The sequence below is a fragment of the Streptopelia decaocto genome (assembly GCF_964273445.1).
Source record: "Streptopelia decaocto genome assembly, chromosome: 10".
Lineage (NCBI taxonomy): Eukaryota > Metazoa > Chordata > Aves > Columbiformes > Columbidae > Streptopelia > Streptopelia decaocto.
The window spans coordinates 16,978,438-17,050,526 of record NC_138665.1 but is presented as its reverse complement, the minus strand read 5'-3'; the positions used below and the strand labels follow the sequence as shown (position 1 = coordinate 17,050,526).

Genomic DNA, 72,089 nt, shown 5'->3' with positions numbered 1-72,089 from the left:
AATGACTGTTTACATTTGATTGGAAAAGACTGACCTTTATTGCATGGGCATGTATTTTTCCTAATCTTCAAGAAAGCAGAACAGTGACTTGTGATAGAAAGAAGATATAATTTATCAGAGAATTTACATATAATTTGCATTTTTTTTCCTATTTATTGTTTATTTTTCTTGCTTCTGTTTTGCAAGCTGTGCTTCATTTCATTACACCTTTCTGCATTCTGCCTGATGAGACAGAATTTGAGTTACTTAGTCATTTTCAGGTAATCTACTGCTTCATCACATCAGAGATATTTCACGGAAGAAACTTGTATGTAGTAAGGCATAAAACAATTGCTGATGGTTTGGGGAGATAAAGGAGAACAAGAGATCCAGTTCTTATTTCTTCAGTAGTTTAACCCTATTTCTTGTAGCAAAGCTAATTGTTTAACATTAAGCTGCATGTATTCATTTATTCTAATACTAAATAAGTGTTACCAGGAATTAAAAATATCAAAGTACTCATCCAAATGTGTGTAAATGCCCATTTTGTGCACATACATACACCTAAGTACAAAAGAGTGCAAATCTGTGCTCTTTTATCAAGCAAGTTAAAGCAACATGCACCAGAAACCCTTTCTTGGTGAAACAGAAATCACAAACTGAAAGATAAAATTTCTTTTACTAAAAAAAAACAAAACCAAACCAAAATACCCAAATCTTTCTACTCTGTGCCTTGGCACTTTTTCCAGCTTACTTTTGAAAGATGAAGAGCTGGACAAATTACTTCAACAGTGTCTTTGAGGTAAGAACTGCAATTCATCATCTTCACTCACAGATGACTCCTGTGCTCCCTTCAATCTATAACCGTTTGTAGGTCCTTTATACTTGTATTGTAAGCTCTACTGGGGCATGAAGTAGGTTTTCTTCTCTGGTTGAAGTATATTCCCCACAGTGGACTTCTGGTCTATTACTAGAACTGTTGTGCACACAGTAAAATATTCTGCTGTGATACAGGGCAAAGACACACTTCTCCTCATTTACCCAACACCACCCGGTACCAGTAGTTTACCCCTCAAACCTATGGAGCCAAAGACATTTCTGGAGTAGCCTTCACTCAAGTGAAGATCAGAAGACAGATAAAGACAGATAGATGGCAATAACACTTCTGAGGGAGAGACTAACAGGTTCACCCATCTGAAGGAACAGATCTCAACTTGTGGTGATGACTTAGAAAGGAAGATATGCTCCCTCCCTCACAAGTATGTAAAAGTATAAGGAAGTTCTTAGTGGATTGTGTAATTTGCAGGGTATCATCAGAGCTCCTACAAACCCAGGAGAAAGCAACTGAATTTCAATGATAAGATTAAATATAAAGATATTACAATAAGGAACAGACATGATCAGCTCATCGAAGCATTTATCCTGAAAGAAGTCTACAAGCCCATATGAGCACTAAATCTCAAGAGACTTCCTAATGATTTCTTTTCCTTCGATATTTTAGCCTAATTAGTTGCATATTTTTCAGGCTGTGCAGTCCACCATTATGCTCCATGGGCTTCATGTTCTGAGAATTCCTGCTTAAAAAGTAAAAAACTTCTTCATGTGAGCAAACACACCATGAGCAATCAGTCTAAGATAGCAGCTCCCTTGCATTTAATCTCTCAAAAATATTACAAAGGTGTAGTCTGATTGCTGTTAAAATAAATGGAGGGAAATGTGATTCCTCCATTATTTTTTTAAGCAGCTGAAACAGTTTTCAGCCTTGTTCACTAGTGACCCTGAAACCAGGGAGCCCAATGCAATCAAAACTGTGCAATTGGGAATGCATGATCAAAAAGAGGCAAAACAGTAGATGATGGCGAGAAGGACAGAAAGTGCCGATAGGGACATCCTTAGTTCACCCTCGGGAATAACTGAACAATAAAAACATGGTAGAGAAAATGGATTGATTTTTGAATTTAACAGTGGATGCCACAGAGTAGTAAAGAGCCATTAAGATGATTAAGGGATTGGAGCATCTGTCACATAAGGTAAGGCTGAGAAAGGTGGGACTGCTCAGCCTGGAGAAGAGGAGGCTTGTGGATAAATGTCTGATGGAGGAAGAAAAGAAGATGGAGCCAGACTCTTTTCAGTGTTGCCCAGTAAGAGCACAAGGGGCAATGAGCACAAACTGTAATACAGGAAATTCCACTTAAACATAAGAAAACACTTCCCACTGTGAGAATACTCACAGACTGGAACAGGACACCCAGAGAGGCTGTGGAGTCTTCATTCTTGGAGACATTAAAACTCCAACTGGGCATGTCCCTGGACAGCCTGTTCTAGCTGCTCCTGCTCTGAGCAGAGGTTGGACTGGCTGGTCTCCAGAAGTGCCTTCTCACATCAGGCCATCCTGGGATTCTCTGAGCTGACTCATTTGCTTAAAACAAATTAGTTTTGCAGGATCAGTTGGTCAATGATGTAAGTTCGTCAATTTTCCTACAGCTACATCTGCATGAGTTGCTGTATAAGCATGGAAACAAGTCATTAAATCTTACAGCTACCACGCAAGTTTTTTTCTGATCCATCTCTTGGGAACATCACTGTGGCGAAGTTACCAAATGATTGACAAAAGTAAAGTAGGCTTTGTTTACTTTCAAATGATGCTTCCTAGAAGTTGTAGCTAAGCCTGATTCTGACCCCTATTTATTTTAGACCAATTTCAAATTCAATAGTTTTCTAATAAAAACGTATTCTTCATTTATAAAAATAGGTTTTAGAAAACATAATTATAATTTGAAAATAATTCTGGCAGATCATTTTTAGCCTACCCTTGGTATATTTTTCTGCTTTCTGCACTGTACTTATGTATTTTCTCTCATTTTATAGGATAAATTCTGAAACAAACTTTCTTCAGTGGATCTTCATCCAATGTCTAGCATGAAGAGCCCAGTACTCCTATCTGCTTTCAGAAAGGAAATGTTTAAAAGGTAAGTTTTTCCAAAATACCAATATTTACTTGCCAGAAATTTTGTAAATAAGTAGTTTTACCTTCCCCAGCTGCTGCCCTGTTGTTTATCCTTGTGTGTTTTGTGGAGGTTCTACTGAATATAAATGTAAGTATTTATTTTTAATGTCTTATTAAGAAAAGCCATAAAATTTTATTTGTGGAGGTCCTTAGAAACAGGACCATGTCTTCGTTTTTCTAGTTGATGGGAGAGAAGAAACAGCTCCTATTGTTCCTAAAGTTCCCAGTCTGGGAGGAGGCAAAGGCTTCTTCAGAAACTTTCTTCTGTGATTTTCTTTGCTAGACTGCCCTCCATATACTTTTCTGGTTTTCCTGCAACACTTCTCCTTCTCCTATTATATGAATATAATCTGCCATCAGGGCAATGGGAGGTCACCTTACCCCGCTCTCTCAGAAAACTTCAGATGAACTGGCTGAAGACAAAATTATGGTAGAGTCAACCACTTTTCATCATAGTCCTTGCAGGTGTGTGTCATTAATTCTTGTTCACAGACATACAGACACAACAGGAATGTGGGAGATAGTGAAGGAGAGACTGAGAGCTATGATTACTGTCATATTACAGTATGATCAGTACATGTACGCTACTTCCACAAGTAATCTTGAGTAAAACACATAGCTTATCTTTATTGGTACCTGAGGGGATGGGTGGGTAGGAAAAAGGAAACAAAAAGGATGGGGTAAGAAAAGTACAGTTAAAATATAGTTAATGCATGAAGTAGATCGCATGAGAGGGATGTAGACATAAAAAACATAATTAACAATCACAGTGCTTAAATTTCACTTAATAAACTGGCTTATTTTAAAAGTACTGTTTGTTTTTTTTTTTTTTTCTGGATTCAGCATTGTCTACCTTTGCTTCTGGGGCTCTGCAATGATCTATTGAGAAACACCCATAACACATGCCAGATTATATACTAAAAACTAACAACTTGATGTTTATATGGCTTATCTGTTCAGATGTCCATGAAATCACAGCAACCTGGTGTGAAATTCAAACTTATTTATCAGTCCTCTTTAAGCCCATTTTTTACTTGACTGGCTGATACATTTTTGTTAGGTTCTCTGAAGACAGATGAATTTTGTTCACAATGATTAAAAATCATCAAGGCTATGAAATTTCCATGTGTACTTTGCCAATGCAAGGCAAGCATTACAGTGAAATGATCTTTGGGATTTTCAATCCTGTTAGCAGAATGCAATAGGGACACCCAATCAATTTTACTTTACTACATATCTACAAAAGCAGCAACATTGTCATCAATTTGAGAGAGTACTAAATTATACCACCTACTATCCGAGACATCCTGAGTACCAGAGAAAATTAAATACTGTATTTGTATGTGAATCAATACTTAAAACATCACTGTCAGTGGCAGTAAGTGCTAACGAGTGTGAATTAGAAAACTGATGGCCAAAGGTAGCTGCGTACTTGAGGTTAGGACATGTGCTATCCATTCTACCTCTGAAATGTACAGCACACTTAAATCAGACTTAAAGGTCCCTTAAGAGACAGCAGAGAAGAGCTCATTAGCATGAACTATCCATTTCCAATTGGCTTTCTGCAGCAATGGTTGTGAATATCAATATCATCCAAGTGTGCTTACATTTGTATTACACTGTTAGGTAGCAGAGTGAGCTCTGCTGAGTTTTGTGAATCACATCTGATGGCATGAGCTCTATGAACATGAAGAGCTGTATGTTTGTGAGGAGCAGCATGAATGAAGAAGCAGGAGCCTAAATACCTCCTGCTGCTTTCATAGCTGTAGTGGAGTCCAGACACTTGTTTCTTATATTTATTTGAATGATTTTCTTTATACTGGAAAAACACTGTACTTGGAGATTTTAACATGCCAAGAAGGAAGCAAACTGAGGAACCAGGAGAGCAGAATTAGTATCTGGATACTATTATTTCATCCTCTAGAAGATCTATGCTTGGCTGACATCTACAGGATTTAAATAGTGCAGATTTCAATCTTTGGTAAAAAATTAAAATGGATGGATTTGTGTCCTGGCACAAGGGCATATGCTCTGCAGTTGATCCATTGTCCTCCATCAAGACTATGATGGACATGAATCCTAATGACCCACAGGAAATAAGATCAGTGCTGCTAAGTGATTATAAAGTTTATTTGGATGGAATACAAGGTTTGCACTTTTAAGTAACAACAGCTTTGACACTAAGGCTCGGTTAGCAAAAACTATGAAAGGTGCTTGAATATAGTAGGTATGAGGACCTGATTTTGTTTTTATTTGCAGAATAATGACTAACTTGTGGCTCTTGGAGCACAGATGAATTGTGGCTCCCAAATGTTGCCTATGAATTTTCCAGAAGTTCACTCTTCCTTCAGTTATGTGTTAAAGAATATTAATCATTTTAGTTTGAAACATAATCAATCTAACCTTTTAGAGTTAGTTGCTTAGCAGTATGCCATAAAAATGAACTATGAATGAAGCTTCTTGAAACTGCAAAGAAGTTTGAAATAGCAGAACTTGCTTAGCAGAAGTGGCAAGATTTGCCACAAGCTGCAAACTTTCACCTAGAAAAGCTGAACTTCTCTTGAACTGGTGCTTAGTTACACAAAAGGAGACCCTGAGACCAAGTGCAAACTGGAAGATACGGAGTCTACGGCTGTCAGCAGAAGCTGCAACCCATCCAGATAAGAACAGCTAAAGCATGGAAAGCAGAAAAATAATCTAACAAAGAACAAGAAGACCCCAGACCAAATATTATCATTGGACCAATGTGCATGCACAGTACATGAAGAATGGGTGCACCGACTGTCAGGTGTAAATGCCCAGGGAGTTCTTCGTCCTGGCTCCCTCTCTTCAGGCAGCCAGCTCAAGGTTTTTTTCTGCTGTACCATCCAAATAAATTAACTATTTTTCTGGGCTGTGACATCTGAGGCTCTGTTACAGGAAACCGAGGACAAATAAATTTCTTTAACATATGTGGATATATATCCAGTGGTTTTTAGCTCTATCAAGCATGCAGTCTGCAGCATCAGGATTACTGGACATCTTTGCATTAACTAAGTACTTTGGCCTTATAATTTTTGTGATGCCGTCTCCCATATAGTAGCCATATAGCATGAGTCCAAAGAAACTGTAAAAAATGTCAGCCTTCATTAAGAATGATATGCAATACACAGTTCTGTGGCTGATAACAGTTTTTACATCTGTCTGTGATAGTTTTCAATGGACTGGAATTTGTAGGTGATAGAATCAGTTTACACATAGATTTCACTTGAATGCCCTTGAAATGGCAGAAGATTTCTCTTCAGTCATGCAGAAGTTTTAAGACCAATGACCTAAACTACATGTAAATTATTCATCCAACGAAAATATAATTTAGTTTCAATTGCTAATCTCTCTATAGAAAATAAAGAGGCTAATCTCTGGAATCAGAGCGGATGACAGAGGTGAGCTGGACCTCAAACCTGATTGTTATGGTTCAGTAGCAAGCCTTTGACTGTATCACCACATTTATTTCATATGAGGAATACATTTTTATTACGAACAGGGCTATAGATTATGCCTAGTACTAGTAGTTCTTCATGGAGACGTGTTTTGTGCTGCATTTCAAAGCAGGCATAGATATGTCCCTGATGGTTTCAGAGACACTGAATGCTGCTCCTTATTTTTATAAAATTTAAACTTTTTTCTTTTTTTCTGGTAATCTTTTACTGGTAACTCTAGACTGAAGAAGCTGGATGCTTCTGTCTTACAGAGCTATTCAAAATACATGCTCCTCATCTACCTTTCTTGCAAAAAGGTGAATTTTTAAAATAACTGATTCGGAGCTTTAGGGACCAGGCAATTTGATTAAAGTTTTGCTTTAATTTATGGTTGTCTCCTCCCTGATTACCCCAAAGTATAACCTTGTGAAAGAACATCAATTTTATGTCTGATCCAACTACTTTCATGCAACTGCCAGTTTAATGATGAGAATAACATTTTACTGATTTGGGCAAGATGTTAAAACCTTGTTACAGCTGTAACAGCATTTCAGACAGAAAAAGTGGAAGGTCTTTATTTATTTCTATACACTTAACCACGACCTCAGTTCAAGAAAGCACCTCTATGTGACAGAAAATAAGGATGTGTTCAACATTAAACATGTTCTTGAAATCATACTAACCAGAGCCTTCCAACAGAAGAGGCTAATTGCTTCATTTTCAGAAGTTGCAGAGAGTGGAAATTTCTGCACTTTCATCATTTTTGTTTAATTCGAGCTAGCATTAGCACTGGGAGTTCAAATATTTGACTTTCATCTTTTAACACCAAAGAATGTCTATTGTGCCTAATAAGAACTGAAATGGTTCTTCAACATCTGTGCACCACAGCTGATAGCAGGGGTTTTATATTGCCTATTGTACCAGAACAAGTAACCTCATCAGTGATCTAGAGCAATTATATATTGTTTAATTTTCATCCCCCAAAAAAGTGAAAAGTAAAACTATATTTGATAATGACTATACCTGGAAGATATTGTGTAAAGTGGCTTAATTCAACCTGTCATTATAGCAGCTAAGATATAATGAAATGAGGGAAGGAGGTGTGGAATTGAATTTGCCAATTTTGGTTACGTGCAGCTTAATTATAATTGATTTAGTGCTAATGCTATATATCTCATGCAGAAGGCTTACTGGGTAAAGAATTTATTAAAATTCACCAAAGCTTTTTTTCTCCTCCAGTTTTATATTGCATATAGTATATGTTTAAAAGTAGATCCTCGATTATTATAGCTGTACCATGAGTATTGTCCAAGTACCACATGAAATGTTGTCTTATGTCTACAGATTTCCCTTCCTCCCTCTCTTCATCAGATCTGACTGTCAAAACTGGCCAAGTAATTGGAACAATTAAGGTGCCCCTGAGATATAATTATCCCTTATAATTTCTCTATATGTTTAAAAAAAATGATGACTGGCTCACAAAAACAGGTTCCCTACAGTACAGTGAGAAATATGATACTGGAAATGAACAAATCAGCTTTAATCTCTTGCACTTAAATAGTCCCTAAAATAATTTAAACCCAAACTCTTCCTTCTCTGCCAGTAATTTACACCACAAAGCAACACTTTAAGTATATGTAGACAAATAAATGAGGATCATCTCTGTTCAAAGTATCCTTTGGTGTATTAGGATCCCGGTAATGAGTCCCAGTTGCTAGTGTGAAGAAGATAAATTTGACAGCCGTTTTCCCATGCCCCTCTGACTCACTATTCATCTAGCTAAGTACATAGGCAGTCCTCTGAGCACCTCTCCGGCCTCACAGCTCCTGCATGGCTGAGCAGCCTTATTCCCACTTTCGTAAAGGAAGAACTGATTTAGACAAACAGATTGGCTTATCCTTGTTATTTGGGCACTTTATGGGTGAGAGGCTGGATGTTTACCCCCTCCATAAAACTGCTGGACCAGCACCACTCACAAGGCCATGTGGACAGGACTGTGCCTTCCCCTTTTTCACCTGGAAAATGTGCGTGCCTGGGCCTGTTGAGTGAGGCTGAAGACCAATTTACTCTACCAGCAGAAAAGACAAAAGCAGTCTCTTGACAGCAAAAGAAAGCATGTTTCAGATACTAAAGAAGAGTTATGTCTAGGTTCAACCAGTCTGAATTATACCTAAGTCTTTGTTCCTCATGCCTCTTGGATACATAGGTCTAGAATCATCTGATTGAAACCATGAGGCCCAAACGGGCTAATCTGAGACTTTATCATTTCTACCAGCCCTTAAGCACCTGAAGGGCCAAGAGTTCACCCCCATTTTCTGTGGCAGCTTTGGCCTTGAAACTCCTTGTAACGACCTACATCCATCTAGTCACTTCCAGACAGCTTCAGGGATTTTTGAAGTTTGGTTGTGGAAGAAAGAAAAGAATGTGCTTGATGTTCATATTTTCGTTTTGTCTGTGCACTTTGCTGGTTGCTTCTGATTCACTTGCTGACTCTGGATTGAACTGGCTACAAATATAAAAGGGAAAATAAATGCAGCTGACTACATTGGCAGGCATGGCTGAGAATGTGAAAGAGGGTTGCTTGTGTAGTCAGCGCGGCTCAGATTCTTCAAACTTTGCTTGTTATTTTCCCTACGTTAAATGTGTGTTATACAATTTATAGCTTATTTCACCATTTGCTTACCCAGATTAAACATTAGAATATTCAAGGAGGAGCTGAGATGTGTTTACTTCCTCTGGAGAAGCCATTCCCCTAGTTCCCATTTGTTCAACGTATTTATCTTGCTCTGAGACTATCCCAGCACTCCTATCACTCTGTCACCATCAACTCCCCTCGGGCAAATTTGACCCATTATGCTGGTAGTACAGTGACACTTAAATAGTAAAAAATACATTAAGCTGCATCAGAGGACTGTGCTCATCTTTGTATAAAATATTAACTTTCCATTTGCCTGTGGGAAATGAAATACCTCAGAGAAATGTCTTGGGTCTCATAGAAAAATAGCAGGAAAAAAAGACAAAATTATATTTCCCCTGAGAAATGCTCAAAACTGCTGAAAGAAGTGTCCCCCAATGGCCAACTCCACAGGATTTGTATAACCACATGCAAAAAATGTCAGTGAGGTACATGCCCTGTTCACCACAACTCTGTTTTGGTTTATTTCATATTGTCTTACTGAAGTTTTGTGAGGAATATTATTCAGAAGGTTTTCTAAAGACTTCCCTACTAACTGGCTCTTGTCAGAGGGGATGTCAGTCAGTACAAGATGGTCAAATGTGGTGGCAGAGCAGGGATTTTGAGATGTTTATAGTTCCAGTTTTAAAACATACATATATAAAGAACTTTCTATTAGTATGGACAGGATTTGTTCTATTCCTGTTTTCATTCCCTGAGGAGAGGCTGAAGGTGAGCTGAAATAGAAACTGCGGTCAGTTCTCCTGGTTTAAAACAAATAAATGGCAGCTTGAAGAGTCCCGAGAGCTCATGGAGATGTGGATAGAGAAAAGGCAAAGGCAAGAACTGGTGCTACACCCAGCAGCAGGACTGATGGAAACCCACAGCATCCCTTCCTCTATTGTTTCTCAGTTCTTTTGCTCCTCACAATTTTAGAACCTATTATAAAAAAATATATATATTCCTCGCTTATGTTTTTATGTGAACTCTCTTTTTTTTTAGTCTTTACAAGTGATTTACAAAATATACAAGTAATTTTGGTAAAAATAAAATAGAAATATATGTTTTCCATTTATTTTCAGTTTTATCGCCTTTACCTTCTCTCTTCTGATTTATCTCTAGGAAAGGAATAGGAGCAAGGCAGGTAACGATATATATTTTAAAGGCTTATTTTCAAACAGTTTTAATGAAAACATCAGTTTTAGCAAGAAGTTCAGCTTTCAAGTGATCTTTTAAAATACATAATATAAAATGTCTTAAACAACTGTTTGGACATGTGTGTTAGTAACATGGTAGTCATAGTGGTAGCACCCGAGCCTATTGTTTTTGCTAAATATCTAAAATTCCCATCAGTTCAGTACAACACAATTTAAATGTTACATTTCTGTTTAGATTTTGAGATATTTAAAATATTAGGATAAATATATTGAGTGGCAGGAATGAAAAGATAAAATTACCTTACTGCTATTGATCTTGAACTGAAAGCATTTCCCTAGAACTAGCCTGGTAATTATCGTCAGTAATTGCAAGGCTGCTAGATACTTGCTGTATTATCTAAAATCCTGGGTCATTTTTCTGTAATTTTGATCAGCATGATTTTCACTCTAACATGCCTATTACATTCCAAGTATTACATGCTCAGTGCTGCAAAGCAAAAAAGGTAGCACATTGTATTATCTGAGTGCTATCAAAATGTATAATGAAAAAGTCATGCGTTAACAAATTGTATCTTACAAATAATTTTTTTAAAGCCACACTCTGGGCTTCAATGCCCCACAAATAATGCATTACAGATTCTCACTCGGCCTTAACTTGTTTTTGGGATTTAGAATGACAAGAATGTTGATAATAAACTGATGTTTTGGTGGTTGTTAAGTAATGTTTATAACAAGACAAGCACTTTTCAGCCAGAAGGCTGAGAGTGCACAAGGAGTTGGGAGGGGGCACAGCCAGGACTGCTGACCCAGACTGGCCAAAGGACTATTCTATACCAAATGATGTCATGCTCAGTATATAAGCTTGGAAAGTTGGCTGGGAGGTTGGCAACCACTGCTCAGGGATGGGATGGGCATTGGTCAGGAAATGGTGAACAATTGCATTGTGCATCACTTGTTTTGTATGCTGTTGTCATTATTGTTGTTATTATTGTTATTACTATTCTTTCTTCCTTTACTATCCTATTAAACTTTGTCTCAACCCATTAGTTTTCTCACTTTTTACTTTTTCAATTCTCTCCCCCATCCTGGTGTAGTGGGAGTGAGGGAGCGGCTGTGTGGTGCTTAGTTGCCATCTGGGGTGAAACCAGGACAAGCCTGTGGGTGTTAAACATATTCCTTGAAATCATCTCAAACAGAATGTAGCCACAAGGTAAAATTCTTCCAAGAGCAAAAATTGGTCATGCACAGTTACTTCCTGACATACAAAATAGCTGGCTCAGAGTTTGTATCATCATTAAGTAAATGGGAACTAACAAAAAGTCCTTTTTTTCTTTATTTGTCCTCATTATTGCAGAATATGTTTTGACAATGTTTCCTGAGTTAATTTAGACCCAACTCAGCCTTGTTTTTTGTTTTTTTTGTTTTGGTTTTTTTCTGCATAATGATTTACAGTAATGTGAAAAGGCTACATAGTGTTGCATTTTGGATTTCATAGCTTTTTATTCCCACATCAGTAGGCATGTAGAGGACAAGCGAAGGGGATGGGAGGTAAGTCTCAATGGTGACCAAGAGGAGTCCCTCTGTAGTAACATGGAAGGAATGCTGTATTTTAGTGAGGCTTACCCTCATTGCTAGATCTGTCATTGGTGGATCAGACGCACTTGACACAAACTCTAAACATATCTTTACTCATTATTAAGAAGAGTGGACTGCCTTCTGATTTACTATGGGCAACATTCTGCTAACTTTAGCCATATTAAATAATACCTTCCTCTCACATAAAGTCTGTGAAGCTCATTGCATAGTGCTATCTGATATGACTGAGAATTTCTGAATTGTTTCCTTTTCAGGAAGCAATTTCTGAGTGCAGGCAGCTCACTCTGTTGCTTACCAGAGTACACACAGTCTTTGGAAATGATGGCAGCTAGTGATAGCCTGTAGTGCTACTGCTTTTTCTTTCAGTCCTGCCACTGTGATCCATTATATCGTTGTGTGAGAATAAGAGCAAATGGCTGCATAAAAAACAAAACAAAGCAAAAAACAGCATCAAAAAAGCCATTGCTCTTCACTCTTCTTACTCTGGTCATCAGCACAGATTTACTAAGTGGTTTAGTGAGCGTTAGTCCCAACTTGCTGTTCTCAGCAGTCAGTTCTGCTTTTCTGCCTGCATCACATCACAGCCCCATGGCCCTGCTGCCTCCCTGTCCCCACACCAGCTACATTCCCCCCCTCCCTGAACAGTCAGTCACTTCTCTCCACAGTCAGTTCCTTTGAAGTTAATTACCCAACTCAATGAAAGAAGATTTTACTGAAAATGAAAAAAAAAAGTTACAAAATTCAAAAAAATATAAGCTGTATGATTCATTCAAAGGGAATGGAGATAAATGCTGTTTTGTAGACATTTAACAAGCAGAGCATTAATCAAATGATGTTAAATCAATATTCACCTCTAAGACTGACCACAGAGCAATGAATAACAAATGCAACACCTTCTACATGTAAAAATTAACAAGAATGAAATCCAGATTCTGACTTGAGACTCACCCTTTTGATCAGAGATTTGGTCCTACACTTCACTAAGTCTCTGAAAAGGCCAAATGAGCTCTAAAAAGGGACATAGAGCACTTTAGAGATGAAACAGTTATCAATCCGGCCCTTCTGTGCATTCAGTATTTGAAAATAATATCTTCACCACCCCAAATAAGAATAGGTAAACATGTAATTACTACAGCCACTTGATATTCATTTTGGATTGTGCTGTTATAACCTATTTGGCAGAACAAAAGATGTTTATGGGAAAGAAATTATCTTTCCTCAGGCTGCTGCTCAGTCATGTTGCCACTGAGCCCATCAGACACTCACAGGCTCAGATAGGAGGCAGGTCAAAGAAACAACCAGCTGGATAATTCCTTCTTTGTATCCATGACAGAGAGTAAGCTATTTAACAAGCAGGTGCGAAGTTACTCACTCCTTATGCAAGCAAGGAGCAGGGAAAAAACACCGACTGAGTCACAATTTGTACCCTGGTCTGACTGTATTGACTGTTCCACCCCGCACTGGCGATCAAAGCAGGTGGGTGTCAGCCAGCAGCCAGCTTAACTGCATAGGCAGGGGAAATGCCGAAATGCATCACATCCACTTTCCCTTCTGACTATGAGATGAACTGTAATCTTGAGAGTAACACTAGCTATGAGGCTCTGGTTCAAAGTCGAGTTATAAAACCCAGAAACATATTCCATTCCCAGCATGACACTAATGGAATGTCTCCGTGGTGAGTGGTTGGTTGAGAGCTGGTTTATGAAAGAGCATAGATATAAGTGATACTTATGTGCTGCAAACTTCAAGAAAAATGACAAATGCACTGTAGTTCCTGTTCTGGTGATTAGCTATGAGTGTAATGTGCAGGTTGGTTTGGATATTTTTTTGTTTGTTAAAAATACTCATGACATTACAGGGGGCCTGGGGGTGGGGGGGTAGGGCAGAATAGTGTCCCATATTTCCTTCTAAGTGGTTTTCTTTAAAGCTGAAGATACCACAATATAAGAAGCCATCTGAGAAAGTAAGTTTCTTGCATTAGACGCCATTGCTGGTGTGATTGTACAGAACATGGCAGGGCCCCTCAGTCTGGGACCATGTCCTCCCAGCCACCACTGAACAAGTAAGTTCTTTCCAGGGGGGCGGCGATGCCAGGCATTTTGTTCACAGTATCACAGTATCACAGTATGTTTGGGATTGGAAGGGACCTCAAAAGATCATCTAGTCCAATCCCCCTGCTGGAGCAGGAACACCTAGGTGAGGTCGCACAGGAACATGTCCAGGCGGGTTTTGAATGTCTCCAGAGAAGGAGACTCCACAACTTCCCTGGGCAGCCTGTTCCAGTGCTCTGTCACCCTCACTGAGAAGAAGTTTCTTCTCAAATTTAAGTGGAACCTCTTGTGTTCCAGCTTGATCCCATTACCCCTTGTCCTATCATTGTTTGCCACTGAGAAGAGTCTGGCTCCATCCTCATGGCACTCACCCTTTATATATTTATAAACATTAATAAGGTCCCCCCTTAGTCTCCTCTTCTCCAAACTAAAGAGACCCAGCTCCCTCAGCCTTTCTTCATAAGGGAGGTGCTCCACTCCCTTCATCATCTTCGTTGCCCTACGCTGGACCCTCTCCAGCAGTTCCCTGTCCTTCTTGAACTGAGGGGCCCAGAACTGGACACAATATTCCAGATGTGGTCTCACCAGGGCAGAGTAGAGGGGAAGGAGGACCTCTCTCGATCTACTAACCACCCCCCTTCTAATACACCCCAGGATGCCATTGGCCTTCCTGGCCACAAGGGCACAGTGCTGGCTCATGGTCATCCTGTTGTCCACCAGGACCCCCAGGTCCCTTTCCCCTACACTGCTCTCTAATATGTAATCTCCCAACCTATACTGGAACCTGGGGTTGTTCCTGCCCAGATGCAGGACCCTACACTTGTCCTTGTTAAATTTCATCAGGTTATTCCCTGCCCAGCTCTCCAGCCTGTCCAGGTCCCGCTGGATGGCAGCACAGCCCTCCGGCGTGTCAGCCACTCCTCCTAGCTTGGTGTCATCAGCAAACTTGCTGATAGTACACTCAATTCCCTCGTCCAAGTCATTAATGAATATATTGAATAATATTGGCCCCAGCACTGACCCTTGGGGCACTCCACTAGATACTGGCCTCCAACTAGACTCCGCACCATTGACTACCACTCTCTGGCTTCTCTCCCTAAGCCAGTTTGCAACCCACCTCACTACTCTATTGTCTAGACCACACCTCCTCAACTTAGCTGTGAGGATGCTGTGGGAGACTGTGTCAAAGGCTTTACTGAAGTCAAGGTAGACAACATCCACCGCTCTGCCACCATCCATCCACCTTGTTACATTCTCATAAAAGGCTATGAGGTTGGTCAAGCATGACCTACCCTTGGTAAAGCCATGCTGACTGCCCCTAATAACCCTCTTATCCTTGATATGCCTTGAGATGGCACCAAGGACAAGCTGTTCCATTACTTTCCCAGGGACAGAGGTGAGGCTGACCGGTCTATAATTACCCGGGTCCTCCTTCTTGCCCTTTTTGAAGACTGGAGTGACATTTGCTTTCCTCCAATCCTCGGGCACCTCTCCCGTTTCCCAAGACTTGGCAAAGATGATGGAGAGCGGTCCAGCAATGACTTCAGCCAGCTCCCTCAGCACCCGCGGATGCATCCCATCTGGACCCATGGATTTATGAATGTCCAGACTATTTAATTGCTCCCTAACCCAGTCCTCATCGACTAAAGCAAACTCCTCCATTGACCTGGCTTCATCCGGGGTCTCAGGGGTACAGGGCTCCCCAGGACAGCCTCCGGCAGAGTAGACAGAGACAAAGAAGGCATTCAGTAATTCTGCCTTCTCTGTATCTTCTGCCACCAGGGCACCCACCCCATTCATCAGTGGGCCTACATTGCCTCTGGTATTAGTTTTATCTGCTATGTATTTGAAAAAGTTCTTTTTGCTGTCCTTGACCCCTCTCGCCAGCTGTAATTCTAAGGAGGCCTTGGCTATCCTAGCTGCCTTCCTATATCCTCTAACAGCAGCCTTATATTCCTCCCAAGTGGCCAGCCCCTGCTTCCATGACCTGTAAACTCTCCTCTTCTGCTTGAGCATACCCAACAGCTCCCTATTCAACCACGCAGGCCTCCTGGCTCCCTTCCTTGACTTCCTACGTGTGGGGATGCTCTGATCCTGAGCGTGGAAGAAGCAATCACTGAATGCCACCCAGCTATCTTGGGCCCCTTTTCCTTCAAGCAGTCTTGCCCATGGGATTTCCCCCAGCAATTGCTTGAAAAGGCCAAAGTTAGCCCTGCTGAAGTCCAGGGTTGCAATTCTACTTGCTATTCTGTTCCTGCCACATGAGATGCTGAACTCCACCATCTCGTGGTCACTGCAACCCAGGCAGCCCTCAACCTTTACTGCTTCGACCAGACCCTCCTTGTTAGTGAGGATGAGATCCAGCAGTGCACCTCTCCTAGTCGGCTCCTCCACCATCTGCATGAGGAAGTTATCATCAATGCACTGGAGGAACCTCCTGGACTGTGGCTGGCTGGCTGAATGGTCCTTCCAGCAAACATCAGGGAAGTTAAAATCACCCACAACAACCATGGCCTGTGACTGTGAGGCCACTCTCAGCTGCCCATAGAAGGCCTCATCAACTTCCTCAGCCTGATCTGGTGGCCTGTAGCAGACGCCCACAACAGTGTCAGCCCTGCCAGCCTGCCCCTTGATCCTGATCCATACACTCTCAACTCGCTCGTCATCCGCTCCTGGGCAGAATTTAGTACATTGTAGTTGCTGTCTCACATAGAGAGCAACTCCACCACCACGCCTGGCTGGCCTGTCTTTCCTGAAAAGGGCATAGCCATCCATGACCACATTCCAGTCATGTGAACTGTCCCACCATGTTTCTGTAATTGCCACCAGATCATAATCTCCCGACCGAACATAGGATTCTAGCTCCTCCTGCTTATTCCCCATGCTGCGCGCATTGGTATACAGGCATTTCAGGGAGCGAGCAGAGCACACCAGTTTCTCCCTAGGGGCATAGGAGGCCACCCGGTCCTCATCAGTTTTAGATTGCAGCCCCACTGGGACAAGCCCAGCTACAACCCCATCCCCCTTCGAGCCTAGTTTAAAGCTCTCCAAATGAGCCCAGCTAATTCCTGCCCCAGCATCCTTTTGCCCCTACGAGATAAACCTTTCCCACGTGACAGTGTCCGGACTGGTGTCTTATAAAACCAACCATTATCAAAAAATCCAAAGCCCTGCCTGTAGCACCAGTCTTGGAGCCAACCATTTAGAGAGTGAATTTTCCTATTCCATCCCACATCATCACTTGAAGATGGAAGGAGTGAAGAGAAGATCACTTGAGCCCCTGAGTCTTTCACCATCCTTCCCAAGACCTTGAAATCATTCTTCATCCCCCTCAGACTACGGGAAGCAGCTTCCTCCCCATCTGTCTGGAAGACCAGCAGCGGGTAGTAGTCCGTCGGGTGCACCAGTTTGGGGAGCTCTCTAGCGATGTCCTTGATCCGGGCTCCAGGGAGACTACAAACTTCCCTAAGATGAGGGTCAACTCTGCATATTGGGCCCTCTGTTCCTTTCAGAAGGGAGTTTCCTATTACAATCACCCTTCTTTCTTTCTTATCAGAGGCAGTCTTAAGTTGTGAGGTCGACTGCCTCTTCCTACGTGATCTTGTAGGCTTGTTGGCTTGTAGGCTTGGCACCACCTCCTCACCTACCTCTTCTTCAAGATCCAGGGCCTCAAACCTATTACGGAGGGGCACCTGGGGAGGCAAAGCAGGCAGGGAGGGGGGCTGCCCGTGACGCCGAACCGGAATACGCTTCCAACCCTTGTCGTCCTTTCGGTCCCCTAACTCTGCCCGAGAGCAACAAGGGTGGGGCCGTCTCAGGACTTCTGCCTCTGTCCGAGAGGGCAGGAGGTCCATCTCCTTTTGGGAGGTACCTCCCTGGGACCTTTCCGACTGGCACGTCAGGGTGTTACTCCACCAGTCGATCTCCCTTTCGCACTCCCTGATGGTCCTCAGCGTCTCAACCTCCTCCTTAAGTTTGACGACCATGTCGAGCAGATCTTGCACCTGCTCACACCTGACACAGGTGGAGTGCTGGCCTCCCTGCCCCGGCAGCAGCCGGCTCTGGCACTCCCTGCAGCCGGAGACCTGAACAGCCACCGTTCGGGACAGAGCCTCAGTCTGTGTAGCCACAGTCTGTTTGAGGCAAGCTCTCCTTCTGGAGGCGACCATGGTTGTCAGCAGTCTGGGGCGCTGGCAGTAAGCTAGAAGGGCTGACAAGCAACAAGTGCTCTCTGCACCCTGCTGCACGAGCTACCACACCCGCTGCTACAGCACAGTGTGGGTGGGACTCACCCGCTACACAAGCTGGTTGCTCCTCCCTACACCAGGTGGGCAGCGACTAGTCGCTGCCCTCCCAAAGGCTTTTTCAAGGTAAGGGGAGGGGGTGTGGTCGCCGTCACCGTGGGAACGCCCCCCGCCACGTCAGCCGCTCTCTCGCAATGGCTGCCGGGGCTTTGGCGATCGGGACCCGCCGGGAATCAGGCTGTCCCTGTACGTTTCCCTCTGAGCTTCCTAATCTCGGCTGAACCTCGTGGTCTGCTGAACCCCGCCGGCTCCGGCTCTCGCTGGGCTGGCTCCGATCAGCTGACTGAATGCTAGTATCGAGTTTCAGCCGCTTTTAAACCTCCCGCCGTCACCGTGGGAACCGTTTGTTGCCTTATTCTTGTTCAAAGAACTATAATCTCTGTTTAAGACAACTAACTCTGGTGAAGACAATGTCTGTAGTGGCATACTAGCTTCTTTAATACTGAAGTCCTGTTGTACCAAGCCTTTTGTCTGACCCTTGACTTGTTTTCAGTCTCCTGTCTCTGGCTGCTAACACGCAGTTAACAGCCCTTCCAGAGGCTGAATTACCAGTCCCAGACCTCTTTACCATACCTAGTAAGACTCGTCTGATATAGTACAACATAACTGAATTAAAATCAAAGACTTGCATTAATTTAATAGCAAAAAATTATAGGTGAATATATTTTGCACTCTTGCTATATAGCCACATGGTTTTCTGTACAGAATGCAGTGTTCCAAAGTAATTTTTTTCATAAGGTCATTGACAGTCTTTGTATCCAGACTGTGGAAGAAAAATACCGGTAAAGCTTATCAGATTTCAATGTGGTCTAAAGTATTTTACTGTATAAAATTAGGGTGCCTGTGCGTGAATTTCGGTAAGTAAACTGGCTATGGGATAAAGGCAATATTATTTTCTATAGTGAATTATTGTAAACCTGATTTTATATGATCCAGTAAAAAACATTTCTTTTTTTTTTCTCTCCCCTTCTCTTCATCAGAAGGAGTAAAAGTTTCATGAGAATAACATATACATATATATATATATATACAACTGTATTCTGCTGCATTTTGCTTCACCTTTGGATAAAGATGTTTGTCTGGTTTTTCTGTCCCCCAAGGAGGAACCCAGTCCCTTCCTGGCCATGACTTCCATTATCTTCTTGCCTGGAGAGCTTAGATCTATTCAACTGTGAAATAGCTTGTCCCTATACTATGCAACCTTGATAATTCTCTGCTTGGCATTGCTCACAGACGCTCAGGGTGGAAGCATCATCTCTAGGAAAAGAAGGTAAGAAGTTGAATGTACCACCAGAACATTAAAATGGGAGGGTGAAGGGGAAGAAAGGAAAAAAAAAGCACGTTGCTGTATCTTAGGAAAGTGCAAAACAAGAAAATTGAAAAATTATCTTTGAAAAGTGACACAGTGTCTTTGAATAGAGTATGGGATATGTTTGAAGAGCAAATATCAGCTGTTTGGGGGTTTTTCCATTATGCAACAGAGCATTTCATGTCAGCAGAGAATTTTTCCACTGTCCTAGTCTCAGTAAGAAATTTAGTTTGTATATACGCTTATTTACATGCTCACAGATTACAGAGATGTCAAAAGTGACGCCACAGTTAAAGGTGGTTGGTTGAAATATACAGTTAAAGCAGTACTAAAATCCCTTTTCTTCAGTGACTGAATTTGGTATCCAGCTTTGACAATCTAACTCTTTAGAAGAAAGTTTAATTCTGGCTTTTTTTTTGGTAAATAGTATACTGGCTTGCAGAAGAAATCTCCTCCTTCTCTTGCTTGTACTGCATTTACAGGCTGGATTAAAACTTTCAAAATGTTTGGCTTTAATTCTCATTTAACACATTTGTAGGAGATACATAGTCCTTTCCGCAGTCAAAGGCAACTGTAGGATATCACAAAGATGTCAGTATTCTGTTCTTCAGAATTTCTTCTGTGTATTGTATTGTTTGGGGAAGAAGTGTGTGTGAATGTGTCCGTGAGGATGACAGGCTGCTGACATGGAAGAGTGAAGCAGCAGATGTTTTTGTACAGCCTGAGCAACACCTGGGTTTGACCTTGACAACAGATTAAAGAAGTAGACTTTGGAAGTCATGTGGCAGCTGAACAAAGTTTGGAGCTGTAAGTATAAAAAAAGAGACTCACTTGATCTTCTGTGTCCTCAAGAAGGCAGTATTTTGTACATTTTTATAAATAAACAGAAATACAACAGTTAAACCATTTTTTCCTGCTTAGCCAAAATACTCACAAAAACATTAAATATTGATTCTGCTACTTGGGTCAAAAGAGATACTACAGCCCATATCCTTCCAGGCATTCTCTAGCTAAAATAGTGTCTCTGCTGCTTTCCTGTTGATATAATACCCATAATCAAATAATAACTTGAATATAGTCCAATTCTGACATTTTAAATGTGAACAGATTTAGATTCTGTTTTTCAGAACACTCCACAGTGAACCACAGAAAGATTAATCAGTAAGGCTTCTCCAATCTCCAGCTACTTTTATTTTGCCTTATTTCAAACCAGCTTTTTAGGCCAGAACATAGCATAAGCACCAAAGACATATGTTAGTGATGAGAGTGACTGGAAGATGAAAAGCGGGCATGGTTTTGTATGGCTTGATGAAATTTTGCATAATAAAATCGCAGAGATTTTAAGAGTTGTATGAAGCAAAGGCAGATTGATATTAGTGTGGAGCCTGCAGCTAAGGTAGATTATGCCTTTTTGGGGAGAAATGTGTACGTGATTCCTTCCCCACCTCCCCCGGATGTCAGCTGGGCATTCCTGAGTGCCACAATGCCAGTGCTCTAAGTCCTTTCTGATTTTCATATTGTTCTTTTTTAAGAGCAAGAATATATTCTTTAAGATTGTTTAAATGCCAGATGATGTTGTCTCGGGTGGTTCTGTAGAAAGTAATTTTGTTATCTACAATATTTTCTCATTCCCTCAATAATTCATTTACAGATTGTTTTGACTGTCTTTCTGCTAAAATACCGAGAGTATTAGGGCAGGTAAAATATAAATTTGACAGGCAAAAGCATTTTAAAAGAATACAGTTTGCCTCTGCGAGCAGTTCCACAAGAAGTTCCACTTAAATTTGAGAAGGAACTTCTTCTCAGTGAGGGTAACAGAACACTGGCCCAGGCTGCCCAGGGGGGTTGTGGAGTCTCCTTCTCTGCAGACATTCCAACCCGCCTGGACACCTTCCTGTGTAACCTCATCTGGGTGTTCCTGCTCCATGGGGGGATTGCACTGGATGAGCTTTTGAGGTCCCCTCCAATCCCTGACATTCTGTGATTCTGTGACTTGGAGCTGTGATCCCACCAGAACTCCACTGCCTTAGAGAAAGCTAGGAAAGGAGATGAGTTGATATTACCGCTAGAAGTTATAGCTTCTTTCAATGTTTTCCTCAAAGGAGAATGTATGCATAGCTGACCCATGGACTGGTACACTCTGCTGGGAAGGCATAAGTGATAGAAATATGCTCCTCCTGTTTCTCTTTCCCCCAAAAGAACCCATTTCTACCACAGCTGCACGTGGAAATTCAGGTAAGTTAGAAAGTAGGACTGAGAGGATTTTTGTATAACAGATTCAGACTTCTGTATAACAGCTCAGAAACTGCAATTATAAATAGTATTTGTTTCTAACAAAACTGCCCATGCCCTGCCATGAACAAAACCACTCCTTTCTAGTGTTTCCTTCAAACATAGATTTAGTCACAAAAAGCATAAGACACCACCAGATAAAACCATGGAAAATATGTTGCTTCAACCTCTGAAGCCAGGCATATTGTATTAATAACAAGATATAGCACAGAAATGCTGTACAAAAAAAATCCCCTATATTAATACAAATGTGCCTGTTGGCACATTTCTTGCCCAAAATAAAGCCACCTGAGAGTGACTGTACACCATTAATAACAGAGGCAGTGGATATTGTTATTGTTATTGTGGAAGCAATGTGCTTGTGTATCTATATGTGTATGAGCTCACACCTCTACTTGCCTGTAGTGCAGACTTAAAAACAGCTGGCAAGAGAGAAAAAACATGCGAGAGAGGATTTTTCAGCCTGGAAAGTCAGCATACAGAGGCAGAAGCTGTGAGCAAAGATGCTGCTGATTCTTGTTTGATTCCTCCATTATCAAGGGAAACAGGTCTGTGCTCTCTGAAAAAAAAGTCATAGGTCTGCTTCAAAGAGACACTCACCTTCATCACGTATTCCTTTTATGCAGAACACCCTGCAAAATCCTGAATGTGTGGCTGAATGCTCAGGTCAAAGGACCAACTGTTGCTTCGTAGTTACCTTGTCATCTAAGTGACATTACTGTGACCAAAACCTCTGAAGGATCCTGGCACAAGGGGACCTCCCACAGATCCTGTGAAGAAATCAAAGTAGTTTTCCAATGAGGAGTATAATCATATTTCCCTTTCTCACATGAAGACCTCCCTTCTGACCTCCTGGCTGCTCAGAATAATTCCAGCATCATTATAACACATTCATTTGCCATCAGGTGAAAGAAGGTGCCTTCACCAGAAGGTATTAAATCCAAGTGGACTGGAGTTACGACTGAAAGCTACGCATTAGAAACCTCCTCATCTACAACCTTCCCTCTCCTCTGGGCATAAACATCCCTTCTCCGACAGGGTCCTCAGAGCACTAAATCCTGCAGGGCTGCAGCAGAATGTCCCAGCAATGAGCTACAGCCAAGTGTGTGACACACACCAGGCTGATCTGGCGCAGGGCTGTGAAATTGCTTTGCCACAACCCAGCTGTCTTGAAATGATATAACACATAATAAAACCAAGACAAATACTGAAGAAAAGTTACTCTTAGGAAATATGTACAGGACTTCTTTTGGAACTTCGTTACTTCTTTATGAAATGGAAAATATGTCAAAACTAGAAGATAAATAAGTAGCAATTTAAAAAATTACCTTTTTTTAAATTAAAGATAGTCACTGACAATCTCTGCTTTTGTAGATCTATACTTTTATGTAGGCTTCTGTCTATCTTAGGGGACCTGGATAAATAAATGACAGATATTTGACAATGGAACATAAAATGGACATCTTCATATAGACTACTTTCCTTGATATCACATAAATCACAGATTTTATGGTGGATGAATCATCTCTTGCCCAGTCTTCACTAAAAATGCTCCTGGATATCATTCCACTGTCTTGCGTGAGAGAGAAGCAGAGCAAGGCTGGAACTAGTCTGAGACTCATAGTCTGAGAGTTGCCTTTAGCAACGGGCAGGAGGCAACAGAGCTGTTACTTTTTCAGGTATGTCCCTGCTCAGTGATGACTTCTGAGCTATTTGCCAAGGCGTTTGGGAAAACAGAGCGAAAATGTCTCTCAGTCCATGCCAGCCAGGACAGGTGAGGAGGCTGGAATGGCTGCTTCCCTGTCCCCATGGGCTCCAGCAATGAGGTCCACTTATTCAGGACCATACAGGAGCTGCTCAGTGCCTTGTAGGCTGAGCTCTACACATCCTGTTTAGACCATCTGCATAAGAAGTTGCAGTGAATAAACCACAGAAGTCTGTTCATGCAGTTTGAAGGGGGTCTCAAGTTCTGTGGCCACCCACCTCTCCTGTTTTTCTTCAATTTCTGTTGTGCACATAATGGTGTTTTGAAGTAGAAATTCAGCTTCTCCTTTTACAAGGACTTATTTTCTTTATTTTAGTCAAAACTGAAGTAAACTGAAAGCTAATTATTTCCTGCTTCAAGCACAATAGGGCTTTTATTGGAATGTTCCCTATAATCCTATCAGAAGTGTTATAGGAGCTCTATAACAAATGAGCTTCCAATTAATTAAATGCAGCTGTCCATATAGACACATCACTTCAGAAACTGTTTCTTTTTTTTTCGTCCTCCTGTATCAACATCAGTTGTTACAAAGCAGGAAGAAGGTATTCACTGGAGTTTAATACCAAGCCTCATGACTGCAGAATGTTTTACTCATGGTGAAATTCATCCTTAGTGAATTAATGTTAAAAATTAAATAGAAATATGATTAGTTCCATTGTTAAAATGTAATTTATTTGGGTACAGTTTTTTGCACTTGTGTATTTTTTAGTCTAAGCATTCTAAAACTGATAAAGTAAAATTGGAACTTCCACTATTTTTAATAGGATTTTTAATAGCGTCTCTCTAATTGCATTTAAATTACATTTTAGAGAATTAATATTCATTGTTGATCGAGACAATGTAAACTACAACAACAGTTATTTATGTGTCAGAGAGGAAAAGAGAATAATTTTATTTCTTTTGCAAATTTCGTAGTGGGATGAAAAGGCTACTTTCAAACCATCTAAGCAATTTTGAGCCAGTTTACTACAGGTTTTTTGGTGTCAGGAGAGTTGCTCTGAACAAAAAATAAATAATCAAAGTGGACAGTTTTCTGCTTTACTTGGCTAAATACTCCATGCATTTGCAAGACACAAGATTAGGCTGCAGGACACTCCGAAGAAAACTGGGCTAAGTGCATTAATTCCACAACAGTGCTAAGGAGTTGCTAAGGAATAAGCTTAAAGCATATGAGCTGCTCCATGAAGGTGCCTCTCGGGGTGCTCTGTTGTACACGCACCGTGGGGAAGGTCAGAAAGAGAAGTGAACTCGTTGGGTTTACTCTGGGACACTGGCTGCAGAGTAGCAAGTGTGCTATGTGGCCATATCTCAGTTACCCCATATGCTAGGAAAGGCACTTTATTATATTTATTTGTGGGCAGTAACAGGTAAGAAAGAGTGGACTCAGGCAGACATTTCTGGATTATCTGTGTTTCAGGTCTTTTGGTTTCTAGGAAACTGGTGGCTTATATATCGAGATGCGGTGTAGAATCTTGATAGCATCTGTTAAGTTCCTGATAAATAGAGGCTGAAGCACCAAGGAATTATGAAAGGAAAAAGATGTTCATTTGCTACCTAAGAACATATTTGACACAGAACAATCAAAGGCAAGAGGAAGGATAGATATAAGGGGTGTGTATGTGTGTGTGTGGGGGTGTTATACCTGAGTTACAAGATGCAGGAGAGTGCCAATGCTGATTGCTGTGATATCCCCTGACTTGGTTCATATTGAGCGTTAACAATAACTGGTGGAAAGTTTTTTTTAAGGTAGGTAAAAGTTCAAGTGCTCATTGAAAGAGAACATGCCGGAGACATTGAACAAAATTTATGTGTGAGAAAAATTTCCAGTGACTTACAAACGAGACAGAGCAAAAATAAGCTTTCCCACCACTCAAATTAAAAATGTGTCTCCTCTAACAGACTGACACTAGTGAAACAGCTGTCGCTGACTGATTCCTGAAGTTCCACAGTCCGTTAGCAAAGTTGCATTTTAGAATGACACCAGTTCCATGTGCATCGAGGAAGCAACACTGACCATTCCTTTTGTTTTGGTGCTACAGGAGCCAGTGAAGTACTAACAGAATTGCAGCCTGTGATCTTCGAGCCAGGAAAGGGAGGAGACTGGACAGAGAGGCTGATGATGTGGCAGGAGATGTAACCGCTCTCTCAAGCTGCTCTGCTCTCCCTGATGGCCTGTGGAGCTGAAGAGCTGCAAGAGGTAAGTACTTCTCATCTTCACCTGAGGGCTGTGTGATCCCAAACTCATCCAGTGTTCTGGGTAGAACAGCTAAACCCCATGGTCTGATGCACCACCTTCTGTGTTTTATCCTCATGGTTATTTTGGTGTGCATGTGACTTTTAAGATGAAATTCCACGTGGAAAGTCACAGCTAAAGCATTTTCATCCTGGACCTGTGTTGGTGCCTACTTTGACATGGAAAGCTACAAAGGCTGAGTGGGTCTGCTTAAAAACTTCAGTCTGTCTGCTTTTATCTTCATTCACAACAAACCCACCTTGAGCTCAAGTTTAATCAGCTGGTATATTTTTATTCTTTCCAAAAAATGTCAGTTTCTCCACTGAAAACAGTGTGCACAGCACATGCTTAGATGCTTGTCCCTGGTAAGAAATCACTCTTACTGAAATCCCTCATGAGGGCCCCGACTTGCCACATCAAGTGTTCTTTGTGAGCATTCTTTATTATTTTCTAAACTGCAGCCCCTGAAGATAGTGTGGTCAAACTGACCTAGATCTTTCTTAATGGCCCTTGCATCTGACTCACCATTGAGGCTGATTGCCTTCCTGGCATTTATGTGTGTACTCTCTGCTGCTTGAACAGCTGGGAAATCTTGTATTTGTTTAGAGCAGCAGAGTTAGAAGAAAAAAAATCTCTTGGTCAAATTCACAGAAAAGAGAATTTAGTAGCAAAAGTAAGAACTGAATTTAAAATTTAATCCAGGGATTTAAGATTCCATCTACAGTTTGGTACAAGTGACAGTTGCTGGTTGCTTCAACTTCTACTAATGTTGGAGTAACATGGGAAAACCTACTAGATTGCTTTCTGAGATGAAAACTGAGTCGTTTGTGGGCATGTTACTGTCTTACTACATTTTCTTTCCACGATCATGCCAGGTAAAAAAAAAAAAGGAAGGCATAAATATTTATGCAGAATAGAGCTGAGAGAGGTAGAGCCAGAGCATTATAGAGGCATTGGTATCTACATGAGTTTGGGGCATATTCATCCCATAAAAGGCTGATGCTCATGAGCCACAAATGAGATTTAGCCTCAGCAGTTCTTCAGGTCCCCATTATCCAGATGTTTCTTCAATTCAAAACCCGCAGTTAGCAGGAATGATTATACTGTTGCCACAGAAGTCATTAGCCATGCAGGGTTATTATTCATACACATAAAATCCAGGGCCCTTTACTAAAAGCTGTTAGGGGGGCAACTAAGTTTCGGGGGTCTCATTGGATATTTTTTGTTTTTAAATAATAGGGCAACTGAAATTGCTGGTGCGATGCAGTCATACCAGCCAGGCCATAATGTAGAATGACATTTGGGATAGAGAAGAGCTGGTACTGCAGTAATTGTTCATTCATATAGATTTTCATTGAATAAGTTCCGTTTTAGTGTCTATATATATTGGCCACAGTTATTTCGATTTTAAATGTTCTGTCCAGAAGATTGCATATGCTGATGATATTTAATATGGCATTTTAAAGACAAAAGGCACCCATGGTAGAAAGAAGTGATGGGTTAAGAGAATGACACCAGAGTGACACCAGTTAGTTAAATGTTATGAAATAATAAGAGCTACATTGTAATGGACATGTGCAGAATAACAAGAATACTTGTTACCTTCTGAATTACTGAGTTCATAGATGATATAGCTAAATTATAAGGTCTAATCTAAGGCATGAACCAGAGGGTTTTGCTGAATTGGGTTTGTTTGAATTGCAGCATGTCTCCCAAGAAAAACCAAAACCAACCAATCAACCAAAAAACCTTTATTTTTACATTGTCTTGAAGTCCTTAAGAAATTCAGGAAAGGCTGCCAATAATCTGAAATGTGACATATATTCTCTCCCTCTGTCTCTCTCTCTTCCTTTTGTCCCCTCACCTTAGATTTATGGAAGAGACACCATGCCAGAGAGTCTGCAGTTCTATCACAGGTATCAAAGTGGAGCTACCCCAGCCGAGAATTTGTGGTAAGCAAGATTCAGGTGGGAAGGAAAGATCCCCTGTAACATCATCAAATGATAAAAGCTGTGGGCTCTGGGTTTTACTAGCCTTTGAATCTCCCACTTTTAATCCTTTTGATGGAAATGCTTTCTGTATTTGTGAACCCCTTTTGAACTGTAAAGACTGCAGAACACTTCCATGTTGTATGAGTTTTGTTTGATTTCAATTGACTGTCATAAATGTGTGGAGGGAGCATGCTTGGGACTAGAGATAAAACCAATAGAGAGGGACCAGCTAGATAATAACTGTGTATGGCTCCAAACCTCCAGAGAGGGCAGTAGTTAGAAATATCTTACAATGGTCTACAATTTTTAAAGATCACTAAGTCCCCTGTGCAGCCTTGTAACTAAAAATTAGGTTATTATCCCTTTCAAACTATCTGTCGGGGTAGAAGGAATAGATACTATTATCCAGTAGACTGAATGGATACAGTGGGTAAAAACAGACACACGTCTCAAAGCTGCTCTTCAGATCTTAATGAATGTGAATAGAGATTTGCGTGACTTGGCAGAGATGGGTTCTGAAGGTCAGTATACAAACTACCAGGTGATGTTTCTGTTTTAATTCATTTGGGTATTTTGTAGATCTGATGTAGTACTGAGGTTAAAAGAAGCAGAAATTGGCTCTTCCCTACATCCACCCAATTGTGTCAGCTCTAGTGCTGCCTTTCTTGTTCCTAAACCAGATCGATGACCCTGTGAAGACCAAGGTCTCACCTGTACTGCGATAAAGCTACATTAACCGAAGTTGTTTCATTACTAGAAACTAATACTGGGAATTACTGGAAATAACTATAATATTGTGTTTAATTTTGTGGTGTGAATTTCATTGGATTATATGTATTTGAAAAACTAGTGTGTTGATTACATATATTAAAGAGTAGCTTACTGAGAAAGCAGAGGTAAATGCTGCTTCATTGCTTTCTTAAACCTTGGTAATGCAAAGTCAACAGTGAGTGCAAATAAGTGCCAAGTAGAAGCATGGGTGTCCTTCTTATCAAAAGAGTGAAACTCCAAAACTCTGCCATCAAAGCAGTCCCTGCTCGGTGGCTATCCAATGCCAGCAATTCAGCCTTTTAATCATAAAATAAAGAGTAAGTGGGATTGAAAAGAACTGGACACTAAAAGTTCACGACAGGCAAAGGCTAGGGTGTCCATGACCCAGATGATCATTTACGTGCATGACAATGGGGCCCATAGTATTTCTCTGCAGATCTTTGCAGTTCTATATGTTTCATTGATTAGAATAAATGGACAAAACCCATAAGGTTTGTGATCATGAGTTTTAAAACGTTTCAGACCTGAAACAATTCACTCTAAAGGGGCACAATGCTGCAACACTTTCATTTTTGTGATACTTCACCCAGTGTTATTTGAACATCATCAAATGATTTTATATTCTAGAAATATTTTTCAGAGATCCAGCTTGAAACTGAAGGTGATGTTCAGATATTTTTTTTCCTCTAGCATGTGGCAATTATGATGAATCAGAGTTTATTCTGTATTCTGTCGATCACCATAGTAACCTGTACTCTCTGTATTTAATAGGAAACAAAAAGTTATTTACTTGACAGCGATGGTGTTCTGGGAAGCACTGGTTTATGAACGTTGGCAAAATATTATAATGGGACTATTAGCTGCTTAGGTTTTAACACGTACCAGTAATTGGATATTCATCTGTCATGCAGACATCACAAGAAGAAACTCTTTGTAGTCAAAATTTGTTCACTAGGATTACAGCTATCTTCTACTCTTCTTGCTTGTTACATAAAGCTTGACAGTGCTCTATTCAGTCCAGATTGTTTAAGCATATGTAAAGCAGAGTAAAGGTACCTTGCTAGCTATTGGGCTTGTTCTGTATTCTCAGGAACCAAAGGGATTCCTAAACTGCAAACAAGAGATAGCAATTGCTTATTGTTATTTAATGAAATCATTGCTGTTTAGTATCAGACTTTTGAAGGTCTATTTTTTTCAAGCTGAACCAGTGAGATTGCCCATCAGATTTTAATAGTTCCTTTGGTAGTGCAAATTGATTTATTTTATTTTATGAAATGACTTACTTTCAGTGTGTTAGTTGATCTTTCTGGCTGGTTACTCTTAACAGGGATCAATCCATTGATCTGCTTAATAAAAGCGGCCCCAGAAAGCACAGAGGTGGCCCAGGGACAATAGCTGGTATGCAGCGCGGGGCAGAGGAAGCTGTGGGAAGCTGGAGAGCATTTTCTGCCCAGCCCCTTGCTCTGTGGGACTCAGACACCAAATCTGCCTTCGTATTGAACTGTTCCTCAAGCAAATTCTAGTTTTAGAGGGCAAGCTGTTGGGAAACCAGGGTGATTGCTCATGCAGTTTTTCTTTATGAAGAGAGTTTCTGTACTTACAATACCCTGGTGGAAACATCCCATGATAAGACATAGTCTCAGAAATGTTCATAAAGCAATCCATCGGGATTACATTTCTGAACTCCTCTAGCTCCATTGTTGAACTTCATTATTATATATCTATAAACCACATACTTTTTTCTACCTTTATACCTTACCTAAACCATAATTGGAAGCACACATTATCGAGGTAGTTTCCAGTCCCTCAAGCATTTGTGTATTCTACCTATCTTTTGTTAAACATTTTGTCATGCTACACTGAACCGTATTTTACAATGCATACAGATTTAAAGCTTGAGTTTCCCCAGTTCTATAGGGGATGTTTTACCCAGAAGAGTGAATTTATTTCTTCTAAATCAGGAAGAATTTTGATGGTAACTCTGAGACATTAAAATGTACCAAAAAAAAAGAAAACATTTCTATTAATTCAGAACTTTTATCTTATTATAAAAACATAGCTAGTATTTAATATATTTATTTTATACACTTAAATATATATTATCTCCTGTAGATGCAGATACTATCAATACCAAGCATCACACAGTATGTGTATAGTGATTGTAAAAAAAAACCCTTTCACACTCATGTTATCAAATACGTTTTCTAACCTCTGTTCTTCGGAACGCAATTTGGAGGATGTGCATATGTATGTGTAAAACCAGCTATTATTGTTACTTCAGCTGTGTGTGTGTTTGCACTGAAGGCTACTGGTTTTGCTGAAATAATAATTTGGTCATATCAAGGAACGGAAAATTGGATCATCAAAGCACTATTCAGAAGGAAATGCTGAGTAAGTGTATTGTGTTTTTCTTTCGTGCTATGAGATTAAACATCATACCTGGATATTAGCTCATAAATACCACACACAGAGTACTTATGAGATAGATAAGGGAAGACTGGTAGCACAAGCAAAAATTAGAGGCATCAGGAGTTAGGGGATGTTATCTGTGATAGATGCATTTTTCTAGCATAATGAGCTTCCTGGGAATGCAGTAGTTTTGCTCTACAAAACAGTTAATCAAAATATTAGCAATACTTTTCCATTCCAAAACCTGCAGAAGACAGGGACTTGGGGATGGTGTGCTTGATGGTTTAACCTTGGAAACTAGGTTCGTATTTCTGAGTGGATTTAGCAGCTAATACTGCATCACCTCCACTCTAAATGTTCAAAGTCTCACTTTCGAATTTATTTAAGGCAAATCTATATAGGCAGGTGCACAAAGAGACAGGCTTTCACTAGGCACACTCTGAAATGACCAACACAAACTAGTTCTGAACAGCAACCATATAACTAAGCCTAAGCTATTAAGCCCCACTAAGCTTTCCTAACGGGATCAGCCCAAGTGCTTTAGCCAAGTGCAAGATCACAAGATTCAGGCCTAACCCAGAGCACAGACAGGTCAAATTTGCATTTACCCTTGCAGCTTTATCTGAATAATGGGTATACAAACATCTACCTTTCGCAAAGGTGTGGTATGTTTAAATAATGCAATATTGGATATATTGTGTACAATAAGAAGATTTTGGATGGGGAACAGCATAAACACAAAGCATTAGATCATTAATGCCCACAGTTTGTGCTTTCACATTCTGATGATCAATGCATGATTGCATCCTTTTTCAAGAAAAGAAAAGAATTATTTCTGAGGTAATAGTGAACAGCTTGCACAGAACATATATATGCGTTGTACATAATTTATGCATTGAAGAATTTGTATAGATATTTCATTTCCATCATAAATGTCATTAGTAGAGAACACTGGTGAGAGATATCACATACAATCCAGCTTTTGTTAATTAACACAGAGCCACAGTACACAGGTCACACATACCAAATAGACTTTAGCTCAAGAAAAGAAATCAAATTGTAGAATGGATTTGCTTGCATAAATGCATGGAAGATTTCGAATAAAGCAAGAAAGTAATATTGATTTTGATATAGTGACCCCTAAAAATACAGGCTTTATGGAGTTAATATCATCTTGATTGAGGTTCTAACCCAACCCAAAAGTCTCAGATTCAGCTCCGTCCACTTATTATCGATTTGTCTGGCACGCTGGGTTGTTTATGGTGGGTTTGGGGTTTTTTATTCTTTTGCTTCCCAGAAATGCTTTTCTGCTCTCAAATTTTAGTTAGCTCTCCAAAAAGAATGCCTAATATACTCACAAAGAGCAATTATATTCCTTACAACTGAGCTATTGACTATCGTAATAAAAAGGAAAGACAGAAGTCATGTCAGCTTAGCTTCTGACAGGACCTTACAGTGCTCCCTCATTCAAAAACACTTATGTAATCAACAAGCAATGAGTTGCAAAAGCCGTTAGTTTTCTATCAGGTATGATAAAAACTTTATAAACCTGTGCTATTTTTCAGGAATAAAAGAACTTATAACTATCACCAAGACATCGTTTCTTTGCTATTTTACTATAATATCTCTTCTTTTTTTTTTTTTCTCCTGCTACCTGACATCTAAATGCCTACAATTTGAGATATCAGGACCACACACTGGCAAAAAAAATCCACAGGCAGAGAACTGAAAAATATTATTTTTGCCCTTTGTAGACAGTAGTTTCACCTAATGTGCATCTTCAGCACCTTCTTCATCTTTTTGTAGGAAGAGGGACAAGATGAAGGAGCACAGACAGCACCAACTTCTTTAATAAGCATTAACAATTTTGCTTTGATTAAACTTGTACAGTAAAATTGAAATCCTTTGGGTAGGGGTAAAAAAAACCCTGTTGATGAATCATAGAGGAAATCAAGACACAAAATAAACCCATGCTTAGATGAGATTAAACAAGCCGTAATATTTTCAATAAAAGTAGCATGCAGGGAATAGAAAGAGACATAAATTAGTGGTTGAGGTGCAAATGTATGTGTGGGCAGGAGGAAAGGGAAGGGGAAATTTGTCTGGGGAGTAAATCCATTTAGGTCATTATGGTTCAATATGGCCATGATCCAGAAAAACTCTTGAGCATATGTTTGGTTTTAACATGAGTCACTCTCTCAAAATCTGAGGTCTGCTCACCTGCTTAGGCTCAGGTTTAAGTGATTTTATTGTAGGCAGGATCTCTCTTGAATTATACCGTCTCATCCCAAAGTCCATAAGCAACTCCTCCTCTGCCCCTGGGAGCACAAGCGGGGCTCTCCAAAGGGTCTCTGTGAAGACACTTCATGTTGCAATCATTAACTGCTGACAACAAGTAATGGATTCTCTGATTGTTCTTTGTACTCCAAATTTTGGTGGTATTTCTAGCAAGGGCAAAGGAATGACTTTGCGCGAACTCCAGGTCCATGGTTCTGTACCACTAATTTGGGCTAATTAGCTTGTGAAAAGACCACAAGTTGAAATCTCGCATATTTTTCCTCATCTTCTCATCCCTAGGAGTACATTCTGCTTCCTCTCTGAGTTTCAATCTTCTGTTTTCTAGGGCAGAAAGAAATACCATTTTGGCTTTTCAGAAATCAACAAGGTAGAAAACATAGACAGATATACAATACATGTCACCAGGCACCATAATACTTATTTTTCTTAACTCTGTTTCCTGAGAAATGGGACTAGAAGAATCACAGCTTTCATTGAAAAATAAAGTTAATTTCTAGTTCTCAAGGTTTCACAGAAAAGCATTAAAACATTATTCTTGCAATGTCACCACAAATATCACTTGAACTTCTTGAATTTTCCCTGCTTCTGAGCTTGCTCTCTGAGGATGCAACACTTCACTCATACAAGTAATTTGCAGAATAGAGGAACCTGTTCATACAATACGTCATAGACTTCTTTTTCTCCTAGGATACCATGATGATGCAGAAGAGCAAACAAGATAGATATTATGTTTTTAATTGCTGCATTTTATTAACAGCCTTCTAGTTTAAAGGTTTCTATGAAACAATTCAGAAGTTAAAATGGAAAACTGTGTGTCTTTTTCAGCATCTTTATGTTTCATTTATTGTCAAACTCTCAGTCAGCAAGATGAGGTGGCTGATAATTATTCAGGGTTGCCAATTAACCTACTTAGTAGGTCACATAGGTAACTGGCATAGATTGTGTCAAATCTCATTATTGAGAAAATAATTTAATCAGCCAATGCATTGACTGAAGACCAGAGAATCTGGAGAATAAATTAAACAGGAAAATAAAATCAGTACCTAGACATACATTATATTTAAATACATCAAAACAATTTGTCACACAAAATTATAAAGCATAATATTGACTATCAGAAAACTGGTGAAGTCTGTGGTGCAAGCTGATGGTATTGAGGGTGGGGGTTTTTCAATCATAATATCTGGGCAGGGGTATAAAAATACTGTTATAAGTTGCCTTGCTTTTACGAATCAAAGATAATTTTTCATATGGAGAAGTCACGAGCATATTCTTTAGCATTTAGACAGACATGCAATGCAATATCGTCTTTAGTGCAGTGTTACAGACCAGAAATTTCTAGACAAATCTGATTTGTGATCTACGTGGAACAATCCTGGTCTCCACCACATATCCCAGCCTTGTTCAGTTGTTCATGCCTGGCTTTAGAGCAAAGACAATGGAATGTCAAGTAAGAAGGCCACATAATGGATAAAGTAATACTGCTGGAGCTTTCAAGATGGACAGGAGAGAAGAAAAATTACAATAAGTGCAATTGTCAAAGTCATAGAGGTAGTGAAAAAGCTGTGCTTTCTCTGTATAATAATGATCTACATTTACAAGGTGACTGAGTAAATAGGAGGTAGGAAGAGTAGAGTTTGGGCAGAGAGAGAAAAAATATTAGGAGGAACAATAACATCTTTCAAATGGATTTGAGTATGAAATACATATATATTTTTGCTTTAAATAGAGTCACAAACATTACTAGAAAGTATCAGAGTTTAAATATTCAAAACACAGACTGGAGAAAAAAATATCACTGCTAATGATGGGAACTAGCTGGTCCTGAATATGTGAGGTGTGAAGAGTCCCACAGCACAGACAAAAGGACATGCAAGACTCAGAAAAAGACCAGAATATGGTGAACATGCCCTTGTCTTCATAGTCTACATCAATGGTTTACTGTCTACAAGAGCAGAAGTGCTATAAAGAAAGCCATCACTCCACTGGGCAGTGGATCATTCAGTTCCAACATACATGTCTCATGGACAAGAATTACAGGACACCAAGCGCTGCTCCAGGACTTGTAATTTATTTATTCAGTAGGGAAAAATTGAGTACCATAACAGCCAGTATGTAAAAATAGCCAACATGCCAGGAATGAATGCTGATCTCTTAACTAGCTTTTTTTTGTTGTTTTAATAACAATGAGCAAGAATACATGCTTAAGTTACTAGATGTGACCTAGGCCACTCATGTTGTCAAATGGATTATTTTGAATCATAAATTGTCTTGCTACTGAAACAGCATACATTACAGCAGAAAGGCTGAGCGTATCGATTCCAATTCTGGAATTACAGAAACAACATGCAGCTCTTGAGAATGTATTTTAACTGCGGTCAACAGCTTCTCAGATGTTTTTTTTAAGACTAAAGCAGGGTAGCGCTATTCATGGATGTCATCCACTGGTTCAGGAGCACCAGAAAACAGAAACTGCTTGCAGAGGAAAACCACTTTCACCTAATTAGTAGAGAACTTAATATTGATAAGTTAAATTTTCTCATTAAAACTTTCCCTGATAAAAAAGCAACAACCTTAAAGATAATAGCTTTTTTTTTTTTTTTTTTCCACAAAACAAGTGCTCAAAAGTACTGGAAAAATTCAGTGTAAGAGCCTCTCAGGAGGTGTCAGCTCATGTAAATTCACTCTGTTTTTTACCAGAAATTTGGATGCTCAGCTCCAGCTGTCCACAGCTCCCAGTCTGCTTTTCTGGTTCTTGTGAACGTTTCCAGTGTTTTCAGCTCACTGGTAATATTTATATATTAAGTACTAAAGTTATAAATGTCTAATCAAATTACACAGGCTACAATCACCATAAAGAGTAACAATAGATTAGGAAACTCCATTAGAATACTGAATATTTCACTATCTAGGTAAATCTGATTTTATAAGTGCTTTGATAAGGCAAAAGCACTATCAACTCTCTTCCAGGAGAGCCATCATTTCCATGGCTATCTTATGGCAATAATATAGCCTAGGCAGTATGATTCCCATACTGTGAAGTAAGTCAGGACATATTCTAAATGGGGTTTCATGTCTGGATGGTAATAAGCCCAAGAGCAAGCAACAATATGGATCTACAGATGTATACTGTGCTGTAGTTGTGATGGATTGTTGCAGAGCCTAAACATACACTCATTGCATCTTCATCAAAGATAGGCTGTTCTGCACAAATGCTGCTCTGAGTGATCTCTGGGAAAAGGATCAGTTAGAAACTTTTTGCTCACCTTTCATTTATTACATTTTCCACTTTAAAAAATATATATTTTTGATTGTTCTCTCATTGATAAGTCACTGTGTAATTGTCATGAACAGTAATCCCATTACATTGTTGTCATAGCACCATTTTACAACTCTTCATTTTAAAAAAGTGCTTTCCAATGACGCTGTTATTTCTTCAGCTGACAACAATCACCTCTGTTTGTTAACTACAAATTTAATGAGAAGAAGCACTTGCTGACATTAAAGTACCATAACACAATGTGATAGTGTTTTGGACAGATCTGGACCAGTTAACATTTTATTCGCACCCCCTCCAGCAGTGTCCAGGCTTGAATATTCCTGTTCAGTGCTAATCTTATTTATTCCTCTCCATACTCACAGTAACACTGATTTAGCACCTATTCCCCTGTATAGGTGATGCTAATTGCTATAATAGTGTACCTGCAGCAAACTGAACCATGTACCCCTCTGGGCCAGCTTGGGGCAGGGAACAACTTCCTCTCCCTCTGGTGAAAATTATGACTGCTCACAGCTGCTAATTTCCACCAAAAGGAAAAAGAAAAGCAGGCAGGTTTTAATCAGAAGAGGAAGGCACTGCAATGCTTCCCAGGGTCTGCCCCTGCTAAGCCCAAAATAGAGCTAAACATGCTGCATGTGGCCCCTTTGCCCGGCTTCCCCTCCTGGCTCTCACCCTCACTCCTCTTCACCTAGTGCTGTCTCACGGGAGAGCTGACTTAAAACCTACTGGGACCATTATCTGAGCATCCACTGAAATGCTGGGACTGGGAGAGCAAAGGGAGCATTTTTTCCCCATCACTATTGCCTGCTTTTTCTGGACAGCAGAAATAGTTCTAAATCACTGCAATCTGCAAAGAGCCCAGACCATGCTATCCCACTCCCTAGGCAGGCATTTTATCACTAGGTTGTATTTTTTACAAATAGATACTATATATTATACTCAACACAGGGTACAGTAATTTCACTTTGAGCCCTGGTGAGAAGAGCAGTGTTGGAAACTTGGTACAGGGCACAAATTAGTCCCATATAACTTCCCATGCAGAAGGTTTCACCAGCTGCCTGTATCTGCGCTGGGCAATTCTGTCTCGGGAAGCAACAAGTCTTTTGGTTTGGGACTGCAGAATATGCATGATTTTTGTTTGCCTCTGTGGCTTTCCCACTGCTAACAGAAGAAAGCCTTTATCTTTCATTAAATGCACAGCTGAACTAATAGATTGTCAAGGATCCACTGCAAAAGGACAGTTTGCTGTTCAAGATAACTCTAAATACTCACAAGTGTAAGAGTTTGCAACAAAATGTAAAAGACTTTAAATGTAATGCAGTGATTAATCATGGGCTTTCCATAATAATTATTGTTTAGCAAATGTATAAATAGAATAACAGCAATATTGAAGCAAACGAATGACCTCTGACACAAAAAAATGGCTTGCATTTCATATTACTTTACTTAACTGTCCCCTCCTTTCCCTACCAAACAGAAGCTTTATTGATGAAATGAGCTCTGGTAATTTATTCTGCAGACTTAAAGAATGTGCAGCTCTGGGAAAAACTGAATTATGGGTTCTATTTGTGAGATAAGGAATGGCATGTAATAACTTAATGAACTGGAAGTTTATTAGTTGTTAAAGAGAGAACTAATGAAATGCATTGTATATCAATCTTTTTTCTTACTCAAAAATGTTCAGGTGGCTGTCACATCCATTATGCATTGATTATCTTATTAATACAAACATGTACTAGAATCTCAACAAGCTACAAAAATAAATCTCAGCTTCTAATGTAATTCATTAGTGAGTTTTGGAGGCTCTACTCTAAACCCAAGCCATTAGAATGTCAGATATTTGGCCAGCAAAAAGTTCACTTGAACACAGGAGCCACCAACTTACATCATCTAAGGTTACAGCCTTCTGCTCTCTATGCAGACAGTATGCATCAAAATTGTGGAGTGACATAAATATACACATAGTTCTGATGACAGCGTAATTTCAACAGCTATTTATTGCTCTGTAGACACATAAATACAAAAGGACAGTTAGATAACAATTTTAAAAAGAAACACGGAGAGAAATCAGTCTTAACATAAAATGTAAGGATCAAATCCCTCTCTGTTAAAGAATTTTCCTCCACTGTGTAAATTATAGGGATTTACCTCAGCTACACTTTCACATGGACCTATTTATTTAGCACAATTGAATGATTTGCCTCAAAATATTTTGGATTATGACATGCACGTGTGAATATGCAGAATAATGACAATAATAAAGTAGTCTAAAATCTGTTAGGACACTTCTCCCAGTCTTAGCTGATATTATGCCTCAAAACCACAATGTAAAAAGTAGAATTTAGCCCCAAATAAATACAGAAGACATATGCACACGAAACAAAAAATGACAGAAAGCAGGAGATTCAAAGTTCAAGTCAATGCATATGAAGGTATTAACAAAGCAGTCAGGTTCTACTCTATCAGCCCAAATATTTCATGTGCTGCATAGATCTTTGGGTAATTTTAACCCTGCAATGGACTGATCCGTTTGCTTTGATTTTCTGTTCCAGAGATAAAAACAAGCAAGGAAGGAATACCTGCATTAATCTATGCCTCTAGTAGGCTCCTGTGGGTGGGCCTTTTTTGTTTTATTGTTTGTTTTGTGGTTTGTTTGGGGTTTTTTGGTGTGTTGGGGGGGTGGGTTGAGCTGGGAGGGGTGGGGCGGGGCGTGCTGTTGTTGCGGTGTTTTTGGTTTTTGTCATGTGGTCAGTCTAGCTGCAGATGTCTTACATATATTTAGCTGTTTAGAAGACTGGTCATAGCCATTTCACTTCATCAGGTAATAGCACACTACCGACAAATAAGACCAATTCAATACATCAGTTTTCTTTATCAATTTACATTTCATCTCAGAGGTCCAATACAAGGGGATTTCAAACTGTTTGTGCTGAGCACAATCGAAGGGCCAATAATCCAATTATATTTTTTTCTGCCTGATGAGAACAGCAGAGAGGGAAAGCCATCTATTCCTCCCTCCAGCGACTGAGCTCCAGGCCTGGATTAGGCTTTAAGCTTCCCATGTAAAACATCCCCCAAGGGCAGCAGAAGGCCACTTAAATACCGCTTGGAGGGCATAAGTGGAATATGACTGTGGCACATTGGCTTTCTGCCCAGGAACAAATTCCAACCATTAGCATCAAACACTCATCCTGAAGGTCTCATACTGGAATTAAATGCCATATACGAAATGAATAAACAATAATAAATGAAAGTAGCACAAGTAAATTTAAAAAATAAATCGCAGTAATTTATACTGTGCATCATCTGTTCTGGATTGCTTTTCCAGACTGCACACCTCACGTTGTCTTTCAGGCTTTTTTTCACAATTGTAGTTTGGCACATGCAAAATGGCCCTTGATGCAGAAACTGAATTTATTCCTGGTCTACTCTACATGTTAATGAAAATATAGTTTTAAATAGTGCTTGCTTTTCCTATGCAAATAATTTTGTTTGCTTCTGTTAGTCAGCAGAATCTGACCTATTTGATACACAGGTTGAGTCTACGTGAATTGTATCTAAACAAGAATTCAAACAACAATTAAGCATGCAAAAATGTACCTTTAGATACCTCAGGTGGAACTGCACATTCTGGTTTAGACAGTCCAAGATAATTTCAGCAGGCTTCAGAATTTGGAGAGCTGTGAAGTTAAAATGAATCAGTCCTTTTAAAGCGCTCACAGGAAAAACAGACTGTATTTTGGGACAGATTTTAAAAGGGGCATTTTCAGTAAGCAGAATTTAATTACCTAACTGGAATTTTGCCATGATGTCCCGGCTAATCTTTCACTTTTTGTGTAGAGGAAAATAAAAAATAACTCAGAGAAACTATTATGCTCTGTCTGACCCACATCTATTATAGCAATAAATTCAGCCTTGTGCTGGGATGGGACAGTATTAAGAAGGAGAGCAAAGGGAAACATCTCACCTACTGAATATTAGTCTCATTTCCTTAAACAAGTTGACTCTTCCCAGGAACTTCTTTTCCAAAACTTCCTTAGGGTGTGAAATAATTGGCTATTAACCAGTGTGCTCTTGACCCAAAGAACTGAGCAGAAAACACGCAAGACTTGCCTGGATTGAGGAGAGATAAAAGAGAAGTCAGAGCTGATATGTACTGACTGAGCCAGTGGCTCACTTGATTTCACTAGTCGAGACTCAGAGGGTTTTACCTGCATTTGTACTAGGGCAAAAGACCTGAGGAAAAGAGGAAGCAGAAAATTGGGGAAGGGAAAACAGAATGGCACAACTTTCTCCCTTTTCATCTTTTTTACCTGCATGTTTGTCCTACGTTTAGTGTGGAGCTGTGAAAGAAGAAAGGCTGCCAGCTCCACCGCATCACATCACCAGTGCAGTGGGCAGCCTATCTCACCTGAAGGGAAAACAGAAATTATGACAAAGGTGTCTGCACACCAAGAAAAAATATGCAAAAAATCTTACTTATCACCAATCCTGTACACAATTTTCTGAACAAGTGATACTAAAACCTCTGCAGGTCTCTTGAGGACTGTCCCAAGCCCCAGGTGCTGGCACGCCAGGAGAAGCTGCTGCAGTGCAGGCTCCTGACACCACATGTGGAGTGGCCGAGGATGCCGGCACATACAGAGGCAGTTCCCATGCCATGGAATGATGAAAACAAGTCATTAATATGCACCACACAGTGCCGAAGGCTGAGCCCGCTGCTAATGAATGCTGCGCAGAGGGCTCAGGTCATGGTTTTGCTAAATTCTGTGTGCTTGGTACACCTGTGAAACACAACACCGAAATGCAGCTTGGCTCATGCAGCCATCAGAGAGCATCACGTTGCAAATGAGGTGCCGGGGCAGGTGTCTCTGAGCCATCGGTGTGGTGTCTGCCCATCTGTAAAGCGGTTTGTCAGGACTGGAAAGTGCTGTGCAAGGAAAGAAGTGTTTATGGGGCTGGTGGGCCGACGCTGTATATGCTCTGCTGCTGGGGCAGTGGGGCTCTGGGCAAGGTGCAACACCTGGTTCATAGTGGTTCCCAGTACACTACAAAACACAGCATGGCAACAAACAGGGGACATTAGAGGTCCTGGGCTGGGCTGTGATCTTGTTGAGATCACAGCAATGCGGTGCACTGGCTCTCAAGGAGGGGAGGCAATCAGCTATCATGGATGGATGGATCCAGCTTTTCAGGAAGGACAGGCCAAGACAGCAAGGAGGGAGAGCTGCCCTTGATGTGAGAGCAACTGGGGTGCATGAAGGTGTGCCTTGGCACAGACGACGAGCCAGCTGACAGCTTACTGGTCAGGACTGGAGAGCAGCCCATGGTGCGTGACATTGTTGTGGGTGTCTGCTGCAGATCACCTGATCAGGAAGAGGTAGATCAGCAGAAACTGAAAAGGATAATTTCTCAAACATCGTGGCAAAAACAGTTCATCCAGCCACAGGAGATGTCCCTAGTATCAGGAGATGGGACATTCAAGAGAGGTTAATTGTGATTTACATATCAACGATGAGCTAACGAGCCCCAGACAAAGGGCAGCTGGCTGACACAGGAGGTGGGGGATGTAGAGCACATAGCCCTTTATCCTGATGGGTCCATCGTGGCATTCAAGGGAAAAGACCCCAGACTGACGAGACCCTTCTGGACTTTTCCATCTTTCACAGTCACCCTCTCAGTAATGCCTGCGCAAAAGACCAAAGATTATGCAAGCAGGCGATCCAGAGGACTGTGAGAAGCCCACCTGTGCAAGCACTGGACTGGTGTGCACCCACCATCCCGAGGACCACTCTGCCCACCAGTCTCACTGCAGGAACTGAACAAGACACCGGAGGATGCTGCACATCACTGGATCTGAGACTACAAACCCCATCATGCACAAAGAAGAGCCATAAGGATGGTGAAATATCTTTTTTCTTTCTTTCCTATACTTCTGTTCTTTTACTTTCCTTTTTATAACTAATATAGTAACGTAAGATTTACAGCCTCACAAACAGAAATCCTCTGCCACCAAAACATTTGCCAATTAGACCCAGCTGCAAAATAAAAGCCTTTTGTTTATGGACCTTAAGTATTGTGTATACTGTTTTCCAACCAAGGGGACCCACAAACCTGAGTCACCTCTCCCCCCACCTATAGCTCTGGGCAGGACATGACATAGATGAGGGAAAAAAATGGAGGAAGTCTCATGCTCACAGGCCACCTCAAGCTACTGCTAAGTACTGCTAAGTAGCAGAACACACAGACACACATCACAAAATTCTCCTGGTAGATCCTAGCTTGGCTCTATCTACCTTAAAAGGTCGCTTTCATCCTCTCCAGAAGCATTAAGCTGCCTTTCAGAGGATGGTGTGCATCACCTGTATAGCACAGACCTCCTCAGTGGTTTCCAGGAGGGTTTCTTTGTTGTCCTACATCCCGCCAGGATGTTCTGCATCAGAAAGCAAGTTTCTGGGCTCTCTGGCCTTATCCTGCTGATCGCAGTTTGATGTCCTGAATGTGTAACGCATGTGAACAGCATGCACGGCTGCAAATTCTTGGGAAGTGTTTCTTTTCATTTGGGCAAAAAGGAGGTTGTATGTGTAGGAGGTGTGTGAGCATACACCTGCTTTAAATAAAGATCCTCCATGTTTCCAGGTTAGATTGCACTCTATCTCAAAAGCCTTCACCTGCCATATATCCCAAAGTGACTGAATAGAAAGAAAGAGGACTGGAAAAACTTTGCTAACTACTGTAAAAGGAAAAATCTCTATAACATCGGGGTTTTAGCAACTTACATGATTCATAAGTTCTCATCCTTATTGAGTGAAGGAGGCCTTCAGGATAGAGATAAGTGGTACTCGGCTGTAAGACACAAAATTTTCACTGGTGATGAAAGACAAGGCTGAAACATAATGGTGAAGAGTAGTTTCCCCAACACTGTGCTTCCCCATTCATATTTCCATGGCAGGAATTTCTCTGGTTTTGTTACAGCCAGAATCCTCTATATTACAGAAGATGGCAGGCAGAGCCAGTTTTGACTCAGTATAGGAACAGTCTTCACATGCTCTTATGGTGATGTGCTAATTCCCTCAGGATCTCTGAAAAGATCATGCAGCAATGAGAAAGTCCTGTGGTATGTTCTATGGGTGAGGGACCATTTCTAGAGAATTTGAGGGAGGAATTTTGAAATATTTGGAATAGCTAGCAAGGATGAAATTTAGCCACAGGAGTCTTCCCTCCTCTGTTCTTTACAGCCTGTAACTTCAAACAGAAATTAGGAGCCTTAATTTTCTTTAAACTGTATGGCAAACTGTTCAGATTCAGTGAGTGCCTCAGGATCTTGCCTCACTACACTCTTACACGCACCTACATAATATCAATGCTTTACTTATTCCATATTTCAGTAACTTAATTACACAATGACTTCTCTCATGCTGCAAATTTATCTTCATAAGGCTAACTTTTGATCCTGGGCATTAACTGTGATCAGTACTAAGGCACAGACAGTCTATCCAATTAGCAGGTGGCAGCCTCAGAAGCTCAGGACACAGCACATCTGCTACTCTGCCTTCCAGAAGCTTTGACCTCAACAAACACACTTAATGAACCTGGCCATGGTATTTTGGCTGCCTATCTCAGCTCATCTGCTTGGATGGCATTTTGCCTATTAGCAAGCTAATATACTACTTTCAGGAGATGCTAGAAAAAGATAGGTTTAAATCCATAACTTGCTAAGTTCTGTTAAAATAGCTTTCTTCTGACACTAAGCAATTACATAAAGCATCTTGACTTCCTCTGTATAAAAGTGACTCATTATCAAACGCTTCCATGTATGGAATCCAAACAACTTGTTTTCTGACATCGGCAAAACCAAGTTGGTATTTCAAAAGAGATTATTAATGACCATCTTATTCTGTGTTCTCCCATGTCAAGACCAAGGGGCACCTGATCTATAGTTAAGGTTCCTGGGCACTGCACTGGTACCAATTGTACTACTGCATTAAATGTCAAATAAATGTGATACTGTGATACTGTAAATGTCCAATAAGCCCAGTACTTTGTTTTGTTGGCAGTTTCAAAGCCACAGAGGTATTCCATGACTCAGTTTCCATTAAAAGCCACTAGTTAATTGTGAACACCCCACCTCACTGCTTTGTACCTCCACTTAATCTGTTTGTATGTTTGTGTCAACTCATGCCTGATTGCTTTGACATGGCAGAACCCCAAAGCTATGCAAACAAGAATGCTATGATTTGAGAGTATGCTGGAAGTTGGCTGAAATCAATAACTTTCCAGGTGTTCCCGGATGCCTGAGGATGTGTCAAATGAGGCTGTGCTTAAGAACTCTTAGATAACACCAGGTGTTAAGGTAAAACTGCAGCAGAAGTACGCATTGACCCTGTCTGCAATCTCTTTGTAGCTACCTGCCATTTAATTCTAAGGATCCAAAGCAAAGCTGATCACAACACGGTATAGGGGACTGAAGTCTTACATGCTCAGGAAAGCCTTTCAGCCTGCCTCTCTGGCACACCAAATCTGTGCTTGCAAAACATAGGCAAGAATGGAAAAGGGAAGCTTCCAGCTCTGGAGGCAGTCAAGATAATTTCTGAAGCTAAACACGACTGAGTGTATGACTATCCATTCAGCATCTCAAGTAGGTCATTAGCTCTGAAACCAATGGGTGATCATGTAAATAGAGCACTAGAACATCACAAAAAGTGCAGGGACCTGTGTTCTTACATGAACTTCCACTTGCTTGCATTTGCGCACTTGGGAATCACCACGTTGTGGCTTCAAGGGTCCTCAACGTGAAAGTACAAGGGGCTTAGTCATGGCAGAAGACTGAGTCACACTGCCACTAGGGCCAGAGGAGCACAAGAAAAGCAGCATTGGTATCTCCTTGTTTTCAACAGCCCAACGTATACAAAAGAGAGAACAATTCTGTAACTGCTCTTCTGCCATATACTGAAGAGATCCTCGATCTGTTCCAAGAAATGAAGCACAGCATGCAGTAGTTCGTACCATGGAGATACCAGCTCACCTCAGCATCACACCAGGACAATTAGTTTCCACACTGTTTTATACCGACATGGCTTCCAGTTCTACTCTAGCCAAGCATTTTACATTCAGTACAACAGATCTAAAACCTAGAGCTGAGATGAGAAGAAAGAGATCATGGGAACAGAAAGAAAGGATCGAGAAGAAAATATTGCAATCCATTAAGAAACTCCTCTTTCATGACCGAAGTGTATTGTATAGCAACAGTAAAGAAGCCATGGAAAACTGCTTTAATCTAACATGGAATAAGGAACTTCATTAGAATGAGAAGAGTCATACGATGGGTGAAATTGCAGTGCCTTTCTTGCTCAAGCCAGCTCATGTCTGGATTATTGCTAAGGGTTTAGGGAACTGAATAGACAGTACTCTTCAAAGGGATGTGGGGGAAGGGGCTGGAAGTGAATATAACACAAGGAAACCTGAAATGGAGAGGAGGATGACGAATGTAACTTTCCTCATCTGCAAAATCAGTCCAACTAAAATTGAATAAAAGAACAAGATGATGGCTCCCTCCTACATTACATTCCATTCTGCATGTATACTGACATAAGAGAGGTAAGCATGAAAAATAGGTCTATTTTCAGCCCCACAAAGATGAAAGAAGTTTCGGGATATATGCAAAAGAAGTTACAAGGCTGACTCCAGCCAACAGTTTTCTACTGCCTCAAACTTTGCATGGTCTCCTACAAGGGGCTGGCTCTGCTGGCAGTGTCAGGCTTTAAGAGCCCTCTTTGGAGGCATAAGTGATTTTTCTGCTGGCACATGGGCAGGTCGCTTACCTATTGTTCCTATATCAATAGAAAGAGCATGTTTTCATGAAGCCAAAGGCAACCTTCCAAACAGAGTTGTAAAGAAGATTATTTACCTTTCTGAATCAACAGTAGGGTCCACAGCAAGTACGTAACAGGAACCTGAAAAAAAAAACTTGGTCACTAAAACCACCACTGCAATCAAAGAAGTTTTGAATAGTCACATGCTAAACTATTCCTTCCCTTATTTTCAAACACAATGTAGCCACCTGAAAACCAAATTCTCATGTAGTGCCTAAGTAGCGAATAATATTAGTGCTCAGTTAAACATAAATAAAGATTAACTGCATGGCTCACATTAATATATTGGAAGATGTGACGCATAATTTTTAACACAGTGTACCAGCCTTGGGTTCACTTTTCTTTAAAATAAGAATTAGTAGAATCTGTCTATCAAAAAGATTTTTAAGAAACTCAAAAGTATGTGGTATTTTTCCTATAAAAGGAGTAGGGTATATGAATACACCAACAGAGATTAAGGTAATTAAAAAGGCTCTTTAAAAACAAGAAAAAAGGGTAGGGAAAACAATTTCAGTAAATTCTCCTTTTCAGGATCTAATTAATCTTAAAAACTGTGAGTCTTCAGCCTTTCCCATGCATTTCAATGCAATGGAGAATGTCCCTTGCTACAAACTACAGGTCTGATTTACTGGAGTTTTGATTGAGGATAAAGACAGAAGAGTCAGTCTGTGGTACTCTCTCTTCACACTGAAAAGTGTCCAATTCCAAAGGCAAATGCACTCAGCTCAGTCATCCCAATTAAAGTGTCGGCTGCTATTCAGCATAAGCAGAGATAGCACAAAGAATGCAAAAGAATCAGCCATTATGGCATATTTACAAAGGCAGCACAGAAATTGATGTTGGCTAGGGACAGCAAAGGAAAACACATGTTACTTAAACAAACAGATGTGCATACATATATGTATGTATTTACACATACAGAGCTCTCACACACACAGGTATCACATAATATAATTATATAAAAGGAGAAAAAAAACTCTTTGCTCTCTTTAGGTCATTCTCTTGAAATTGCCTGTATGAAAATAAGCAGAACTACAGCTGAAGCTGTAGTGTAGTGTCTGGCTGTTGAAACAGTATCTTCTTGCTGCAAGTAAAAAGTGTTAGAAATAAAATAATAACAAAAAAGGAAAAAAAGACCTTTTTTTTTTCATGGAGTGTCTATAACAACTCATCTAGTATGCACAGCACATCTAAAGCTGATCTCATGCTGATGTCAGCCTGCCGTAACCCCTCATGCCTCTAGAGGAAATTCTGTGCTGAGATCAGGATCCGGCCCGATGCCGACCGGGTCATACCCTGCAGTGGTGCCAGGCACAGATCTCCTGACATCTCCGGAGGTTTTGCATCAGTGCTACTGGCAGTCTCTTAAATTCAGGTCAAGTCACCTGAAATGCTCCAGCTTCCTGGTTTCCCAAATGCCTACCAGTTACTATATTTTTATCAGAAAGAATGAGACAGAGAGAGTTCCCTGCCAAAGGTTATCTCCAAGTTCATACTGTGTGTCCTTACGCTGCCACATCCAATAAATCGTTAACGCTGTCTTTTCCAAGCAGGTTTCCCTCGGACCGGTTTTGTGGGGCCAGCACGAATTTGTGCAGGCTACTGCAATTCAGAGGACAAGCTGGTTTGGCACCACAGCTCTTTGTGGACATGGTCAGCCTTCAAATGTTAGTGAAATGATCTTTCGATGTTCAGCTTTCAACTGCTACTGTTTTCAAGAACAAAAGAGACACAGGCAATCAGTCTGCTCAGCAAGAACAAAGCTCATCCAGAGAAGTGAGCACATCCCCAAAGTCCTCTGTGCTGGCTTGAAATGCCCCAGAGAAGGGCGAGGAATGTTCTGCTCCCCTCAGCCTCACTGAAGAGCAGCAGCGTTTGTACTGGGGCCAACTGGAGGAACCATTCCAGGGGTTTTAGACTAGGTGGATGTTCATGCTCACACAGAAGGAGCTTCAACCACTTCTCCGTACCCATGTGGATCAAAATTACTGAGGAGGCTGGGCTGCAGTGAAATACTGTGGCCTCCCAGCACTGAGAGTGAAGGTCACTTCTGACTCCTCTAATTTGAGAGAAAATTCACTCCAAAAGCTAACACAAGACAAGACATAAAGTTCTTGTTAAGCCCTTGAAGATCCAACTCCATTTCCTATCCAACAGCTGGCATGGGTTTACAAGACATTGGAACAAGCTGGTACATAGCCCATGCTCTTGTACTCAGCACAGTGATGGAATTTGCACCCTTTAAACCCTTCATAAAGCCAGACAACCCAGTCAAGCAGCAGCAAGATGCCACCTTGAAGTGTAATTATTTTATAGCCTCTCTTTATTTTTTGGAATATCGAAATTTATGACAATCACTAAAGCAGATTGATTACACCCTAAGCATAAACACACCATGATAGAGAAGTTGTTTTGCTGTCATCCCAAGGAAGCATCTATTTGCAAAGTACACGGCAATATCTAAGAGCTCTCTATTGATTAAACTTTGAAAATAAAATTGCACCACTTATCATATGCTGTTTGCAAAAATGTCAATCATTATAATACTCACATAAGCATACTGTGTCTTCCCCCTGAACTCGTTAAATTTATTACTGAGACTCTATCCTGAGCTGCCTACATGTGGAAAAAATATCTTTCAGATAACACATTAACATTCATAACCAGCATTTAAAGCTGTGCATGGTGCCATCTCAAAAGATAAGGGTCTTGTCAGCATTTCTAGCATAAGCCTCATTTCAGGGGATGGAGGGAGGGAGTGGTATCACTGTACTTCAGCTATTTTAAATGACACCAGCAAGAAGCCCGACATACAAGTTGTCAATCTAATTGCACTTATCTTTCAGAGATAGTTGCATCTTTCACCTCCACATTTGGTTTAAAAAAATAGTCAAATTCTCAGTACACCATTGTAAACTACCTGGCAAGAGCTATCATTCTGCTTGTGCATACAGCATCCCACATAATTATAACTTCAGATCCAAACCTTCATATTATAAAAACTTTTAAGGTATGGAACGAAAAAGATATTACCACTTTCTCACAGGTATACTTGCAGTCTGCAGAAAAAAAGAGATAAGCAAAACAATAGCTAACAAAACAACAATGAGGGCTTGGACCATGTCTCATATTATCAGATGTTCCTGCAGTATCAAAATACTAATAATACAGAGTACAAAAGGGGCAAAAAATGACAACTGTGACCCCAGTTCTGCTACAGATACAGCATAAGTGTTGATTTGCAAAATGAGAGCTGCTAGCCGTTAATGTTATTCTGTCAAAAGAAGCAGCATAGAATCATTTTGGTCACAAGAGATCCTCAAGAATCATTGGCTTCAACCGCAACCTAACTCTAGCACTAAACTATGTCCCCTAAATGGTTTGAGGTTTTAACCAGGACAGTAAGAGGTTTTTACACATTTAACCTTGGCCCCAGCGAGACAGCACTTCCCTCAGAAGTGGGCCAGGTCTGCATATTGGTCTTTCTATTTCCTTTAGAAAGGATTGCAACCCGCCTTTTTTGCTTTCAACAGTAAACACACAGTTGTGATAAGGAAAGAGAGGCTTCAGAAAGCCACAAAATCTCTAAACCAGAAAGCACTGCAATGCTTGTACTTGACATGATCAGGACTGTTGACCAGTTCATAGCCAAATAGTCATAAAGGAATGATCTCATCCCTATAGAATCCCAAGTGCATCAGTATCACCAGTTAGAAATCATAAAGCCAAACACTTCTATTAGCAAAGCAACAACAAGATTTCTAGTTAGAAAGTTCAAATGCTACTAAGTATAGTGGTTGCAAAGCAAAAATACTTCGGAGCAAATATGTGTGCAAATAACTGGTTTTGCCCGTAGTTTTCAAGATTCCAAACTAGAGCTGATTACCAAGGTTGACTGAGTTGTCCTCCTATCAGCTTCACTTGCTACTCAGTTATGAAGTGGATATTAAAATCTCTTGCTGTGCAAACAATTTTATTGCTTTGCAGGAAGAAAGACTGATAGGTGTTAAAAAAAAGATGCCATATAAAGGACAGGTAGTTATTCATAAATTCTATGCTTCATAATGGAAAAAAATGCCACAACTGTTATGGAATACACACACATACTTTAGATTGAGGTCAAATGCTCACTCCTTCTTGCCAAAGCTGTTCCACTCCACATGGAATCTAATGGGCTAGAAAGACACCACACAAAGAACAAGAACCCCCACGTGTGGCAGTCAGGACGTGTACTCATCCACTGACTATTCAACAGATTCAGGTGTCCCCTGGCATTCCCCAGCATTCAGGCTGGAAGGGAGATGACTAATTACCTTCAGCATCCTGGACTACAATAGCTACAATATAAAGCACAAGTATTGTAACCTCTTCTCTCCCTGTTGTTAATTCACTCTCCCTTTGAGTTAATTCACTGTGTCCTTACTTTGCTTTGAAATGTGTCTATCGGGACAGAGATGGCTCTGACGATGCTCAGGAAAATAACTGCAAGCCCATGTACATGTTAAAAATTGAGATACCAAGTGATTTAAGCACCATCAGAATTTGGTCACTGTCAATAGGGGAGAACATTCTGAATATGCCTATTTTCTACCTGGGCACCTAAGTTTCGCAATAAAATGTCACATTAGATACCCGAGATTTGTGTGTGTTTGTATGCAAACTCCCTGGAGTAGAAGTCAGATGAAATCCTGGCCCTGTGAAGCCAAAGGGAGATTTGTCAGCAGCTGAAGTCTAGGTCAGGATTTTATGTATGTTTGTATTGTGCTTTGTGCAATAACAACTCAGGGAGCTACTTCAGATGCCAAATAAATTTTAAGGTCTCCCTGGAGTTTGAAATTCTTTATTCTAAGAGATTCTCCCCAACATATTAATGCAACCACCATTCCCATAAGTTCTAATTGTCTCATCAATTTATTTTCATGCCACTTTGAGTTATACATCATGCTTCAAAGTCATTCGGTGTAACCCACTGGCCTCCACAAAGAGAAATATTATAGGGTATTTTTCAGTTAAATGATTACTGCTCAGAGACAGCAAAGTCTCTAGCTAAAATGATGTGGGAAAGACTGCAGGAAAGCAGGGAATATTTTTCTCTAGTCGAAAAAATGAGTCGTTATTTCTCAGAGACTTATCTTTTCTATCCTTGGAAAAACAGAAAAGAAGCTATTTCTTCCTAAAAGCTATATCATTGGGGGGTTTTGGTGCCTTTTTTTTTTTTTTTTAATGTTCTGACTTATTATACCTCATTTTCAGAGGCAAATTGCTTGCCTTTTCAGTGTAATTTCTTCTTTCTTATTGACTCCAGGTGGCTTCTTGGCCTGTACCATGTTGAGCGACTAGCCATAGACCAGCTTCACCTCTGAGACCAGAAACCACCACCCCAGTCCTGCCAACTGTTTTGTTCTTGTGCAACATTAAGCAGCGAAGTACTCACACTGAACCTACACAGAAACAAGGCCTTAAAACAACCTGCAAATAGTGGTGAGTGTCTGATCTGAAATGAAAACATGATCAAACTATAATGCTACTCCAATCCGTTATTACTTGATCTTGGAGGAGCCTGCAAACAACAAGGCAAATGCTTAAGAACATGTCTCCCTCCCTGTTCCTGGCAGGCAGCTGGGGGAGCAGCCAAAACACAAGTTTTCAGTTCTCACCCAAACTCTGATGTGGATTTTCCTGACAGATAATAGTTCATGAGGAAAGGCTGCAACCTTTCTTCTGGCTGGGCAATTCTCAGGCACTAATAGCCACCGCCTCTCATCAAATCTGGTTAAAATATTTGTGAAGGGAGGGGACCTTGACTGACAGCCAGATGTATCCACATATTGTGCACATATATAAAGCACAATTACATTTATGTTAGGAATTGGGTGAAAAGCACAAAAGCCAATGACTGCCCAAATTTTTCTTCTGCCAGCAACTATCCACAAACATCTCATGGAATGAGCTAAATGGAAGGAATTCTTGGGAACACATGGAGTCTGAAAAAATACTGGTTTTTTTTTCTACCCATCATGGAGTAAAATCAGAAATATGTGACCTCTGTGCATAATGACAACTCAATGACACAGCTCTCATTCTGAATGTGGAATATGAAATGCTTACTGTGAACTGCTCAAAAATAATCCTCAGGCCATGATTATTCATAGAAATTATTTGGTGAGTAATTTCAATTAAATAAATTCAAGGAGTCAAGAAAAAGAGACTAAACTAATAGAATACATTATTTATGATGAATAATTCATTTGAAGGAACTACCCCCCCCACATTGCAGAAAGCCAGCTCAAGGCATAGGGCACTGGAGTCCCACTTAAGCCCTGTTTTGAGGTCTTAATTGGGGGCTTTCATGATGAATCACTCTATGCTGGCCCTCTGCCCAGGAGTGAATTTCACCCATTGCTCCTGCTCCTCACATATTGCTAGATATGTCATTAGCACAGTGGGATTTGGGTTCTTTCAACTTTATAGCCATAAAAATAATGATATGGAGAGATTTCATTATGGTTCTTTTGCTACTAATAAATAAAGGGAGGAAACCTCTCACATCAGCCCACCAGACTTTCAACAGAGAACATTCATCATACCCATATATCAACTGCATAATGCAAATATGAGCCCCATTACTAAGGCATGCCCATTCAGCAAAGCAAGAAGACCTGGTAATTTCAACCAGACTCTCTGAATGACTAAAAACACTTGTGTGCACTTGTTCTTGCATGATGGGACATCTTCAGTTACAAACATTCACAGTATGTAACACGTAGATTAGGAGTCTGAAGAGATCTGAAAAATTGCACTTACAAATGGAAGTGGTAAATATTGCTGTAGACATTCACCCATTTGAAGTGAAAGGAACAATAAATCCATTGTTGTTTTAAGGATGGGGAAAAAACATTTTTTATGTTCTTGATGCTCAGCAGTGTCATCACAGAATATCATCGGGAAGATTCATCTCACTGTTCCTATCAGAGAAAAAGAACTCATTGACATGATGAAACAAAGCACTTCCAAAAATATTTAACCCACTCAATAAGATGTAAGTGCATGCTTTTAAGTTAAACACTTATTCAAAGATCTGATCCAAATCCCACTGAAATCAGCAGGAGTCCTTCCACTGACACGAAAGGGCTTTGGATCAGACATACTACTTGCTGAATAGGATGAACACATCCATAAATATCAACTGTCTTACAGTACTTTGCTGGGTCTTATGCTAAAAGGTTTGTGTGTACAAGGGGAGGGGAGATTTGGTTTTCTATGCAAGAAAGAAAAAAATTGGGCTAAAATTAAAATGAAGTGCAGTCTTAACTACACAGTGGTGATTCTGTCAGGATTGCCAGTACGCTTGCTACCTGGGATGCTTTTTGACAGGCAGCTTCTATATCACATTACCTGCTGAAAGCAATATTACTGGTACTATAACCCACACAATTTGCTCCTTATTTTTAAGAAAGTTACGATTCCATACCAATGATACAAAAATTCAGAAACTGACAGTTTTACTGCTGTGTTTTGCACCACCAGCGTAAAATCATGCTGTGCTGTCTCAAAACAGATTACCCCAGATATACCGAAACAAATCACGGCAAAATCTCTTGGCAAAAAATTATTCTATCTTGAAATTAAATAATAGGTCTCTATGATGTGTATCCTTGGCCAGGATCTGAGTCCTTGCAGGAAGCAGCGATTGAGGGAAGAATTACAGCGCATGTTGATTTTAAGTCATAGTTCATTAAATCATTTTCCTTATACAGTTGGCAGTCATGAAGTGTCAGCAAACAGTATTCTGATGTAGCCCATGGCTCTCCAGGTGTTTAAATGGCTGGGGAAAATAGCGCTAAAAAACACATCTGGAAGCCAAGGAAATTCAGAACAGGTAATATCAAAGGCCTTTCCTGACTGGCAGCGAACAGCAGCTCAGTAGACACCACACATTCAGAAGCCACTGTCACTCAGGAGTGCCCTGCTGCCCACAGACTGCCGCAGCCACCAGGTCCCCTTCTATGGAGCCTTCATCACAAACACCCCTCTCCTCTGCCTCTCTCGGGCACGCATCGCACCAGTTTGCTGTTGCTGGGCAGCACGGGTGAGCAGGGATGGGTGCCAGGGCCGTAGCCGGCAGAGCCTGGCAGCTCCTTCCTCCATGGCTTTCACGCTCACCCTCCCTCACTCATCCCTTGCCCAAAGACAGCAAGTGACAGCCAGAGCCTCCTCCTTTGCCCTCTCCTTTACAGCATACTTCCCAGTGCTGCTGAACAAGATAAAACCTTGGATTACAAGGAACAATTATTTTGCATACTGCTCACTGCTAAATCTGGAAACTGTTTATTTCCTTAATAATTACTTTTAAGTGAGGCACAAAAATATCCCACTTACACTACAGGAAAGTTTCCAAAAATGTACGTATTCACAAAGGGAGAATGTCTCCAGCTACAAATAGGCACACATACAAACACAGGCATACAGAGAAATATTCCCTTGGAAAGCAAGGATATAGGGTACTTGCTGAATAGCAACGATGAATATCTCAGAACCCTAAAAGCTGACATGGAATAAGCATCTCATATTATGCACTTCAGGATCACATGCTGAAGAACACACAAAATCACTAAATAGCTAAATTTACAAATTCCCATTGTTTCACCACATCAGTCATCACGTTCTGCTCACAAAAGTCAGTGTTGACATCTATTTATACTACATGAATAAATCTCTCTTTACCCACCATCAGTACCCAGGCTACCTTGTTAGTTTCTAATGATCAGTAAAACTTAAATCTTGCCCTCCATCCAATTTGCAGAGATTTTTGCCTAGTTCGTTGCTGCACCCTTTTCTTTATTTCATAAGTCTTGGTGGATATGTTTTTCCTTATTCATTTATATACAGAAAACCAGAAACAGACAAATTGATAGGTAAAGATGTGTAAGTAGTGTTCAGCATCCATCTGCAGATACAATGTGGAGAAAGAAAACGATCTCCACGTTTCCAGACGTATTCTGCTCCTTGATATTTACTCTCACAGAAGGACACCAGCATGATGTGCCCTAGACAGGAAGGGTAATGATCTACAACAAATTTTCTGTACTTAGGCTTCATGCTGTGGTCTGACTTTTCCATAGGACTAATACGGACTATTAGAAGTTGGTTAATGCTGGTATCAGGCAGGTAAGTCTTTAGTTCATACTCGCTCTGGAGTAGTTTGTGAGTTGTCCCACGGGAAACAGATATAGGATAATTAAGGGCTGTTAAGCCAGCAGACAAGGATAGCACGATAAAAATTTCAAACTGAAGGTAGCCAGACACAGAGTTGTAGAGAAAGCATAATTTTTTACCTGTGGGACATGAAAGCTACTGGAACAATTTACCAAAGATTATGGCAGATTTTCATCATAGGCAATTGCTAAAATATGCCTGGATAAATTATTGGTTTTTCAGTATTTTGTTCTGCTTTTACTTTTTCCTAGGAAGTATGATCTGGTTTAAACAGGAATTAGTTCCAGTGTAGCTGATGGCCTGGGTTATCCAAGATCCAAAAGCCACAATGGTTCCATTAAGCATTACAATCTAGAAATCCGTAAGTTTGCAAATTTGTACTCAGTCTTTTTAACTTTGCTCCAAAACAAAGCATAAGGGAACACAGCAAAGCATTTGGGAAAAACAAAACAACCTTCACAATGCTCACAGATCAGGCCTAACACACTGAATTTTCCCAAATGCTCACAGGCTCCTGTATCAACCTGCCTCCTGACTTTCCATTCCTGGAGGTTCCTAGATAGTCACAGCCTGAAAATGTTCTCACATTCAACATGCAAAATAAAAAGGCAGTAAAACAGGTGGGGGAAAAAGCCGTTCTTTTATACTTTGTGGTTTTAATTGAAGGGATTATAAAACACTTCAGGCATGCTTTGTTCCTAAATATAAAGCTGTAGCTTTTTTTTTTTTAAATCCTTGTTTCTCCTCCTCCAACAGTGGTTATTATATGCATGCATTTGCAGTGTAATAGAATCAGTATCATCTCTGTGTCTTATTACTGTTGCAATCCCCTAACATGCTGTTCTTTCCATCCCACATGAATCTGGTAATTACTGCTGAGGCATGCCATGCGTATGCTTTCCCTTCCCAGACAGGAGCAGCAGTTAACACAAACACATTTCCTATGTACTGGTAAACAGAGGCAAGTGGGACAGTATATGCTGCCCCATGAGCCAGTTCCAGGACGTGATCCTTGCTCACCAGAAAGCTGCACGTCACTGAAACTCATGGACATGAAACAAATGTACGCTGTGAGATGAGAGAAAAATGCATTGGACTCACTTCTGCCTTCAGCTATTGCTGTGTGTTGGAGCGAGCCCTGCGAGTGCTGGCAACGCTGTGCAGGGCTGCTTGGATGAGATGCATTGAAGGCAGGCTACAGGATCATGTGTGGGCAAGTGTTGGGTATGAAGACTCTCCCTTCAGGAAAACAAAACAAAAATCAACCTGGGTCTACTTTTACGGTCTCCTTTTAGGTGCATGCCCCCAGACTGTGTTAGAAAGATCTGAAAATAAGAATTGTTATGTTTAGTAACCAGTTCAATTTTGTTCCCCAAACACCATATTCTAATGTTTAAAGCAGAAAACAAGCAAAAAATCTTGCAGAAAAATAATCTGGCTGCTGGTGTATTAGTGTTGCAAGACCTCAGACCTGCTACATACATCCTTCCTGATCTTAGCAGTTTTTGCTCCTGAATTCAGCTGGATAGAGAGAGTTACAAATGGAGCAGCACTGAGTGCATTTCAGAATCCCAATCTTGTTGAAATTCAAGCAGCACCACACCAAAAGCATGTTCCAGTGCTGGATGCTCCTGCTTTTTTCCACAACCTCTCCAAATTTAAGGTAGGGAAGTTGCAGCTGCTTCAGTCCCAAGGGCAAACTCCAGCACTATTCCTGCCTAGCAGCACTGCAAAGGCATCTGTGCTGGCTGCTGTAGTACACTACCTTTTCTGATCTCAAGACCCCCATAAGAATAGATAAGACATTGCTGCTGCTCCTAAAATGTAGGCTCTGATACATAATGGCTAAAGAATAACACAAGATGACAGTGTCACTTCTGCGAAGTCCAGCACTCTTTTTTACAGAAAACTTCTACGTTCTAAAGACTAAGTGAAGTGCGTCTAGTTCCCTACAAAATTTGGTAATAATGCACCCTGCTATATTAGCACTTTAAAAATTTTATTGTGGAGTGTCCTTTTCCTTTTTTTTTTTTTTCTTTGCTAGTAGGAATCCAAAGTTTTACTTTCCAGACAGAGATCAAGAGCAGCCATCCTTTCCCATCAAGCAGATCTCTGCCCAGTGCATGGTGCTTAAGCAGAACAACAATAAACCGCATTCAACATCTTGTTGTTCTTAAAGGCAGCAAACCACTATACCAAAACACATCCATTTGGCAGTGGGACTAGTCTAGCCAGCGTGAATGATCACATTAGATGTGGTCTTAGCTGCTCAGCACTCGGGGGGGCTTTCTGGAGCGTGTAGGGGTTCAGCCACACGACAGCCGGTACCTGCCAGCCCAGCTCGGTGGAAGGTGTTGAACTTCCCCGAACGTGCAGAAAACGCCAACGCGCTGGACAGGGTTCGGCACGGCAATGTGGGGAAGGGAGTTGCTGCAGCAGGAATGGGGGATAGATGCTGATGCCAGATCCAGGTTTTCCAGCACCCCTGCTCCGAGAGCCAGATTGTGCGTGTGCGGTGCGTGTGTATGTGTGTGTGTGCGTGTGTGTGTGTGTGTGTGCACGTTTGCCGGCTGGCTTGTGCCGAAGAAGGTGCTTGACTTGCTCTCCATTTTTGAGGGCACGGATTTAGGGACTCGGGGCGAAAAATTCTCCGGATCCAGGTAAATCCGCTTGTTACCTTATTCCACTCCCCGCTCCGAGTGCCCGCGCTGTCCTGGGCGCAGCGCGGCTGCCAGTGCTGTCAGAGCGCTCCCGCGATGAGCAGCCGAGCCGGGAGCGGAGCCGCTGTTGGAGCCACCGGGGGGTGCGGGGACGGAACTGGGGAGGGGGGGGGGGGAAGCGGCGAGGGGGAGGGGGGCTGGAAAAAACGTGTCCCCCCCGCCCCCGGAGTGACGTCAGCGCGGCTCCGTGCGGGGCAGCCGGCAAAAGCCCCGCTCCGCGCCGCGCCCCGCGCAGAGCCGCCCGCGCTCCCGCAGCGGCGCCGCTGCCGCTCCTCGGCCCAACTTCCCGCCGAGCCGCGGCCGGGACGGAACGAGACGGGACGGGACGGCGGCACCTCGCTGGGCTCCTCCTGAGGCGTGAGGCGGGCGATGCCTCTCGCCGCCGGGTGCCTGGCTCCCGGGGCACGGCGCTCGGCGGCGGCCCCTGCCCTTGCTGCCCCTTCGGGCGCCCCGAGAGCAGGTACGAGCCGAGCAGCGCGGGGGCGGTACGGAGAACGCGGTGCGGAGGTGCCCTGCTGCTGGAAGGGGGGTAGGGAGGGTTCGCGGTCGTTAATTCTTCTCCTCCAGTTTCAAATGCTGACAGTGACTGGGAGCGGGGGCAGCGCCGCGGCGGGAGGGGACGGGGCCGCTCTGCTGGTGGCCGCCGAGGTCGAGGCGGCTGCTGCAGCGGGTGGAGGGGTCGGGCGGGGGCAGCGCTGGGGAGCCCAGGTTTTCGGAGAGCTCCCGACGGGGCTTCCCCCACAGCAGCTCCCCTGGCGCTTTCCGAGAGGAAAGCAAGCGGTGGAGAAGGGGATTTCGGAGTTTTGCAAGTCGCTGCCTTGGTGCTCCTCTCCCCTCCAACCTTGCAAACTGCTTTGCCCTCCCTTTGCGGCCTCTGCTTCTGGCCGTTTTCACTGGGGATTTCTTCTTTCTCTCCTTACCTGTCTCAAAAGGTTTGACTGTAGGTACTGAAGCAGGGATCGACGGCGCATAAAGATGCTGAAGGGTGTTTGGTTGCTCAATTTGTTATTAGTGGCTGGGATCTCGCAGACAGAGAGTCGCAAACCTGCCAAAGACATTTGCAGCAAGAGTCGCTGCCCTTGTGAGGAAAAGGAGAACGTGCTGAACATTAATTGTGAAAACAAAGGATTTACAACTGTCAGCCTCCTCCTGCCACCACCGTCCAAGATCTACCAGCTGTTTCTCAATGGGAACGCGCTGACCCGCCTGTTCCCCAATGAGTTCGTCAACTACTCCAATGCCGTGACCCTCCACTTGGGCAACAACGACATGCAGGAGATCCGCACAGGGGCCTTCAGCGGCCTTCGTACTCTCAAGAGGCTGCACCTCAATAACAACAAGCTGGAAGTGCTGAAGGAGGACACATTCCTGGGCTTGGAGAGTCTGGAGTACCTGCAGGCCGATTACAATTACATCAGTGCTATTGAGGCTGGGGCCTTCAGCAAGCTAAACAAGCTCAAGGTGCTGATTCTCAATGACAATCTGCTGCTGTCTCTGCCCAGCAATGTCTTCCGCTTCGTGCTCCTCACTCATCTGGACCTGCGAGGGAACCGACTGAAGATGATGCCCTTTGCTGGTGTGCTGGAGCACATTGGAGGCATCATGGAAATCCAGCTGGAGGAAAACCCTTGGAACTGCACCTGCGACTTGTTGCCACTCAAGGCCTGGCTAGATACCATCACCGTGTTTGTGGGCGAGATAGTTTGCGAAACCCCCTTCAGGCTTCATGGGAAAGATGTGACCCAGCTCACCAGGCAAGATCTCTGCCCTAGGAAAACCTCTAGTGATTCAAACCAGAGGGAAAAACACCCTGTCCTCTCAGACCCACACATCTCGAGGCTATCACCCACAGCCAACTCTGCCATCAATCCCACCAGAGCCCCAAAAGCCAGCCGGCCACCCAAAACCAGGAACCGCCCCACACCCCGTGTCACTGTGTCAAAAGACAGACAAATATTTGGACCTATCATGGTTTACCAGACAAAGTCTCCCGTGCCCATCACCTGCCCAGCTGGCTGCATCTGTACTTCACAGAGCTCAGACAATGGCTTAAATGTGAACTGCCAAGAGAAAAAGATAAGTAACATCTCTGATCTCCACCCTAGGCCCACCAGTCCAAAGAAACTTTACCTTACCAGTAACTATCTGCAAGTCATTTATAGAACCGATCTCATAGAGTACAGCTCTCTGGATTTGCTACATCTAGGAAATAACAGAATTGCAGTGATACAAGAAGGTGCCTTTAGAAACCTCACAAGTTTACGTAGACTTTATCTTAATGGCAACTACCTTGAGATTCTGTACCCATCCATGTTTGACGGGCTGCACAGCCTGCAATATCTCTACCTAGAGTACAATGTCATTAAGGAGATCCTGCCACGCACCTTTGATGCTCTGAGTAATCTTCATCTGTTATTTCTCAATAACAACCTGCTCAGATCCTTGCCTGACAAAGTCTTTGGTGGCACTTCCCTCACAAGACTCAACCTTAGAAACAACCATTTCTCACACCTGCCTGTGAGAGGAGTCTTGGACCAGCTCTCAGCTCTAATTCAGATAGACCTTCAGGAGAACCCCTGGGACTGCACATGTGACATCCTGGGGCTGAGGAACTGGATAGAGCAAGTCACTAACCAGAACAACCAGCAGTCAAATCCCCCTGTAGTTATCAACGAAGTCATATGTGAGTCTCCCGCCAAGCACTCTGGACAGCACCTGAAATTCCTGAGCAAAGCAGCTATTTGCCCAGAGAACCCCAACATGTCAGACTCTTCTCTCTTCTCCATGAACCAGAACACAGATATACCACATCTCCTTGGTGTGTCACCCAGCTCCTACCCAGAAATACACACCGAAGTTCCGCTGTCCGTCTTAATTTTAGGCTTGCTGGTTGTGTTTATTTTGTCAGTATGTTTTGGGGCAGGCCTGTTTGTCTTTGTCCTTAAGCGCCGAAAGGGGGTGCAAAGTATGCCCAGCAGCGCAAACAACTTAGATATAAGTTCGTTTCAGCTCCAGTACGGGTCTTACAACACTGAGACCCATGATAAAACTGAAGGACATGTTTATAACTACATTCCCCCTCCTGTTGGACAGATGTGCCAAAACCCAATCTACATGCAAAAGGAAGGGGATCCAGTTGCCTATTACAGAAATCTCCATGAGTTTAGCTATAGCAATCTTGACCACAAAAAAGAAGACCCCACCAGTCTTGCATTTACAATCAGTGCAGCTGAATTACTGGAAAAGCAATCCTCGCCAAGGGAACCAGAGCTTGTGTATCAAAACATTGCAGAAAGGGTCAAAGAACTCCCCACCGGAGGATTAGTTCATTATAACTTTTGCACCTTACCCAAAAGGCAGTTTGCTCCTTCATATGAATCAAGGCGCCAAAACCAGGACAGGATAAATAAAACTGTTTTATATGGAACTCCCAGGAAATATTTTGCAGAACAGTCTAAACCCGAGCATCCTTTACTCCAAGGAAAGCTACAAACAGAACCAGACTACCTCGAAGTTCTGGAAAAACAAACTGCGATCAGCCAGCTGTGAGGGGGGAATTGGGAGACAAAGGAAAATTTTTAAATGAGCTCAGCATCACATTTGATTGAGTCTGAACTCAGTGCTGATGTCATCTGTCACATTCCCAACATTTCCACTTTTTAAATTAGAGAGGGAGAGAGAAATGGAACCCCTACAGCATAGCAGGGACGTGGTGTTGCTTTTGCAATGTTCCCTTTAAGTTATTTCTCTATCTCTCTCCTTTTGCCCCTTCTGTAGGAACTGTCACTGCAAATGTATGTTTCTGTAATATATCTTGCATAATTCTTTTTGATTTGGAAGGAAATGAAGAAGGGGGTCTTTGGGTTTTCTGATTTTTTTCTTTTCATTTCCAAGTGGGATGTTAATGTATTATGTAGAAGATCTCCAAAGATCTTTTTTTCCTGGACTATGACTTTTCTTTTGTAAATAATAATATACAGTACTGCTGTTTTAATTACCAAGTATAGCCACTGGGCGTCACTTTTTTGTGTTAAAGTGCCTTTGCACTTTAAGTACATTATTACTTAATTGTTGCTCTTAGCTTTGATAAATTGAACCTATTTTAATGTGTTGTATTTTTGAAATTAAAAAATAATTGTAAAATAGATCTATATGTCAGCTGCATTAAATCAGAAGGTTTGATTTATAGGAAAGCTGCCCTTCTTTAAAGGAATCTAATTCTAGGACCTTTTAGACTCAAATGTACATTATTGGGGTACTTTTTTCCCTCTAGGTTTCTTTAGAGTGATTCACTGAAATCTACTGAGAGGATTTAGCAATGGACTAGAGGTTATCAAATGCCTCAGCTGGGAGTAACAGCTCATTAATAAAAGATGTTTAACACAATATCATAGTGAACTAGACAATTAATGTCCTTCCTCATACATTGCAATGCAGCTGTAACAGAGTAATGTTCAGTGGTTTAAGAATATTTTCATACTTAAGAGAACATTACTCATAATGCATTAAACTAGGTATTTTCATACATTTTATGACAGAGTTTATATTTGTAAATTTTTTGGACTGAAATTAACATGTCCTTTTCCTGCCAGATATGGGTTGGTTTTTTTGTTTTAATAAGCAAGGACACCAGCAGGGGTCATCCCACACCTCATTAAATTTATTAACATACAGGCAAATGAACCAATGCCAAAGGTAAAATTTGAACCTGGGTCTCTGGAGTCCTCCAAATCAAAGTAGCAGAAATCAGTACGTGCACCACACTAACTTTCAGTAGTCTGAACTATGTCAAGTTTTTAGTCTCTGAAGGAAAAGTAATATTGCAATAACCGTAATCTAGTAAAGAAAACTGTTATTAAGTTTATCATCTTAAATTTTATAAAAGGTTTTAAGTTAACTGAATTCCATTCCCAACATTGGTTTTCTTAAGACCATCAGTGAACAAATGCAGTAAGTCTTCTCCTTTCCCATTAACTCAGGCCTGTTTTACTTCAAGTTTTACGTTATCACCTTCAATTTGCATTTCCTTCCTGGAGAATATTGAAACCATTTTTATTAACAAGTACACAGTCAAGCTTTATTAAGCCTTATTAGCTTCTAAATAATTTTTAGATGCAAATATTATTGTGCAATTTAAACAAACAGCCCTTATTTACAACAAAAACAGTTTTGTTTTGTCTATTGTAAATCCTTATGCAACTGGGATGGTGATCTGCATATAAAGTAGGCCAGGCTTTTCAATTCCTTATTAAAGCAATTGATGGAGTCTGAAAGAAGCACACTGTTTCCCTTTCATAAATAGGTTACTGCACATAATAATCCTTTATTATCATGCGGAGATTGAAGTGGCCTCTGCTGACTGATTTTTAGAGCTTTACTATAGTTAATAATACAGTATCTACAACTTTGAGAAATTTTCAGCAATAGCATTTGAGCTATAAATAACTACAATCAATGTTGTTCTAATCAGGACGTTGCCAAGAGGAAGTTGCTTTATATTTAAGAGCTAAAGAGGCTGTGCATGTATATTGCCAGCTATCTGAGTCATTCAGTAAACTGTCTTCTAATGATTTATGTGACATCTGAGTACATTAATATGCTAACATGTCAATTCTTTATGTTTAGAGTCCATAGCATCTATGGCTGCTCATTAGATCAGGTTTAAAACTGAAGTGCTCCAGTGAAGTACTGAAGAATCAGTCTTCAAAATGGTCTCACTTCCAGGAGGTGAAATGGTATCACATTAGTTCAACTTGGAACATTTGACTGGAGTAGCATCCATCTTTGAGTAAGGTACTTGTTTGAAAGCTTGCAGTAGTGATTGTCTTATTATGGCTCCTTTCCCTGAGTAATTAAAAGCATTTATTACTGAAACCCTAAGAAAAGTATAAGTATTATTTTAAAGTAAAGCTATTAACTTTTTCCAGGTATGAATTTAGAACTGCCTGCAAAACAAGTACCATGTTGTATCTGGCACTCTAGTAGCTAGGATGTTATTATTTATTATCCTCTTGTGAACCAGAACCAATTACAGGCTTTTTGCTCAGAAAAAAATACTAATTTTTCCTACAAAAATGGTTTATATTTTCTAGTGTTTGCCAAAAAACAGAGATAGGGAATTGATTCTTTGAGTAACTTTATCTTGTTTATTTTTACTCTTTCAGTCTCAGACTGTCTTAACATGTTTCCTTTGGCAGCACAGAGATATTTCACAGAGGTTGCTGTTGCTTTACATTTCCTTAGCTTTCCTAGTCGAATTTATTTAGTGACTAGGTTTTATTTTGCATCACCAATACCAACTTAAAAATCAGTATTGCTGTAGATCTTTTAGGTTTGTTTTTATACCCTTCAGCTGACATCTATTAAGCAATTCTTTTCATACTGTGCCTAGGTGAGAGAGAAGGAGATTTTTTTCAGTTACACTTAAAGAGATTTGTTTAACAGGGAAAGTGTGTCGGCAGCTGCTGCAGAGAACGTCTCTGTGTGTCTTTAGCTGTGCAGCCCTGGGAGCTGCTGCTTGTTAGGGGAGACCTGCTTGCCTGAGTAATGGCTTGATAATGAGTCTGAAAAAAGTTCCTTCATAGTTTGAAAAGTTGGACTGTGAAAATTACATAACCAGGTTAGCAAGGTGTGTTTTTCCTCAGGATAATGGGATGCAAATAGTTTTTTTTTTTAATTCATAAGTTTTCTTTTGTGAAAGTGGACATAATGACCTTTACAGAAACAGTAATGGTGCAGACTGAAGCACTGTTAAAACTATGCAGTTATCTCCAGTGAAAATGAGGGACAGTACACTTCGAATGCATTAATGGATTTTTGAAGAGATCTCTCTGTGTAAGCATGAAGTAATGTTTAGCAACAATCTTAGAAACTGAGTTTCAATAAGTAACTTAAATGGCAAAGTGTAGAGAGATGCTAGCCTTACTGTGCCCGGATTGCCCCACGATCCCTGGGCAGATATCTGTCTCCTGGGACGATGCTGTGGCTTTGCCAGCAACAGAACACACCCAGAGGATGACATGTAAATCACTTTCCCTTTTTGTCCCCCCAAACAAATACTGCTTTTTGCAAAAGGGTCTGTGCTTCCTGTCTGGGTTCTCAAGTCTGCTGCAGTGCCGCTCCAAATGCCTCTTGGTTGTCCTTCTTTTTGCTGTCTCTCTCTCCCACCAGATTTCACCCTTCTGGCTTCCAGCATTTGCTCAGTTCCTATCTCATCTCCATTATCTGCTTCCCAAGACCTCACCATGTAATGCCCCAACCTTTCCCCTCACATCTGTCGCTCAGGGCTTTCCTTTTCTTCCCTAGCTAGCTCTGGAGGTCCTGTTTCAGCCTTGAAGGGAACTGATGTCCCTGTTCCACTGAGAGCTCAGCCCTTACCTCCTCCCATGATGTTGCTGCATCGCCCCATGCGAAATGAGACACCTGATCCCAGTGGCATTCCTGGGGGCCGCGCTGCAGGAAGGTCTGCATAGCTGTTCCACTCCTTGAGCAGAGGAGAGAAACGTAGGATCAAATAGTGTTTCACTTTCCACATATGATTTCCCATGTGCCCACCCTGGCTGTGCAAGCAGCGTTTCTGAGTGAGAACAAACGGATGAGGTACCTGAAACTACTGGCATCACATTGCACTTTGCTGTAGTTTCAGCAAGTTCTTTTTAGCACAGGTTAATCTTGCCAAAATGAGCTACTAAACTCTCAGACTCAAACTGCTTGTGTAGGCTCTAAATAGCAAAAACTGGGCCATTCAAAGTTGATTTATTCCCTCTCCAAATATACAGCATGAATTGGGCTACAGATATGCCTGCTTTATAGAGAGGATAGGTGATGAGTCCTGGTCAGATGGCTAATTCTCACATAGCTGCAGTCAGCCCAGCCTGGCCATTTTCTAGCACACCCACATGCAACATAGATGTTTTGCTGAATATTTGCCAATGTCTACCCCAAGACATTTCCATTCTCTCCATGAAGTGTTCCCTGTGGAGTTCATAGCCTGCTTCAGTCAAAGGAACTGGCTTTTTAGAACACTTTCTTGTGCTGATAGAGAACTATATAGTAGGGTTTAGTTTGGTTTTCTTTTTCTTCCCATCAACACTTAAGTTTATAAAATAAATATCAAACTTTAGTGTTAGAAGCTATCATTAGTAGCGTCAAAATAAGGATACCAGCAAGTTAAATTGCCTAAATAAAAGTCTTAAAGAAGACTGATCTTGTATAGGAATGCAAATGTCATAATTTTAAACTGCTCATGAGTGAAATGAGATACGGGAAATGTTAATGAAACTTCTTAGGCTCTTACAGGCTAATCACTGATACAGTTTGTAATTTTTCATATTACTGTTTTTGCAGACAGTAAATGTAATTTAACAGAAAGAGAAGAAAATCCCCGATTTCCCAAAGCACCTCCCCCAACTGTTCAACTCCAACAGATAAATTAACTTATGCACATGATGTGACATTTCTTGTATTTTTCCCTTCACTTTTTCAAAGTGTTCTGTAGGAGAAGTACAAAAGTTGTTCTTTTCTAAGAAGATCATTAAGTCTGTTTGGATTATTGATCTCATAGCTTTTCTGGGCACAAGGCCAACTATTTGACTAAGGTTTTTAATCCTAGTTAATGAGGGGGGTGGATTAATGAGAGGTTTTTTGTTATTGGAGGGTCGACTAGATTTTTTTGAACCAGAAGATTGACATGTTTATGAATACAGATGAATAGATCATTTTGAATGAAAGAAATGTTGGAGCTGCAATCGGAGATTCAGTCATTCTAAAGACCAAATAGACTCAAGAGTATGACTGAAGTTTCAAAAACAAGACATCATAAAACTAGTTTTCTTCCTGAGATCATAAACACAGAAGGCCCCCATCTCAGTGTGGCAGCAGCTTTTGTTACATACTGTTAAACATTTGGAGGGGTGAAATTAGAGGCCAGATGCACCTCTGTTATCTTGAAGGATGTTCAGGTGACTGAAATATTCAGAATTTGGTTCTCATCTCTAATTGTTACCCTATTTGTGCCTGCATCTGTATTACCACTGGTGATGCGCTGTTTGAAAAAGTAATCAAGGTGAAGTTTGGAAGAGTAGAGCTAGTTGCAGTATTTCTGAATCTTTTTTATCTCGATTTTTAAAAATACAATGAATTGACCATTTGTGTAATTAACACTAGTCTTTTAACTTCTAAGGTCCTTTGTAAAACCTAACTTTTCAGCAGACTCTTCAGATCAATATATGTGGCTAGTTACAAAACATGAGGAATGCAAAGCATTGTTGCTGATCTTAAAAAGGAAGGTGGCACTACCGTTTACCATTCAGAAATCAAAATAATGTAAATCCATATTTGCAGTGTAACAGAAATTACACCAACATCACGAAGTGTCTGCAATACGTCAGGATTTTTTATGGCGACAGAACAAGTATAAATTTGCATCTTAGCAACAAAGATTCCTTGTGTCTTCTCGCCCTGTGCGCACATTGCTCCCCAGAGCCAGAAGTGTTAAGCACCAATTATCTTCCGAGTAGGAGGCAGCACAGCCATTTTAAGAATGCTGTCTGCATTGGAAAAGGCGCAGCTAATGTATATAGACCTGTTGCAGTTATCTCCTCTTGAGATAAGACCTATTTCCATACAAAAGGCTGGAAAAAAAATCCCCTTGAGATCACGATAATATGACAGAGTCTATTTTAAGACATCTTGATTTTTGTTCTGAGAGCCTCTCAATCTCCAAGGCAGAGGAGCTGGAGCTGAGGCAGGTTTTTTTTCCCATGCTATAAACTTTTTTCCTTCTCCCCAGGGATTTCTTACTGACTTAGTACACGATAGTATCTCAGCTGGACAGCTGATATGAACAGAAATCTTTGAGAAAACTCTGAAAATGTAATGACTACATAAATTCTCCTCTAATCGCAAAAGAACAAACAGCATAATACTAAACCAATGCTGTCAGAAGCTTTTAAAGGTTTCAGGGTACAGTCAAATCTGAGTGATTGAGGTGTAGATGCCGAGTAAGTACCTTTGTTAACTTTACACCTGGTGGCTCCAGTGGAGTCCCCTGGGATTGGCACCAGTGACGCGAATCTCACCAAATACAGGCAGCTGAGACTCGCACTGCTCAGAAGAGTTTCAGAAACTCAGTGATCCACTCAAGTGAGCAGAGCTTTACTGAAGCTTTACTGCTCCCATCACAGCTGCTGTGTTCTACTGAGCTGTTTCTTCTATTCAGATGTAGTCCAACTTGAAACACATACACACTAATAAGTATCTGTAGAAATCCTTACAATACTTAGCTTACATGCTTACTGACAACAGAAAAAAGAGAAGGGGTTAGAGGTGGCGAAAAGCCTTTCAAATTTTCTGGGCTTTGCTTCTGAAGGTTTCAGAGGGGCTTATTATGATTATTAGTGAACCAAAAGAAAATCTAACAACACTGTTGTGTTGGGGTTTTTTGCCTTTTTATGCAAGATAGTGCAAAAAAAAAAAAAAAAAGGAGGGGGCAAGGTAGATTATAATTGTCTTAACTGTCAAGATGTTAAAAGGAGACTACCAGAAAGCTAAGGACTTCAGCACTCATAATTCAAAGAGTTCACACAAATGCCTATTTTCTGTGGAACTTCAAAAGGGAAATGGTACACAGACTGTTTTCCTAATGGCCAGAGGAACTGGACAGGCCGTTCTCTTGGACAGCTGAGAAATCCCAGCCTTAAAGTTATACCACATTTACTGCAATTCAGAAATAAGCATAGCTCATGTGAAAAGACAATGATAGTGGAGGAAACGCTTAATACTACAGTTCACATGTTAATTAGTGGTGTAGATTTAGCTCGTGTTTTCTGAGACCATATTTACCATCCCATCTAATGCATAAGCTACTTACCAGAACTGAGTGGATAATTCTTATTTATTAATGTGGCCTTCTTTTCCATAATGCAATGTTTACAAATTTGTTTGCTGGTGGCCTGTGTTTTTTATGGCATCTCATTCTCCAAATAATGCATGGGAATAATTCCTAGCTGTAGAGTCCTAATGGATAATTCATAGTGAATGCCTCGAATTGAACTACCAAGGACTTAGTTTATACTATTGTATTAATTTATTTATTTGCTCTAGATAGGGAGGCACTAGGCCTCGTTAAGAGCTCATTTTCTGGGAAATGACAAATCAGTGTTCTCTTTTTAGTTCTGCCAGTGACCTTGCACAGGGCATACCTGTGTCCCCATGCTCTGATTTCTGGATCATTAAATGAGGAGGATGATACTTGCTGCCTTAGTCTAGTGAGATTTACTGATGAGAAATGTTAAGTATAATTGTTTTTCAAAGGCAGTGCTTATGGCTTTATAGCTTCATCCAAATACAGCAATAGTCTACTGCTTCTTTCCTTGGCATATGTTATTTTGATCTAAGAAATGTGGTGTGCACATTTCAGATTTAATTTGGTTTTCTGATTTTACAGTTAAAAACAAACCATGAATATTACCCTGTAGATGGAATAATACTGTCTCCTTGTAAAAGGAGATGACACACATGGAATTAAAAGCTACAGTTTGTTTTTTAAATGCTTGAAAATGAACAGTATCCCATCTCCTAAATCTTCCCTCTCTGGGTGAGTTGAATCACCTTGTCTATTTCTGCCCTATAGAATCATTTGAACAATAGTTCTTAGCATGCCAGTTATTTTTTATGCACCTTTTTGTTCTGCATGAGGGCGGTTTGGCTATTGCAGACAGTTTTTGTGCTGGTAAGTGAGCCAAAAGAGGCTGTGAGTGGCAGACAGCTGCTGAAATAACGTAGCACTCTGGGGAGAGAGAAAAAATGATTCAACTTTCCTTTTCTACCTCTTCCCTGTACTCTGTAACCTCTCCTTGTTTTCTACACAGAGTTATGATAACAATTCTCTTGCCCATTGAATGCAGAGTGTGGGCATACTTTTCCATATTACAGCCCAGTTACATACTCTAGAATCCAACTGTTTGTGTTGGAAAACTCACCATTTCTCCCAGACAGTCTTCCAGAACATATGTGGACAAGTCATGCCTAGCAAGCTGAGGATGCTTCCTTGCAATAGAGAGATGATTTGTAAATGCAGGAATACACACCACAAGAATCTGTGGCAGCATATTCATTCAATGCAATGGAGCCACAATGTCACCTCCGCTTTTAAATAGTTTTTTTATTAACCGACTAAAATTCATTCACTGGCAAGGCATGTTATTCTGGTTTAGGTTTAGATTTTTGTGGCCACCTCAATTTTGAGACTGCTAAGATTGATGTTCTCACTTCTCTTGCCAGTTCATAAAATGGGACACCTGAACAATCATTCCTCATTTCTAGACTGTAAATGACATGGTTTTTTTCTGTCTGGATGTGGTAAGTGTTCTGATCTCATGCACGATTTTATACTTCTACATAATTGGCAGTTGTCAAGAGGCAATTTATATAGAACATAAGATAAATGGTACACCACAAAATATTTCCAGCAGTTGGTATAAACCGTCTGTCCTGGACCAGCAGAAGGACATCAAAAGCAGTAGTTCAAATAGTCCTTCAAAAGACTGGTTCTCTTTAAGTTCTGGGAAATATCTAGATCAAGGAGTGTAAATATTCAGTGATCCTTTGAATATGTTCATCTTAGAGATTTTAAGTGGTATCTTTTCTATCCTAATAATACTAATAACATAATAACAATAACAATAATAAAACAATAATAAAGTTATTATTTGAATAAGGGTATCCAGATCCTCAGCTTCTGTAAATAGTCTTCAGATCCATAAATATCCCTGTAATGGCTTATAGCAGCTGAGGATGCAGCCACTTTCTTTTGTAGACCTATTAACCTAAGCAATCAACCTATATCAGTAATGGATCAGCACTATAAGCAACGCAGTACGTTGTTCACTATAATTTCACTGCTTTAGAACCAATACAATTTGCTACTGTTTTGGAATTTTTAGTGACATTTTAAAAAGAGATCTTTGAAAGTTCACCACCTAGTTCACTTTAGGATGCAAATGAATAATTTGTGCAATAAAACTCTTTGGTTGATACATTTATACATTTGGTGCTTTACAAGGCCTTTTAATTCTTAAGTCTTACAGTTAGTAATACAAAGTAGCGAGACAGAAAAGTATATTTTTGTGTTCTCCATTTGGGACTCCTTACTTATTCTGAAAGATCAAAGCTACTGAACAGCTCCTGCATACCTATTCTGCCACCCCCAGTTTGGATGGAAGTCTAACCAAGGGCAACTGCACTGTCACAGTAAATATACTTTCAAAGAAAACTAGCTGTAGAGTCTTGGGACTTGTACTAAGTCATATTTAGAAAGTCAGGTTTTCCCAAGGGTGGCCACAGATGTTTCTTCTTCTTTGTGAGCAATACATTGTCTTAATCTAAAATATATAACCCTATTATCATGCAAATATTTATGCCACATTAGAATCAGGCTTGCTCTTTTCACAATAGATAAGCTTCCTGTATTATTACAGATAACGACAATCCAATTTCTGAAAATGTTGTGTTATTGTTTCTTTTTTTTTCCTCTGCTTTTAATCAGTGAAGAACTTGTAATTATTTGGTCTTATTCAGACTTTCCAGAGGAAGAACTAAAGTCATATTTCCCACACATTGGCATTCTGATCATTGAAATTCACTTCTTTCTCTTCTTTCTATTGCCTTTAAATAAAGGAATGTACTAGGGAAAAAGACTTAGCTCAG

The 72,089-nt window shown here is 40.8% G+C and overlaps 1 protein-coding gene and 1 long non-coding RNA gene across 3 annotated transcripts; one reads left to right on the top strand and one right to left on the bottom strand.

Moving 5' to 3' along the window:
• Positions 1–38,463: 38,463 nt before the first annotated feature.
• LOC309444306 lies at positions 38,464–40,672 on the bottom strand. Its single transcript, XR_014184988.1, has 3 exons — positions 40,542–40,672; positions 40,175–40,254; positions 38,464–38,577 (listed from the first exon to the last, which is right to left on the bottom strand). It is a non-coding gene; the product is annotated as an uncharacterized lncRNA (long non-coding RNA).
• Positions 40,673–58,636: 17,964 nt separating this feature from the next.
• Positions 58,637–62,527, top strand: SLITRK2 (SLIT and NTRK like family member 2). 2 transcript variants are annotated; one of them, XM_082061809.1, is made up of 2 exons: positions 58,637–58,842; positions 59,395–62,527. In XM_082061809.1, exons 1-2 carry the CDS (start codon positions 58,752–58,754, stop codon positions 61,929–61,931), a joined length of 2,628 nt encoding a protein of 875 aa, XP_081917935.1. In that variant the 5' UTR covers positions 58,637–58,751; the 3' UTR covers positions 61,932–62,527. The 2 variants fall into 2 exon arrangements, with proteins under 2 accessions (XP_081917935.1, XP_081917936.1); XM_082061810.1 differs by having other exon boundaries at positions 58,704–58,842; positions 59,315–62,527.
• The last annotated feature ends 9,562 nt before the right edge of the window (positions 62,528–72,089 follow it).

What these genes read in the sequence shown, in the direction of transcription:
- SLITRK2 (XM_082061809.1), top strand. Translation starts at nt 58,752, where the DNA reads ATGCCTCTCGCCGCCGGGTGCCTGGCTCCCGGGGCACGGCGCTCGGCG. An exon ending in TTCGGGCGCCCCGAGAGCAG is followed by an intron (nt 58,843 to 59,394) that starts GTACGAGCCGAG and finishes ATTTGTTATTAG; the next exon opens with TGGCTGGGATCTCGCAGACA.